Raw genomic sequence first — 72,089 nt, 5'->3', positions numbered from 1 at the left:
CTATAGAAAACATTATAATTCATCAAAAAGAAGATTTAATACTTCAGTGAAATAGGAATTAAAATGGATAACTTCCACCAGAGTTTCATCTATGGCAGACAGAGCTGGCTGACACTCAGAAGCAGCTGCAACGTAAGCCACCTGCTTGGTCTTGTGATTTATGCTAAAGGTGCTGCTGCTGATGATTTTGGCCTACACGCGATGGGGGTTGGGGGTAGCTAACAGCATGTCCCCAGAAAGGGTCAAATCTCTCTTTACTTGCCTTAACTCCATATGCATCAACAGCCATCTACTGCTTACAGGTGCCAACGAGGATTTCTAAAGGGGAGGGGGAAAGGAGTAGTGGGTGGGAGATTAGATGAGAATATCTGATCCACTTTAGAGAATACTTAAGGTTATAGCAGAAAAGAAACTAGCCAGAGATCTTTAATATTCTATGCTGTCAATTTTATAAGCATTTCAAAAAATAGTGTTCCCCACAACCTTGGAACATAGTTAAATTAGAATTTATTTGTGGATGTTCTACCCCTGGTTGAGTACCAAATACTATGTTAAAACAATGGCCTACAAATAACCCAATAGAATCCTCAAATCTATTCTCTATAGGAGCCCAGAAAATGTCTTTCTGAGTCAAAAGCTGAAATGTATTCTTGTGTCTATATTCTTCTGGATCTTGTTGTTCCCAAATCATATTTTGAGAGATACAGAAGAAAAATAAGTTCATCTAATTCTTCAATTGACCTAACAGAAACTTTTTTCTTATTCTTCCTTATTGTATCTTGAAGATCACTATTAAAATTATAAATAATGTCAAATAATTTTGCTCAGGATGTAGGATTCATCATTATAAGTGATAATGATAACTTGCATGCATAGGGTGCTTTATTATTTGAAAAAGCTTCATCGTCATTACTAATTTTTTCATTTCATTTCCACTGAAGAAAATACTTAGAACAGGTGATTCAGAGGAGGACTGGCTTGTGTTGAGTAAGGTAGTGAACAGACCTGGGCCCCTAAAGATGGATAGAAATCATGAAAGACAGGTGCCCTTACCTTCTTCTTCGCGGTATCCCCCATGGATCTACATTAATAGTGCCAGCACAGGGCTACAGCGAGGAAAGGCCCGTCGAGAGTGAGTTTAGCTTAGCAAGGAAAAAGAAATACTTTGTCCAGAAACTCAGGTGCTAAACTAATGTCAGTAACTGAGCTAGATTTCAGACCAAGATCTTCTGGTGACCAAATCCTTCAAGTTCTTCTTAAAGTCTTCTCTGTCTATCCTTTTCCCCCTCTGAGATTACTCTAGGGAAGATGCATCTTGACTTGTTTTTCTTTCCGGAAGGTAAAAAGTGTTTCTCTTAAAACTGCACAGCTGTCACTCCTTCATACCACGAGGGAGCTATTTATCATTTAATCAATCGTTACTTCAATACATAGCTACTAAATATAGAGTGCCCAAAACACTGTATTAAACAGTGCTCTGTGGGGACAAAAAAGTGATCTGGCTTCCAAATGACCCTGGCTTCCAAACTGTGAATTATAGATTATAAACTCCTATTTTAAATCTTGAATTCCTAGAAGATTGGCACTGAGTTCATAGGATTGTCTCAGCCTGCTTGCAAACTATCTGATGTGGCCATGAAGCAAAGTATTTAATAGCTTATTTCATTTTAACTGCTTTCTGGGCACTAATGAGGTAGCTGGATCAGTGGAAACATGAGTAAAGGAAGGAACAGGATTCAAATCCCAATTCTTGTGCCTTGTTACCTAAGTGACCTGGGAAAAGGCATTTTATTCTTCTATACTAAGGGTCTCTTGTTTGTAAAATGCAGGTCAATTAGATTATTTCTATGTCCCTTCTAACTCTAAATCTCTGGTCCAGGGTTCTCAGGGGAAGAGGTGAGTCTGTCTGAATTACATAGGAAAAAGCAAACAAACAAATCATTTCCTTATTGTGGCAGGATTTCTCTGGTCAGTACTGACTTTGTCCCTAATAGGAACAATTATCCCAGAAGCCAGGATATAGAATTTGACTGAAGAAAATAACAGTTCCCCACCTTTCAAGCAAGAAATCATTAACTATGAAATTAAAGGGAAAGAGGGAAAAAACGCATCACATCAAAATATTTCTTCTTATATAAGACTGATCAGTTATTGAAGTGACTAGTTTCTGCTACAACTTTATAACCAGTGGGATAAGGAAAAAAAAATAGGGCCAACTCCAACAGATCAAAACTTTTTCTTTAAATGAGAGAATTTAACGTACTTCACCTCAAGTGAATTTACCCTCATTGACTGTATTCCCCTTTTTTATGGAGTAATATATTTGCACATAATTGTGTTAGACAGAAAAAAAGGTAGTATAATGCTGTTGTAGCAAAGAAGGGTCTGAGAACTATGAAGGTCCCTGAGATCAAAATTAATTTGAAAATAATATCATGACATTTAAATATCTAATGTGGTAAATATTAATAACTATAAGACATAAAAATTCTTTGGGTTCTCAATTTTTTAAAGTATGTATATTTATTGCATTTTTTTCAATGTCAGAGGAAGAAGAAAGGACAGAAAATACATTTTTTGTTCATTGGAAAAAAAGTTGTTTTTAGTGTATTTTCTTACAGAATTACCTAAGGTAATGAGAGGTTCGGTGATTTTCTCAATATTATTCTACCATTTAATATACAAAAGGTGGGACTTGAACTCATATCTTCATGGCTCCAAGGCTAATTTCTTTTTTTTCCTTTTCTTTTTTTTTTTATGTTTTTGCAAGGCCACACAGCTAGATAATTATTAAGTTTCTGAGATCGGATTTGAACCCAGGTACTCCTGACTCCAGGGCCAGTGCTTTATCCACTGCACCACCTAGCCACCCCCAAGGCTAATTTCTGTGTGATATGCCAGATAGTGGAAAGAATTCTGGATGTGGAATCAGGAAAGACTTCTCTTGCTAAGTTCAAATCTGGCCTCTGACACTTATTAGCTGGATGATACTGGGCAAGTCACTTCATCCTGTTTGCCTCAGTTTTTCTCATTTATAAAATGGGCTAGAGAAGGAAATGGCAAACCACTCCAAGAAAACCTCCAAAAGGGGTCAGGAAGAGTTAGACATGACTGAATAATAACTACAATGCCAAACTATCCACAAAATTGTCTATTACTGTTCTCCCTCTTAGTTTTAAAGTCTTGCTTGGTCCTGGGCAGATAATATTTTTGTTTTTCTGTCTAGATGATTAGTCCCTGTGATTATGAGACCAGGGAATTTTTGTCCTGTCCCCCAGAACCTCTTTGGACCTGCTATACTTTCTTTTTCTTTTTTTTTTTAACAACCTCATTTTGGACTTGGTCTCCTGCTTTTGAGACACTCAAAATTGTTTGGGATAATTTTTCCCTAGGCAAGACCATTTCTGTTGGGTCTATTCCAAGTTACCATTCTCTGGGTAGCCCATGGCAATAATTTCATCAATAGCAAAATACCAAGATCAAAGCAGTGTTTGGGTAGTTCATTCTCTTCTTTTTTAAAAAAAATTTTCCCTTCAATTTTTTTTATATAATACATATTTAAGGAATAAAGAAAGCATTTCCATAACAAGAAGTAAAAAAGATAACTTAATATGAAACTACTAGTCTACTAAGTATAAGTTGCTATTCTTTTCAAATATACAACCAAATTATCATGTAAATTTATTTTTTCTTTCTTCCTTTTTCTTTTCTCTATCCTCCCCTCATCCTGTCCTAGAGATGGCTACTATTAAATACAAATACACACAAACACACATATACATATATACACATACACATAAATATGCACATATATGCATATATAGTTACTGATATAAAATTATTATACACATACTTCTTTTTTATAAATTCTTTCTCTGGATACATATAGCATCTTTCCTCATATGTCCTTTATAGTTAATTTGGGACTTATAATGGTTAAAATAAAATATTCATTCAAAGTCATTCTTAAAATAATATTGCTGTTACTGTATACAATATTCTCTTGGTTTAACTCATTTTGCTCTTCATTATTTCATGCAAATCTTTCCATGTTTTTCCTAGTAATATACAGCTCATCATCCTTATAGAAAAGTAGTATTGCTTGGCAATCTTATACCATAACTTATTCAGCCATTCCTCAACTGATGGGCATCCCTGCAATTTCCAGTTCCTTGCCACCATGACAAGAACTGCTATAAACATTTTAAAACACTCTTCCTTTTTCCTTAATCATTTTTGAAAACAGATCAAGTAGTGATATTACTGGGCCAAAGAATATAGGTAGTTTAATAACTCTTTGGGCATAATTCCATATTGCTCTCCAAAATGGTTTGGATCAGTTCACAATTCACCAAGAATGAATTAATGTCCCAATTTTCCCACAACTCCTCTAACATTTGTGCTTTTACTTTCAAACATTTTAGCCAATCTTGTAGGTGTAAAATGATATCTCAAGTTTGTTTTATTTTACATTTCCCTAATCAATAATGATTTGGACTCAAGTATTTATTTCATATGACTGTCGTTTTGATTTCTTCACTGGAAAGTTGTCTATTCATTTCCTTTGACCATTTCCTAATTGGGGAATGACTCATATTCTTATAGATTTTACAAAAATCTTTGTATATTTTTATATGAAACCTCTATCTGATAAACTGTCTATAAAATTTCACACACACCCCCCCTCCATTTTCTGCTTTCCTTCTGATCTTGGCTGCTATCCATTTCATACCTAGCTTAGCTTTCTGTCATTTGTTTATTCATAAATTCTTTGCCTATCCATGTCTGTTAAGTAACATTTCATTCTCTTTCAAGACTTGGTAGTAGTCAGGGATCACTAAGAGAAGAGCCATGGAGTTTATCACTTAAAGCTAATAAAATGGGATTAAAAGACAAGTCTTTTAAACAAAAATTAAAGTTTATTTATTAAAAGATAAGTCTTCCCCCCCAAAAAAAACATAAAAAGAAACTTTGTATACATATATTAAGAAATAGAGGGGCAGCTAGGTTGCACAGTGGTTAGTGCGCCAGCCCTGGAGTCAGGAGGACCTGAGTTCAAATGTGACCTTAAATACTTAATAATTACCTGGCTATGTGACCTTGGCCAAGTCACTTAACCCCATTGCTTTAAGTAAATTTAAAAAAAGAAAAAGAAATAAAGTTTACCTCAGAAAAAACAATGCAGAAAAGCTGAAAAGAAATATTAGAAGTAGATGGCAAAAAATAAAAAAGAAGTAGATGGCAATGTACAGATGATGAAAGTCCACAGAATAACTCAGTTCTTTAAATATTTATTAAATGCCTACTGTATATACAACACAGACCAAGAGTTTAATTCTTTAAGCAATGATGTAGCTGAATTTTTATAATTGCAACATCAAACAACAAATTTTACAGTAAATAAAGGAAAAATCCTTTCCCATTCAAAGAGCATTTGATCAAAATAGGATAAGATTACTCCTTGTTTAAAAGAAATCAAAGAAAAAAATTAAGAACATGCTATTGTGATAAAGTTACAAAGTTAAATCTAATCATCAAAGAAAATAATTGGATTCTCAGTAAAACTGAAGGATTCCTTCAAAAGACCTCAAATTGACCAAATCAAAGTTACACATTTTTAAAGAGAATAAAAAAACTAAGAAATGAAGTATTTGAAGTCATATGGCTGGGGCTAGATCAGACCATGAGTATGTATTAGGAGTCTTTGTTTTATTGATTGATTTTTTTTTAAATATTACACAAGTAATATACAAAACAAAAGAACCATCAATGGACTAAAGAATATAAAGATGTCATTTGATTGGCAAGATTTCAGTGTAGTGATCTCCACAAAATTCTCTAATGTAACACACAGCCATATCTATACATAAGCTAAGAGGATAGAAACACTATACATGATTAAAACCTCATGAAATAATACTGGAGATCTTAATTAGTTGAAATTCTCATTTTGTTTGTCTCACCCACAGTCAATCTTATGCAGCAAAAGCAACTGGAATAAACAACTTCACAGATTTGTGCTCAAGTATCTACTGAGGTATTCTCTGTTCCCTCAATGGCGGCAATCTTTGGCAGAGTTATAGAGGTCTAACATTACATGAAACTAATTTAGAATTATGTGAGAAAAGACCAAGATATTCATAACTTTGGACTCAGCTTTCCCAACAGTAACTCCAGGTAAGTCAAAGGTGCAATATCTACCACAATACTCATAGAAGTCATCTTTGTGTTATCAAAGAACTGAAAATAAAGTGTATATATCAATTGACAAATAGCTTGAAAATAGCAATGGTACATGAATGAAAAGGAATAAGATTGTGTAATAAAAAAATGAAAAACATTAGCTTTACAGACCTCTGTGATGCTTCTTAAAAATGACTAGGACTAATAGATCAATGAAACCAATGAAAGGTAGGAATTATGTTGAGGCAATCCTTTGGTTTCCATTTTCCTTGAATCTTTCCTCTCTTGCCACAAGTTTTTGGATGCAGGAAAAATAAGGGGGAAAATAATACAGCATGGTTGCCAATCACAGAGAACAATTGGGTACTATGCTCAGACTGATGTTTTAGACCAGATCATGGTCACCTCAGGTAGGACCTGCTATAGCCTACATAAGAAGTGGGACTGATCTTAGTCTTTCACTAAGGTAATTAGGAGCCAGTGTGACTTGAGATGGGGGGGTGGGCGGGCAATGCTGATTCCAGAGTTTCTTCTCTTACTCCTCAGATGGCTTGGTGAGGCAGTCAACAAATTCTGAAAACAAATAATCCTTTCCCTCATTCTTCCCTTCCTACCTCTCCATCTACTGACTAGAGGGAGAATGGAAGACATTGAAGAGAACTATGCGGTGGTTTTACTGAAGCCAGCTAGTTGAAAACTTCTTTGCAGTTTTGTTTTGCTTTGCAAACTTGTCATGCTTCATTAAATCACATGACTATTTAAAAGCAAATTGTCTCAGTCCTAGGAATGAAGTCTGGTTGGAATGAGATGGGGAGATTCCCAAAGTGGGACATAGTGGCTTAGAGCAGAGATGAGAGAATTTTCTATTTTTATAATTTCAAGCATATTCTAGGTGGTACCTCTAGATCTATCCTGAACCTGGGCTAGCTGCCTATGTACACAAGAGAATTTGAGACAGTGGGAGGAGGGGGAAGAGTCTGCTCATGTGTAGTAAGCACACCCTCTAATGGTCAAAATACATACCACACACCCTTGTTGGTTAATTAATTAATTATGTGACAGCCTGCTCTCTCTGAAGATGGCAGAGAGCAAGAGAACAAGTCTCGATATAGATATATACAACTCAGACACCAACACCACTACCCACCTAGCCCATGTAGCTCTTGTGAAAGAAATATGAGAAAATATGCGTAAAGTGATTTTGTTGTTCAGTTACGTTCAACTCTTCATGTCCCCATTTAGGGACACTAAAAAGGAAGTTGGAACTTTGAATATGTGAAAAATCATTAATGGTTCCAAAGAACAGAAAATGAGGCATAGTCCCCACTAGGATAGAATATTATCTATATAGTCATATTCAATTATCAGCTTAGGTGGTTTTGCCTAATTGCTTTTCTTTGTGACTAGGAAGGGTTCAATTGGAAGAGTAAAAAGAGGATATTTTCCCCCAGGAAGATTTTTCCTTTTATTTGTTTTTTTGTTTAAGGAAGAAACACCACAAAAAAGGGGGAAGAGTGAGAAAGACAGAGTAGAAGATGGAAGTCAGATGAAATCAAGAGTAGCATGATTATTTATATTAGGAGAAACCAGTTTTAAAGCTACATGATGAATTTGTTATGCTTAAAAAAGGAAAGCAAGCTCAGTCCACATGCTATTTTATGTGCAATCCTAATTTTCTTCTCTACTATGTGTATGGAAATGTTCATTTAATTTAACTTTTGTTAAGTTCAGAATAAAAGCAAATAAATCAACATTATGTGCAACTCTAATTTTCTCCTCTACTATGCATATGGAAATTCTCATTTAATTTAACTTTTGTTAAGTTCAGTATAAAAGTAAATAAGTCAATAATCTCCAATGGCTGCCTGTTTCTTCCAGAATCAAATAGAAAAATCTTCCATTTGACATTGAAAGCCCCTAATTCCTTTCATACATTTTTCTCTACTTCATGTACACTTAAGATTCAATGACACTGTTCTTATCATCCCCCTTTCACTTCATCCTTTCTCCAGACATTGTGCCTCTTTACTGGTTGTCCCTCATGCTTGGAATGATCTCTCTCTCTCTGTCTCCCCCACCCCAGATTTGCCTCCTAGTTATTTAGCCTACTCAATGCAATTGAGATGAGGCCATCTTCAAGATGAAGACTTTCTGAATCTTCTCAGTTCTAAGTGATCTCTTCTTTCAACTATTTTGTATATATAGCAAAAGTCCTGGAGTTATGTCCATAACCATAAACATCAGCTGCAATAGGGAAAGTACTATATTTCCCTATATATAATATATATATATATGATGTACCTTAATTCTGGGGTCTGAAATTTGAAAAAAAAGTATTACATAAGGGCGGCTAGGTGGTGAAGTGGATAGAACACTGGCTCTGGAGTCAGGAGTACCTGAGTTCAAATCCAGCCTCAGACACTTAATAATTACCTAGCTGTGTGGCCTTGGGCAAGCCACATAACCCCATTGCCTTACAAAGACCTAAAAAAAAAAGGATTACATAAAGTTATTAAACTCAAATTCATACAACTCCTTGGCACTGTCAAAACTCCCATCCAATAGCTGGTCCTCATCTGTTTTTGATGACTAATCCCTGTCTTAGGAGTGGCTCTAATGCTCTCCTGCCTGTGCTCTGGTCTGGGGCTGACCACAAGCACTCCCTGGGCAAGTCTGGTGCATGCTTAGTCCATTCCAGTTCATGAACCTGAAGCACCAGTTGTGTCCTCCTTTGAAATCACTCACTTCTTCTTCATCAGCAATTCTTCTGGCCTCCTACTGAATCATCTTTGTGGACACAGGAATTCCAATTGCCCTTTGCTCCTCAATCCATCTTTTCAATCCCCTCTCTAGCTCAGGCCATTTGGCTGACTTGCCTCTCGTGGCCTTCTTCTGCCTCAGTGTTTTCAGTCCAATTTCTTCTTCCTGTAGCCAGTGTAGGATTATTTTCTCAGTTGGAAAAGGACCAAACTGACTTTCAGCAACACAATTTCCATTCACTTTTGCAAACTGGATCACTTTGAACTTGAATTCAGCACTGTATGAAAATCTTTTCTGGGTCATTTCTGGGCAGAACAGGGCAAAACATAACCTGAAATATGGGTAACAAAAGCAAAACAATGAGTACAAAGACAAGCAGGAAATGAAAGTGAAAAAATCTTTAACCACTGAATAAAATGCTTCCAGTTTTTAGACCCCAAACTTTTTTTAAAAGAATGTGTCTTATACATGGGTAAATATGGTAAATGACCATTCATTTGGCACCTACTATGTGCAATACACTGTACTAAGCATTTTTACACTCTCATCTGATCCTCACAACAACCCAAGGAGGTTGGGGTTATTATCCCCATTTGACAGTTGAGGAAACCAAAGCAGATGGAGGATGTTATTTGCCAAGGTGATACAGCTTATAAATGATGGAGATCAGACTAGGTCGGAGAAAGATTAGAATGAGGTAAGGGGTTCTGAGGATCAGCTGAATGGAGATGATAATTAAATTTACATTAACTGATGAGATCTATGCATGAGAGAGTAAAGAGGAAGATGAAAGAGGACCAAGAACAGACCTTGGGAGAACATTTACTGTTAATGAAAAAGACCTAAATAAAGAGTTAGCAAAGGTGAAGAGTGAGCAGACAATATACTCAGAGGAAAGTTGCTATATCTCCTGACAAAATTCTAAGATAGCTTTAAAGGGTTGGGGGATGGGGATGTATTGCTCATGAGTCCCAGTATGTGTGCTTCTCCCATAATTATCAGTTGGTAGCAATTAATCAGAAAGTTTTAATTAGCTTTTAGAAAGGGGTATTTGCTAAGGTGTTATAATAGGAACATTTTGTAGCAAACATTCTCCCAAAAAATCTGTGACAAGAATCAAGGGGGAAAAAGTAGGCTCATGATCAAATATGTGACAAAGTGGTAAGTCCCAGTCTTTTTGCTAGATCCTCCCCTTACCTATGATATAGCCTTTCTGAGGAATTCTTTGTATAACATTTAATTAGTCCTTCTTCACTGTTTGCCATTGTCTCCCAATAGAGACATGCCATTGCTCATTGTTGTCTCAGGGATGCTGATGAAAAAAGTAAAAACTTCTCCTCTAAAGTACATAAGATCTTTCTCTGACAAAGGGTTGGGAGTAAAACAGAGGAGGCTTAAATGAGGGGCAAAAGTGCGTTAGGGGTGGGAGATTTCTACTCCTTTTTACCAAGTGATTCCTTCTCTGGGACTTAGCTTGTTCTCACCTAGGTCTGATTCGATTACCTGGTTCACACCAATCTCCGATTGGTTAATTGAATGAAATGTTCTCACTTGATTAAAAAAAATCAATGGTAAGTAGGGCAGGGGTGATCACAACCCCTATCCTTACAGATAACTTTGTACTCATTTGAGGACATGTTGGTAGCTCCTTAATTAATAAAATATCTATCAGTGGAGAGGAACCGAAGTAAGTGGAGTGGAGAAATAGAAACAGAAGTGTTGAGTCCAGTTCAATAACCATCTATTAACCAACTACTATGGTAAGGCACTTTGTTAAGCTGTAGATTAAAAGCAAAATAAATAAATAAATAGTCCCTGACTTACTAAGAGAAGGATAGAACATGTAAAAAGAAAAGTATATTTACATACTCATTTGAGGGGAAAAAGCAAATCTAGGAACTAAGGGGATCAAGAGAAACTTCCTATACTAAGCTTTGTAGAAATCTGAGAATTCTAAGAAATGAGGAGAAAGAGCATTTAAACTATGAGAATCAACCTCTACAAAAATGTGGGAGACAGAATGCTGAGTAGGGGAACTGCTAACTATTGGACTAATTTGACTGGAACACAGAGTCCAGGAAGGCAAGTGAAGTGTAATGAAATGAGGCTGGTAGAGTCAGCTGAAGCCAGATGGTGAAGGCATTTGAATGCCAATTATTATTGTTGTTATTATCGTTCAGAAAAGTCCTACCCTAAGATCTCAGCCTGATATCCAAGTAGACTTTGATCTTTGAGGCCAAGTCAGTGAAGACTATGTTTGGTCACATTCATGTGGCTGAAAAACTTTCTGTTTAATCCCATTGTCTGACTGACTATGTATATCTATTACCTGAGGACCAGCTTGCCTCATTTTAGAGTGTCTCAACACCAAGACCATCACAGAGGAGTAAATTCTTTGTTCACAAGACTAACCAACTAAATCATAGAGGGAGTTTTAATATGGGTCAGTGGAGGGACAACCTACATGAATGAAATCACGTTTCTATGAAGTATTATTATTGTCTCCGGTTGAATGACTAAGACCTTAGTAAGCTATAGATGCTGTGAATTAATAACATTGCCCTTAGAGCTGAAGGACTCCTCCACCAAAATTCTGGGTCTGGGTCAGGCGGCTTCAATTCAAATAGGATAAAAGAGCAGCATTGTGAGGGCCAAGGGATTGATTAGATTGAGTGAAGCCTGGATTTGGAGGCAGATGGTTGGAGTCTAGGGCTTGAATTTTAGTTTTACTACTAAGTACCTGAAGTGAATGCAGTGTTCAGGGAGGACTAGCACCTCTGGAGTGAGGGTTTACCATGACTTTCCAGATTGCTCATCCACACTGGTGTGCACCTTTCGCCTTGTGGTTCCAAGAAGCTTTAGCATACTGTCCTAGAGTTAGAGGAAATGTCTGTCCCAAATATGTGAAGACTTCTCCTGAAGGAATGGTAGGATGAGAACAATTTGTTCCAGCAGCCATGAAGCTGTCTGTGGATCACTTAGAGCCTGGTCAAACATGGAAGACACAAAGGTCATCTACTACATCCTGGGCCATTACCAGTCACCTTATCTGTCTTGCCCCTAGACTTTGATGACTCAAGAAGAGAGAATGAGGTTGATGAATTAGTGCAATTCTGCCTCACTTAAATCCAATTTATGCCAAAGTCAAGACATCACCCCATGATGTCATCGGTTCTCTTCTAAATGAAGGACAGAACAACAATAACCCAGGTGACCTGATAGTTACCAAGTCATTTTACCTCTAAGTCTCAGTTTCTCCATCTGTAAAATGAGAAGTTTGAACTAAATGATCTCTAAGTTTGCTTCTAGCTTTGACCCCTAGTACCAAGATTGGAAGGGGTATCTAATCCTACCTCCTCCTTTTAAACTAAGGAAACGGAGGTTTAGAAGTGAAGTGACTAATCCAAGTCAAAGTATCCCATGTGCAAAATAATGGAAGAAACTGAAGTTTTGCTATTGTCAAAAATATGGCACTTGATCAAATATAGTAATATAGGCTCCCCTGAGCGATTAGGTTTTGCTGCTAATAGACATAAATACTAAAAGCAAAAATTTGTGAAAGAACTCTGACCTAGCTCTTTAATTTTATCTTTTGTTCTAGTTAAAAAAAATTGCATGCCAAACTAGAGAATATTTGGTGATAAACCCTGAATTATATAGTTTTCTGTAACTAGAAGACTTTAAAGAATATTGCTAAATACCTGAGTGTTGAAAAGACTTAATTTTAGCCTGAGGTGCATTCTCCCTGGCTTTGGTTATCTGGGTGAAGCAACTCTGACTAAAGATCTAGGATCCTGGATGTTTATTAGCAAATTAGATCTGTTTATGGTGAAATGGATAGAAAACCCCACCTGAGCCTGGAGTCAGGAAGACTCATCATCTGTAGTTCATATATGATTTCAGATATTTATGTTATGTTACTCTGGGCAAGTTGCTGAGCTCTGTGCCTCAGTTTCCTCATCTGTAAAATAAGGAGGAGAAGAAATGGCAAACCTCTCTAGTATCTTTGCCAAGAAATCCCCAGATAGGACCATGAAGGTTTAGGATTGAACATCAACAGTTTAGGTGATCCTGAAGAGAGAACCTAAAAACTAGAAGGAGAAAACAGTGCCAATAAGAGACTCAGCACAAGCCTAATGGCAAGGCACTTTGAACACCAGGTCCAGTGAGAGCAGTGCAAACATTAGTGATCTGTACCCTAGTCATATGTTCTCCATATATATGCCCTTCAAACATGAGCCCTAAGTGTGCTGTACGTTTATGGAAAGAATGTTTTATTGCAAATCAGCTTATTGTTATACTTCATTAAATGTCTTTTCTCTTAAATATTTGAATCCTCTGGCTAACTAGAAGAAAAAGTAAACATACCAGTAAAGATTTTGAATGAGTATTAAACCAAATAATTCTACCCATTGCTAGGGGACTCACATGTAAGAAAGGGTGTAATCGAGAAACTAAGTCATAGAGTAGTTAAGTACTAATACTGGTGTGGTATTGATGCAATCTATGGCTCTTTCCCAGAGCCAGGAAGGTTACATGAGCTCTTGTGGATTCTAAGATAATAGTACTGCCATACTGCCATTGATTCTTCATCCACCAATTGTATATGCATATGTTCATATAGGTGTGTACCCAATACATATTTATTTGAGTGCACTTAAAACAAAAATGTAAGAAATATATTGGTTAATATGATAATATAGAAGGGGAGGGCAAAGAAGGAATGAACTCTAGAGAGGTAGCTCATGATGAAAGTGCCTTAGTAGATAGTAATTCTGAACCCCAGGGATAAATAATATGGAAGCCGAGAATTTGCCTGTCAAGTTTATATGGGGCACTGACCCTCTAGGAGTTTGTAATGACTGATCAGAATCAGTGTGGGCTTCTCATAGATTCTGAGTTCTAGAGGACTCAGACCTCTTATTGTTCTGGGACCCTAGTGGCTGAAAAAAAAGAATAAAATGGAATGAATGATAGAAATTATAAAATTTTCCCCTTCATTTTACAGATAAATTCATTGAGGTACAGAGAAGAAAGGTTTAAAAAAATAATGTTTTCTAGCAATACTACTTGTTCTGTATGCAAAATTATACATCATTTTTCTATAATAGAATATAGTCTGGGAATTGGCTACAATTTCTTTTTTTTTAACTAATATATAGAAAGTAGAAAGGAAACTGATTGCAGAGATTTTAGACAAGAACAAGACAAAGTATATTTTAATGGAAATACTTAGAACACATGTGTTTTCTCCTTTTGTAGTTAGTTGATCCAATTAAATTAAATTAACCCCTGGAGAAATTCATGTACTTTTCAATAGACTAACATGCAAAACACACAATACAAAATGTTCCACACAGTGTTACAGTATGTTCTAAAGAGAAACCTCTCAGCCACTAACTTGCCCTGTGAAATTCAGCAATTTACTCTTCTCAACCTCATTTTCCTTATCTTTAAAATTAAGGTAGGGGAGAAGCACCTTAGACTCAATGCTTTCTAATATTCTTTTAGCTGTAACCTTCTAAATGAGAAATAGGACAAAGATGTATTGAATATAAATTGGTGATTACAATCTCCAGCATTCTTTACATTTGAAAAGTTCAACTTAATAGTTAACTATTTCCACCACCACAGTACAACTGGCATGAGCTAGAATCATTGCCCTCCTTTCTATTCCCACAGATATAAAACCTTAATATAGACCTTCATTAACCACCTGCCAGACAAATTTCCAAAAGATTGGAATAGATTACCTTCACCTTAATCTTCTCCCCACATCCCAAATTAATTGTGGATATGCAAGTATGGTTCAGATTGAATTGGAAGATACACATCAGGAAGCATGTGTTGGAATGGGCCTTTGGGGATGTTCCAGGAGCATGCACCAGATCTCTTCTAGAAACTATTGGGGACTCTGGGGACACATGTGATAGCACCAGAGGGCTTGAAATCCTTTACTTATAACTTATGACTTAATGAATCTTTATTTATTTTTAAATGCTAATTTACTCATTTTTAACATTCATTTTAAGATTTTTGAGTTCCAAATTCTCTCTCTACAACTCCTCCCTCACCCATTAAAAAGGTGATATGATATCCATTATATATGATGTAATTCAAAACATGTTTCTTTTTTTAAAGACTTTATTTATTTTGAATTTTACAATTTTTCCCCTAATCTTGTTTCCCTCCCCCAACCCCCCACAGAAGGCAGCCTGTTAGTCTTTACATTGTTTCCATGGTTATACATTGATCTAAGATGAATGTGATGAGAGAGAAATCATATCCTTAAGGAAGAAACAAAGTATAAGAGATAGCAAAATTACATAATAAGATAATGGTTCAAAACGTGTTTCCATTTTCATTGCCCCCCTCTTTAAAAAAGCAAGGAAAAAAAAGTGAAAAAAGTATATTTCCATCTGCATTCAGAGTTTGTCAGTTCTATCTGTGGAGGTGGATAGTATTTTTCATCATTAGTCTTGGAATTATTGAGGATCTTTGTATGAATTAGAATAGCTAAGTCTTTCACAGTTGATTGTCATTACAATAGTGCTATTGTCTTGTACAATATTCTTTTGACTCTACACACTTTGCATTACTTCATACAAATCTTCCTAAGTTTTTCTGAAACCATCCTTTTTGTCATTTCTTACAGCACAATATAATATTCCATTACATATATAATTAATGAATTTTCTAAAAAGGAAATACCTCTACTCTCCCCCCACTACACACACACACACACACACACACACACACACAAACACACACACAAACACACAGTCTGTCTTTCCTTCCTCCTGTCTGGTCTACTTGAATCTATCCCATGAGGAGTGGGAAATTTCCCTCACCCCTTTCAATTCTGATAGAAATATTCCTTTGTACTAGAACTCTTTTACTTCTCTAAGGAGTCATTTAAGGAAGCACATAGTTGACTTGGGGCTCTCCCCTTGGGGCTCTTCCCCTGAATATAGGCAGTTAAAGAGAATTCCTGAGATGAATGCATTTATTCCTAGAGATAAACTCGGTGATTTCAAAAGGTTGAAGAATCTGATTCTCTTGACTGGAACTGACTGGTGGTAGGGGGAGTTCTTGTATGAGAAAGGACAAAAGGACATGCTCAGTTCTTAGACAGAAGGAACTTTATGCCTTAGGAGGAAGAGTTCAGAAGGAGGAAAAGTATAAAATGCCTACTTAGCAGCAGTTCCCCAGATTGTATTTTTAAGCCTCAACCTCTCAGGAGAGTATAATAGTACTTATTACTGTAACTTTTTTTAAAGCAACTATTTATTTTAATGCTGGTGCTAAATTAAGTATTTAATTAGGAGAAATCAGTTTAGTTAGAGGAGCACAAAGAGGCCTTAAAAATAAACTGATTTTATAGATGAGGAAAAATATCATTCAAAAAAGTCACACATCATACAACTCCTTTGAGGCAGGTCCAATATATTGTTGCTTGTTTTAAATCTTTCTGTCAATTCCTACTTGCATATCTTGTGTGTGGTAAACATTTCTTTTCGGTGTAGAAAATTAATAGCTGTCCCATACTTGATTCATATTATACATTTAATACCTTTTATTTCTCCTTTTGAGGAAATCTTAGATAAGAGCAAAATCTCAGCTTTTCTTTGAGCAATTTTTATTCCTGGTATGATATATGATAAGGGGTGTGTGTGTTTGTGTGTGTGTGTGTGTGTGTGTGTGTGTGTGTGTGTGTGTGTGTGTGTGTGTGTGAGAGAGAGAGAGAGAGAGAGAGAGAGAGAGATAAGGTGCTTTAATGAACCAATAAACCCTAAAGGAACCTTATCCTTCTTATTAAAGACTCAAGACTCACTTCTCTAAGAACTGATGTTTAGATCCAGAGAACAATGGAGAAGAAAAGTTTGTTGAGAATTATTAGTCACACTTAAAATCACATCACTCCTCTGGATACCCCTATTGCCAATATAGTTCAAACTTCTTGACTTGGGATTTAAGGCCCTCCCACAGTTTGGTGCTAAGTTTTTAGACATCTTTCAGGTTGCTTTCCTCCACATAGTCTGTACTGCAAATTGAGCTTCTACTCTATTCTCTACTATATACCTTTTACTTTTCTACCTTTGAGTCTTTACCTTTCATTCTTACCTGTCCTATATTGTCAAAAAGTCTAACTCGGGGCACCTAGGTGGCACAGTGGATAGAGCACGGGCCCTGGAGTCAGGAGTACCTGAGGTCAAATGCTATCTCAGATACTTAATAATTGCCTAGCTGTGTGGCCTTGGGCATGCCACTTAACCCCATTGCCTTGCAAAAAAAAAAGTCGAATTCAAATGCCATCTTACCTTCTGTCAGTAATGAAGAGGTGGTTAGGTGGTAAAATTGATAGAATGTGGTCTTATTCCTCTAGTCAGAAAGATCTAAGTTCAAATTGTGCCTCAGATGCTACTTTTGTAACCCTGGACAAGTCACAACCCTCTATTTGCCCCAATTTCTTCATCCATAAAACAGGGGCAATTAAAGATTAAAAACTTTACCTACCAAAATGTTATAGAAATACCAGCTATCATTATTATTATAACTTTTCTTGAGATGCTGTTTTGTAGTACATATGAATTTGTTATATATTTCTTTACTAGATAATTAGCTAAATGAAATCAGAGACCTGAGATATCAACTTTACATTTCTCTTAAGGTTAAGTTCTCTAAGTGTTTGTTAAATTATTATTAATTTGTAATAAATTGAATTTGATAACCTCTTACAACTGATTCCCTCTTGTTTTGTCACCTCAGTATTTTTTTTTATATATTAACCCCAGAATAATAGAATCTCAGAGTTGAAAGAAACTTCAGAAACCATCTCATTCTGAGAAAGAAGTCACTCTGTACCATGTACTACAAGTGATCATCCAGCCCTTTCTTGGATCAAATATGTTCACAGAAAATACCAAATGGATGAAGAATTTCTATGGTCCAGAGTATGATATGTAATTGATGTTTGTCCTTCATTGTCAAAGAAGACCATGACATCAAAGAGATGATGCCATGACAAGCATATGAACTGGAGTTGAATGAAGGGATGCTGTGCTAAATCACCAACCTCTCTTTCTCCTCCAGAACCATCTGGGTTCAAGGTTCAAGATATGAATCAGGACAACCAGAAATGGCCTTGAATGTGAAGCAATCAGGGTTAAGTTATTTGCCCAAGGTCAAGTGTTAAGTGTCTGAGACTGAATTCAAACTCCTGTTCTCCTGACTCCAAGGCCAGTGCTCTATCCACTGCGCCACCTAGCTGTAAACTTTATACAGCATTATATACATCTTGTACAGACACTGTTAATGAATAATAGAATTGTGGTCAGAATTTAACAAAACAAAAAAAGAGAAATGGGATAGACTGCCTTTGGGAAATTGAAATTTTGTTTTAATGACCTTTTTAATAAAATAGTTACCTGGTGTTGTTAAGGATTAAGTTTAGAATCATACATTAAAATAATAATCAAAAGGAACATGGTGGATTCAAACAGGCTGTAAAACCTTACTGATAAGGATGCAGGAAGAAGCAATAATAGATAAATGTCATTAAAGAAATGTATGGGGGCGGCTAGGTGGCACAGTGGATAGAGTACCAGTCCTGGAGTCAGGAGTACCTGAGTTCAAATCCGGCCTCAGACACTTAATAATTACCTAGCTGTGTGGCCTTGGGCAAGCCCTTAACCCCACTGCCTTGAAAAATCTAAAAAAAAAAAAAAAAAAGTATGACATTGAAAGAAGTTGGGTTGATCACTTGCCAAGAACAAGGGATAACTGATTGCCCAAGAGCTTCACTGGTATCCTTGTAATGTTTGGGAAACACAAAAACAACCCCAGTAAGTTAAATGGACCCTGTGTGGTGAACTTATAAGGAGACATGGATGAAAATCACACAGCAAAAAATGATATGGAAAGGTTGTGATCTTCACTCATAAAATGAAGACCTTGAATTTGTTCTAGTGTGGATACATTTAATACCATTTAAGGTAAGAAGCTCACCCAAAGATCCATTGTTTATTTTACATTCACTGAGGGTGTGTTTGTGTGTGTGTCTGTGTGTGTGTGTGTGTGTGTGTGTGTGTGTGTGTGTGTGTGTGTGTGAGAGAGAGAGAGAGAGAGAGAGAGAGAGAGTTAGCTCTTGCTCTCTCAGATCCCCTTCTTTCCTTCACATGGGTTGGGGAAGGGGAAGGAATTTTGAGGCAAGGTAATTTCAAGAGCTGGGGGAATTCCTTCTCTAGAGCTAGGTTCCCCAAATCCTGAAGGTAAAGCTGGGGCTGCTGAGAGTTCTCTAAGTATTTTACATTTCTCCAGTGCCAATTAATAAGCTTTCTACCTGTTTTCTCCTATTACCTAAAGAATTTAGTCTCAAATACCTTCAGTAGTTGCATAATTAACTTTATGTGGACTTTGGAGGGTTTAGGAGTTTTGCAGTATGATTAATTTAATATCTTGCTGTTCACATGTTCTGACAACCTCAAATTCAAATGGACCAAAGCCTACCAAAACTCCTTGACTTTATTTTCTTCAAAGATCTCCTCCTCCAGATGGTTTTGAATGAGTGCTGCTGCTACTGAATAGGCGATTCACAACATGCATTGTGCTTCTTTCTTTGAGAATATTGAATCTTGTCTCCATGCTCATAATGGATCAGAAATACAGATTTTTGATAGCAAAGTGACTTTAGTGAGCTCTTCTGGGGAAAGAGCTACTGGTCTCCTTTACAGTTAGACTGTTGAGGTTGGGTATAAAAGATATGGGGTCTGTAAAGTCTTTCTTTATTAGAAATTTATTTCCTAGTTCTGTAGAAATGGTTGTATTAGATGTTCTCTATCATTTAATAATTTACTTTGGACTAAAAGATATAAATGCTGTATAAAATCAGCCAATTATGTTAAACTAGCAAATCTGCCTTTATTGTGTTGGTCATTAGACTGAATAGGAAAGGCTTTTCAAATGGACTAATTTTTTTTTTGAGAAAGCATTTGAATGCATTTTGTTTGGTACTATATTTATTCAATAAAGTATTTAATTAATGCTAAAAGAAAAGATCTGCTGCTGCTGCTGCTGCTACTACTACTACTACTGCTAATAATAATAACTGCTAGCATTTATTTAATACTTATTATGTACCAGATACTATGCTAATTACTTTATAAATATTATCTTATTTGTTTCTCAAAAGAACTCTGCAAGCTAGGTGTTATTATATATCCCATTTTATAATTGAAGAAACTGAGGTACAGAGTGGTTAAGTGACTTGTCCAGGGACACACAGCTATTGAGTATCTGAGTCCAAATTTTAACTCAACTGTTTCTGACAGGCCCAGTCAATACCTACTGTGCAGGATATTTAGGATTCTAATTTTCCACTTTAATATTTTTTCCAAGATACCCACTTCAATGCTTAAAAACGTTCAGCTCTAGTAAGGTTTAAAATAATATGATCTTAGATGATTTTTTTTTGTAAGGCAATGGGCTTAAGTGGATTGCCCAAGGCCACACAGCTAGGTAATTATTAAGTGTCTGAGGCCAGATTTGAACTCAAGTACTCCTGACTCCAGGGTCGGTGCTCTATCCACTGTGCCACCTAGCCACCCCTTTAGATGATGTTTTTACATTTTACCAAATGCTTTTCTCAAAACAGTCCTGAGAGTTCAATATTCAAATCAATTTGAAATTTATAAGCATATACATACACACACACACATAATATCTATATCTATGTCTATCTAGATGAGGCCTAGAGTTTAAGGAATTTATCAAAAGGTACACAAGTAGAGATGGAATTTAAACATAGGTCTTCTGAACCTGGATCCAGAACCTGGATCTGGTATTATTTTATTTTTTTTGGTATCCAGTAGTGACTGATCTCATATCTATTTATCTGGTTATGTATGTGTACATATATGTATTTAATGTGTGCACACACTCTATGTCTATGTCTGTGTCTGTGTCTATGTCTGTCTATGTCTGATTCCTAACAAATGGTAGCTCTATGGGAGATGGTGTGCCATCCAAAGACAAAAATTTGATTTCTTCCTATCCTTCCAGTCTTCTTAGACATATTTCTCTCAACTTACACTAAAGATCTAGCCACCCCGACCTCCAGGCTGTTCCTTCCATCTCCAGGCCACAGGCATTTCCAATGGCTGGGAATTCCAGTGCCTGAAATGCTCTGCCTTCTTTCTCATCTCCATCTCCTGACCTTCCCAACTTCCTGTAAGTCTCAACTAAAGTCCCCTCTTAGGTAAGAAATCTTTCTTAATTCCCCTCAATGCTAGTGCTATTCCAGGAATAATTTCCCCTATTTATTTCATGTATATCTCATTCAAACATAGTTATTTGAAAATTGTCTACCTCATTAGATAGTGAAGAGAAGTGGACCTTGCCTAACACAAAACAGGTTCTTGATAAATGCTTGCTGACTTGACAAAAACAGTTCCAATCCTTATATTTTATTGAGGGGATCACAAACATTTTCTATGTATGTCCCTGTTTATATGTATATATACATACAAACACATACAGACATACATGTACATATAAATGTGGAGTGTGTGTGTGTGTGTGTAAAACGTTCCAGGTTTAATTTGAAGAACAGTTTGTTGGCAACAGAACAAGGATTCTAGCAGACAAAATGGAAGGTATTATTATTTCTATTTTATAAATGAGGAAATTGAGCTTTGGTGAAGATAAAAGAATTGCCCGGGTATACACAATTAGTAAGTATCATAGCTAAACCTGAATTCAGTTTTCACTTGAAGTCCAAAGAGTACAGTGCTCATTCCCTCATGCTATCCTATTCAATCAACTTTCCATCTGCTGTATCCTAAAGCATTAAGTAAAACCTCTCATAATTTTGAACCTGGGTGATTGTTCATATGAATAAATTTATGAAGTATACAGACCCTACAGTAAGAAGCAAGAAAGATCACGTGCCAAAGAACACAAGAATGACTTCCTGTATTATGATTTTTGATGCATTTGCTTCCTCTTGAGAAAAAAACACACTTGCAGTTTCTGTAAATAAGTAACACACTGCAGCCTTTCTGGGAGACTGCATCAGATAGTCAAAAAACGGAAGCTTGAGAAGTGCCTTCTTCCGTTGAAGGTTTAACCAAAGGACTTTTCTTCTGGTAACAGAAATGCAAAACAGAACTACTCGACATGGTCATAACTTTATGTATATAAAAATGTACAACCTGCCAGCTTGCCCAACAAAGGGAGAGCAGGCCCAGGTAGGAAATGGAACAGATTAAAGCTACCATGCTGACCAGTAGTCAAGTTAGACCACTGGTAATTACCAGATTTCCAGCCTGGGAAAATAAGGAGACCCAGTGTTTCAATTGTGTGTGTATGTGTAGGTATGCATATGTGTATGTGTATGTGTGCTAGGTATGGAGGAGGTGCGGATGGATTTGAATTATAAGCATATTTAAAGCTGGAAGAGATCTTCAAAATCAGCTAATTCAAAATTATGTGGATTGTACAGATGAGGCCTAGAGTTTAAAGAATTTATCAAAAAGACACACAAGTAGAGATGGAATTTAAACATAGGTCTTCTGAACTTGGATCCAGAACCTGGATCTGGTACTATTTTATCTTTTTTGGTATCCAGTGGTGGCTAATCTCATATATCTGGTTATATTTGTGTATATATATGTGTATATAATGTATGCATACACACATGTATATATACACACAAATCATTTTTAATGTCATTTTATTTTTCGAATTGCAAACTTGTAAACTTTTGAGTTCCACATTTTTTTTACCTCCTTTCTTTTCCTCTCCCCTCCCACTATTAGTAATCTGATATAGGTTATACACATATAATCATGTTGAATTTATTTTCATATTAGTTATGTTATGAAAGAAGAATCAGAACCTCAGGGAACAAAAAATCATGAGAAAGAAAAAATATACAAAACAAGTTTTAAAAAGCGAAAATACTATGCTTTGGTCTGTATTCAGACTTCATAGTTTTTCTCTGGATGTGGATGGTATTTTCCATCACAAGTCTTTAAGAATTATCTTTGATCAGTGAACTACTTCAGAGAAGCTAAGTCCATCATAGTTGATCATCACACAATGTTGCTGTTAATGGGTACAATGGTTTTTCTCATTTCACTCAGCATCAGCTCATGCAAATTCTTCCAGGTTTTTCTGAAGTCCACCTCTGAAGATTTCTTATAGAACAATACTACTCCATCACATTCATTTACCATAATTTGTTAAGTCATTCAATTCATATATAAAATATAAAATATATTGATATATCATTGATATATATATTTATATCTCTTGTAAATTTAATCTGAATTATTAACATTTTCTCCACCATCCTTTTAAATCTAAATTTAAAAAAACCCAATAACTCAAAATTGACTTGGAAAACTCAAACACTCAAAAACTCAATAACTGATTTGGAAGCTTGTCAATTTAATAGTTGGTTCTGCAAGCTCTCCTGAACAGAGCTCTCCCACATTTCTGCCTTTAACGCTTTCCTGCCCAACAGGAAAATCAGCAAATAGAAAAAATATTTGCTCTTATTTTGAAGAGCCTAAAAAGGTTGCTATAGAATTGGCCCCACAAGAATAATTAAAAAGGAAAGAAGAAAGAGAAACTCACAGTGGTCTGATGTGGAATGGACAAGGCAACCTTTTCATATACACAAACATGTGCATACTCAAATGCTCATCTACTTTTGTTTTGGGATAAGGAAAGGCAAGGTTAAAGATTTGCCAGGAAATGACCAATGATTTTTCAATTAGACTTTCAGAATCCTCTTCTCTTCCCACCAGACTTCTCCCCCTCCCCACCAGAGAGAGAAAAAGACAAAGTGGGAAGTGGATATATCCCTGTGCAAAATTGTGAAATAAAAAAATTTACGCAGAGTGGGCAATAAAGGTTTGTTAGTACAAACTTAACTGAAAGTTCCGGAACCCCATTGGTGGTAGACAGACTATGACCCTGCCCTGCCCCAGAAGGTAGTTTATGTTTCGGGTTCGATTCATTTGCATGATGAGGTTTCAAATCTCATAGAAACCTTAAGAGACATGCTCAGCTTGGGGGAGGGGGAGGTTCTGTGGCAGAGCTTCCTCTGAATTGTTCTGGAAGAGACCTTGGAGGTCGTTCAATCCAACTCCCTTGTTTTCTAGATGAGGAAACAAGTTCTGGAGAAATTGTGATTTTTTCAAGGCTCATACACATAGGTTGTGACTGTTCAGTTGTGTCCAGCTCTGTAGGGTTTTCTTTTTTACAGGCAAGGAAACTGAGGCAAATAGGGTTAAGTGACTTGCCCAGGGTCACATAGCTAGTAAGTGTCTGAGGCTGGATTCAAACTAGGTATTCTTGACTCCAAACCCTGCATTATCCATTGCTCTTCCCTGCTGCCCCACATTCACCCAGGTTTAAATGTAAAAAAAGAGAGTTTGAAATCAACTCCCCTGACACCAGGAGCAATGCCCTTCCACTCCACCCCCACCCCCCACCAGGAGAAGATCTTCATTTAGGATTTTCTTCCAAGGACCAGGAAATAGAAACCAAAAATTAGAATGAAGTCTAGGACATGTAGCTAGCTAAATGTGGCCCTGCCCAGCTTCCAAAGAATTTGGTGTCTGAGATAAAAATTCCTTAGGGGATTGTATCCCTTTTCAGCCACTGTTTTGAAAGATCCCATTTTTTAAAAGTCCATAAGATTCACCTCTCCCTCTTCTCATATTCCATTTTCTGGAAGTGTTAGGATTTTTGCCCTATTCTAAAAGAACTGTAGCTTGAAAATGTGTGAACTTTAAGTGGGGTGGGGGTGGGGGAGGAAGGGGTGAAATCTATGAGGAAAAGTCAGCATTTCAGCCAAGGATTCCAGATAAATCTGGAAGCCAGGAGTAGGTCAATAGAGCCACACCTGGTAATGACCAGGTTGACTATGGGAACAGTGGAGTCCTGCTGAGATGCAGCAGTGGCTGAGGTCATCATTTCTCCCTGGAGATGACTGGTGAGGCAAGCCCTAGGGGAGACTTTGCTCCTCAAATATACTACAAAATTATATTACAGGAACTTGAATAAAGCCACAGCTTTACACTGACTTGTACCAAGGCTTCACCTCGGGAGGAGGTGAAAAACAGCACCCAGAAAGCGAAGTTCATATACCCAAGAGAATTGTTGTCCTTTGTTCTCAAAAAGGACTGTGACTTTAGGGAGATGATGCCATGACATGAAAATAAATTGGATTTAAGTCATGGAAAGTTGTGTCAAGTCACCAGCCTCACTTTCTCCTCAGAAACCATCTGGGTCCAGTGGCCAAATATGGATCAGGATGACAGGAGCTGGCTCTGGCTGAAGTGGGAGAAGTTGACTTCTTTAAGTTCAAGTCTTTAATAGCATTCAGTCTGACTGAAGCAATGTCTCATCAGGAATTAAGGTTAGATAAAAATTGAGGCAAAGAATGACCACTTTTTAACCTAGGTTTCTGTCCTCAAAATGAGACTTGACCTGAGACCTATTGTTGGCTAGTTGATGAGTCAAAGTGATTTGGGTTTAAGGCATGGTTCTTTTTCTTTTTTTTTTTTTAAGGTTTTTGCTAGGCAATGGGGTTAAGAGGCTTGCCCAAGCCCACACAGCTAGGTAATTATTAAGTGTCTGAGATCGGATTTGAACCCAGGTACTCCTGACTCTAGGGCTGGTGCTTTATCCACTATGCCACCTAGCTAACCCCTAAGGCATGGTTCTTAAGAAAGAAATCTAACCTGTAAACCCAAGATATCTTCCAAGGTTTCAGAGATCAAAATTTACATTCCTTTTGACAGTGGAATAAATATCTGAGGGGAAAAAAACTTAGTAATAACATTGCTAAATCAAAGGATATAGGAAGTTTAATAACTCTTTGGGCATAGAATGTTCTAAATGTTTATCGCAGCTCTCTTTGTGGTGTCAAAGAACTAGAAATTGCAGGGAAGCCCATCAGTTGGGGAATGGTTGAACAAGCTATGGTATATGATTGGGAAGAGATACTATTGTGCTATAAGAAATGATTAAATCAATGATCTTAGAAAAACATGGAAAGATTTGTATGAAATAATTAAAAGAGAAATGAATAGAACCAAGAGGACATTGTATACAGTAACAATATTATTTTAACAATGACTTTGAGCAAATGAATTATATTGATTATTATAACTACCCAAATTAATTATAAAAGACATTTGAAGAAAGATAATATAGAATAATTTTACACACATATGTATATGCATATATGCATGGCCATCTCAAGGGCACAGGAAGGTGGGGGAAGAGAAAAAGGGAAAAAAAAGAAATTAATATGGCAACTTTGTATATTTAAAAGAAATAGAAAGTTGTTTATAAATTCCATGAAGAGTGTCATATTTGTTCATCATATTTTGGGCAGAAGCATTGGAGTGAGAGGTATGTCCAAGGAATATGAGGGAAGTTTGGTCCATATATGAATCTTGTGATTGATAAATGTGTAGAGATGCCAAGGTGAATAGGCAACAGAATAAGATTGGAATGGTGAATGTAATTAATAAATAAATAAAAATGTCAGTAGTATATTAGAGGCCTTACAATAAATCTAAGCAAAGAAGCACTAAATTGAGAAGACATGGGTCTCCATTTGCCCTTTCCATTACCAAGACTTATTTGGCAAAATTGATTCATAAAATCAGACCATATGAATTATGTCTAAATTATGTTTAAATTATTACAACTAAGCCTTTTGTAAGAGATTTTGTTTTGTTTTTAAAGATTATATTAGAGGCCCAATAAGGGATGAATAGTATTGTTGGGGACTACTCAATGACAAGTGACCTGGAAACAGCTTTCTTTTCACTTAGAAAGTTGGAATGTTCCACCCACTGGGAGAATCTAGTCTAGATAAGAGAATTAAGTTGCTTTATTGAAACTTATTATCAGCTTTTCATGGAAAATATCTAAAGATGAATATGTATATCTGTTACTTGGCATCTAACAGACTGATCTAGTCAAAGTCAAGAGAATTCTAGTTTGTGTGGCCATAGTAAATTTAGGGTATGGTTGAAAAATACATATGGTGTTACAGGTTTTAGTAGTCTGCATGCAGATGTTTTCAGTAATAAAGACACTGACATCAAGTCCAAAGCTCACTTATCTTCTTCAGTGAGTCTTGTTTAGAAAGAGATGTGTGTGTATATGTGTACATGCTTTCATATATGTATATCTATGTGTGTGTGTGTGTGTCTGTGTTGTTCAGTCATTTTTGACTTTTCAAGATCCCATTTGGAATTTTCTTAGCACTGAAGTGGTTTGCCATTTCCTCCAGCTCATTTTACAAAGGAGGAACCTGAGACAAACAGGGTAAAGTGACTTGCCCAAGTCACACAGGTAGGAAGTATCTGAGCCCAAATTTGAACTCAGGAAAATGAGTCTTCCTGACTCTGTACTAGCTGGTTATGCCCATATGTATATGTGATGGGATCAAAATCCAGAATGAGATTTTGGGGCATGAGTAATGTGGGAATTGGGGTTGATTTTGTGTGTGTGTGTGTGTGTGTGTGTGTGTGTGTGTGTGTGTGCATACATACACACATATAAGCCCAACTATGTGCACACATATATCTATGTTTTATATATAATTACATATATATATATAGTACTGTATCCCATTTTCCTATCTCTATTATTTATTTTCTTTATTAGTATTTTATTTTTCCCCAGTTATATGAAAAGCAACTTTTTTTTAGATTTTTCAAGTCAATGGGGTTAAGTGGCTTGCCCAAGGCCATACAGCTAGGTAATTATCAAGTGTCTGAGGTCGGATTTGAACTCAGGTACTCCTGACTCCAAGGCCGGTGCTCTATCCACTGTACCACCTAGCCGCCCCGAAAAACAACTTTTAACATTCATTTTTTAAAATTTTGAGTTCCAAATTCTCATCCTCCCTTCCTGACATTCTTATTGAGAAGGCAAGCAATTTAATATAGGTTATACAAACTGTATTTTCATAATTGTTCAAGGTGTTATTTGATGAATATTACTTGATGGAAAATACTAACCACCTCCTGATGGATGATGGAGGAAAGATGTACAATGAGACATACATTTTTGAACATGGTTAATGTGGGAATTTGTTTTATTTGACAATGCATATCTGTCATAAGTATTTTTTTTTCTCAATAGAATAGGGGAGGGGAAGAGGGAGAGGAAAATAACTGTTTATCAGTTGAAATTTTTTTCTAAGAACCAAAGGACTTTTGATAGCTTTTAAAAATACTTATTTGATTAAATTTTAAAAGATTTTCTTCTGGGATTTATTATATATATATATATATATATATATATATATATATATATGCATGAGAATACCACAGTTAGTATTTGACTGAAGAAAATTAACTTCCTCTTGGTTTGTCTCTCATTTTCATGTGGGTGGAGCCATTTTCCTCTCCTCCCAGTAGGCAGAAGGTTCACTTTAGAATGTGACTCACAGAATGGGGATAAGGTGGTGGGGTTGAGGTTACATACATAGGCAGGGAGATGACAAAATATCCTGAAGATGATGTTATAGTTTGGAGCCAGTCTTTAGGTGAATTAAGCTAAGTGGTCCAGTCTGCTACTAATGATCTTAGTTTCTTTGATTCTCTGGGATTTTGTAAGAAATCTATTTATCATCTGCATATGAGGATGATTTTTTCCTCTTCTTTTTGACAAAATTCATGTCTTTAATTTTATTCTCTTCTTGTCTTATTGCTTGCCATAGCTAGTATTTCCAGAACTACTTCAAATAATAATGAGTATTCTTGCTTTACTATTATTCATATCGGATAGGATACATCTTCACAACAGAAAAATTTCTGTTGATATTCAAAAAGCATTTGACTCAGGAGGGCAAAACATATCCTTTTTAATGACTTCTTCCCAACAAGGCTATATATGTTAAGATTACAAATACCTAAATAAAGAAAACTATAGAATAAATTTGTTCAATAATTTTCTGAATATAAACATAAAGTAATTGAGTTCACTATGGTAATGAAGGATATGTCTACAGTCAAAATGAAACTTAGATTTCTCATAGAGTGAGGTCTTGATCTGCAGCTTTCTCTGAATCCTCTGCCTCCTTATCTCTGTCTCCTGACTTTCCTACTTCAAGTCAGCTAAAATCCCACTTTCTACAAAACTTCCCCCTTAATGCTAGGACTATTTTCTCTCTCTGTGATTATCTCCAGTTTATCTTGTATGTGTCTGGTTTGTACAGAGCTGTTTGCTTGTTTTCTCCTGACTGGACTGTGAGTTTTTTGAGGGATGAGACTATCTTTTTGACTTTCTTTGTACACTGAATGGTTAGAATAATGAAGGAAATGTTCAGTCATTTCAGTCTTATCCAACTCTATATGGGATTTTCTTGGCAAAGATACTGGAATGGGTTGCCATTTCTTCTCCAGCTCATTTTATAGCTGAAGAACTGAGGCAAACAGTGACTTGCCAACGATTAAACAGTTAATTAGTGTCTCAGGCCAGATTTGAACTCATGAAGATAAGTCCTATTGACTCCAGGTCCAACAATCTATCCACTTCACTACCTAGATGCCTCTGGCACATAGTAAGTGCTTAAGAAATGTTTCCTGACATGAACGCTATAGGGTCTCTTTAATTAGTTTTATGACCATTCAGACAACAGTGGCTTTCTAAATCCAATCAGGAAAAAAAAAATGAATGAAGAAAGTAGATTTCTCACATTATGACATGCATTTGGAATAAATCAATCAATAACTTGGTTAGATAATTTAAATCAGAGCTCCAAAACTTTTTTGTGCACCATGGACCCCTTTGGTAGCTTGGTAAAACACATGTTATCTCTACCTCATTCTGCATGATTACCCCTCCTCTTATGATCTGTGCTGATTTATTTTTTACTAAGTCTTGCACAAAAGTTACTATAGGCAATATTCTTCAGCCTCCTCAGAATAATGATTTTAAGTACATAAAATAAAATACATGAAACCACAGAGAAAACTGTCACAATGAAAGACAGTTATCAAAATAAACCCCAGGTGAAGAACCTTTGCAAATGTTCCAGTGGAATTGAACAGAGGAACTAGAAGAGATCTGTGAAACCGCCTAATTCAAAACCCTCATTTTTCAGATGTGGAAATGAAGTTTCATGAGTATTAAGTGACTTGCTCAAGTCACAAAGGTAGTTAGGATTAGTAGGGGTCATGAATGAAGATCCATTAACTAAAAAGTCATTGCTTTTTCCTTAGGAAGAAGGGAGTAGCCTATATTGCATTTGGAGAAATGGTACAGATCCTTCTGAACTATCATTGATCATTGTATCATTGAATTAAAATGCACATATTTAACATTAATGATGCTATATAACTGCAACTCATGAAACTTTTATCTCTTTAGAATACAAAATGTGACTGACCCAAGGAACTGCATGGTGGGGTAAGTATGCTGCAGTATATTACCAAAAATGACTTGTAATGTAAGATGTATTGTAAAATAAGTCAGCCAAGAAATGCATGTTCATAAAAGTAGATGGTCTCATCATGCAATGTGAGGGAGAGATAATACAGACAGCCTCAGTGCTCTACTGACATACTGGAAGATATAGAGGAAGACATCTTGGTTTGTTGGGGAGATCTGTTATATGGGAAAAATGGGAGATCATAGACAAGAATTGCATATGATTAGAAGACCCACAACTATCATTGGTGGAAGTAGTACCCAATTTGATGAGACCTCACATGCACCAAATAATTTCTATATAAAACTTATCTTGGCACTGATTCTACCATAAAAAAGAGATAAAAAATAAAAGCAAAGTAAAATTGATAGGTCAGTACTGACCAAATTTATTTCTTATGTAGAAATCGGTGTTTGTGAGTTTAGACTTAAATGCAATTAGTTCTACTACTGAAGTTCAATGAGTATAGCTGTAGAATATGAAATAGAATTCCAGGGTCTCTAGAAGTCAGCACAAGAGGCTATTTAATGTGGTTTGTGTTCTGAAGGAGAGATGGAATTTTATAAATTTCTCAATTCATCGTCAATGCTAATTACAAGCTGCAAATGCAATTTCCCAACTGCCAACAATAATTTGTGGCTTTCTTAATTACCTTGCAGACTAGACATTCCAGATCTTATTTTAAGAAATCATAGTAACACTTCACCCTTTTCCGCTGCTCCCTGTAGAAACATTAAGGCTTTTCATACAAAATCTGACCATAAATTTTGCAAACTAATCTTGGAAAGATGTAGCAAAATAAAATCTGAAGTAGTAATAATTTAGATATTCTATAGCTTGTTTGTGGTGTATATTAGCCTGACTGTATCTCAATAAACTTATATACTTAATACCCAGAAAATATAAAAATGAAGTAGGGTACCCCAAAGTATAAAATAACCACTGAATACGTCATGAAATGCTATGACCAGATGTGTTTGATACAGTCCCCAAAATGCTGAGTCACATCTACATGAAATGCTTTCTGTTTCATATTTTCTGAGTCATCTGAATACGGTATTCACATTCTCCCACACTGCCAGGGGTGTAGAACAGCTGCTTTTAGTAATCATTTTGATAGCCTAGAAGACTGGGTTTCTCACTATCTCTGACTAATAATGCTCCTTTTAATCATCATGTTATCAACCTTGTAGGTAATATTCTCCACATATTTCTCTTACTCAAGCTTATTCTGACTAGGTGATGAGCATGTCACTTTTGTTTTAAAGGTGAAAATAAGGTCCATGGAGATGTGATTACAATAGTACACAGAACACAATGCACTCTTTAGTACCTGGATCTATTCATCTCAGTCAAGCAAAAGCTAACAAGAGTCTTTCTGAATCAGAAAGCAGATATGCATCATTATGCTAAATGAACAAAGTACTCTGCTACTGATTTGTATAGGGGAGGATGCTTTATATCTGTGATGTGTGTGCATGTGTGCGTGCATGCATGCGCATGGGTCTATATGTGTGTGTGTGTGTGTGTGTGTGTGTGTGTGTGTGTGTTGTTGTTGTTGTTGCTGTTGTTTCAGTTGTGTTTGACTCTTTATGCCCATTTCGGGTTTTCTTGGCAAAAGATACTGGAATGGTTTTCTATTTCTTTCTCTTGCTCATTTTATAGATAAGGAACTGAGGTAAACAGGTTTAAGTATCTTGTCCAGGGTCTCACAGTTAGGATTTAAGGCTGGATTTGAACTCAGGAAGACAAGTCTTCTTGATCCCTGGTCCAGCTCTCTGCAAATATATATACATCATAATTACAATGACATCATGATGCTGGGTTTAGGGCACACAGAATATTCAACTGGGGTTAATCTATACGATACAAATTCAAAAGACTCTAACACACATATGGAAGGAGCTCTTCTAATATGTTGAGAAGTTAGGGACACTTACAAAGGTGAAAGACAGAGGTAAAGGAATCAGAACATTCAAATTACAGCAAGAAGGAAGCTTTTGTTTTTGTTATTGTAAGGCAATGGGGTTAAGTGGCTTGCCCAAGGCCACACAGCTAGATTATTATTAAGTGTCTGAGGTGGGATTTGTGCTCCTGACTCCAGGATCAGTGCTCTATCAACTGCACCACCTAGCCGCCCCCCAAGAAGGAAGATTTTTGAGTAATATTTTAGAAAACATTTTGTGCTTTTTTCTAAGAAGATTTTTTTTAAAAATTGTATTCATTATTCCAACCACATGCAAAGATAATCTTCAATAACCATTTTTTGGTAAGGTTTTGAGCTTCACATTTTTCTCCTTCCTTCTCTTTCCCTCCCTCCTTCTCCCACCAGAGAGAAATCAAAAACAGGTTATACATATTTATATTTTAATAATTTACATTTTAATGGTGAAAGAAGAATCAGAAACCCCCCCCAAAAGAGAGAGAAAACTCATAAAACCTAAAACAAATTTTAAAAATTGAAAAGAATAAGCTGTGTTCAAACTTTCTCTGATTATGGATAGTATTTTCTATCACAAATCCTTTAGAATTGTCTTTGATTATTCAACTCTTGAGATCAGCAAAGTCCATCATGCTTCATCATCACACAATGTTGCTGTTAATGTATACAGTGTTCTTCTGCTTCTGTTCACTTCACTCAGTATCAGTTCATGCAAGTCTTTCCAGGTTTTTCTGAAGTCCTACCTCTCCTTGATTTCTTCTAGACCAAAAAAAGTAACACTTCATCATAATTCATATACCACAGTTTATTCAGTCAATCCTCAATTGATAGACATCCCCTCAATTTAAATTCTTTACCGCTACAAAAAGTTACTAGAACTGTTTTTGTACATATTTCCCCCTTTTCTCCCCTTCTTGTGATCTTTTTGGGATATAGACCTAGAAGCGGTATTGCAGGATAAAGGGTATGGACAATTTTATTGCCCTTTGGGCATAGTTCCAAATTGCTCTCCAGAAAGGTTGGATCAGTTCACCATTCTACAAACAATGCATTAGAGTCTGGGGAAACTTTAATCAACCATTTATTGATTCCAAATGTTCCTGTTCTGAGGGAATTATTACATTTACATAAACATGCTTATAATAGTTCACACTTATATAGGTTCTAGAAAGTATAATATAAACCTTATTTATTTGATCCTCAAAATAAATTTGTGATATAAGTACTATTATTGTTCCCATTTCATAGATGAAGAAACTAAAGTGACTTACACCTAATAAAGTCAAATATCCATCTAATAAGTTTCCAGGGTGTGAATTGTACTCAGACCTTCTTGGCTCCAGGTCCTGTGTGCTGTTGTGCCACACAACCTTGATTTTATTTTCTGCCTGTGTGAAAGATATTTTCTTTTTCTTGCAATAATTTACTACTGAGATTTCAGATACTTTAGTTTGTACCAAGTCAGTAGTTTAAACATTTAAAAAAATAAACATGTTTTAGTTGACTAAGAGGGTGTGGTTTATTATAATGGAGAGGAAGACTGTGGAGCTGATTGTTTAAAAAGATCTAAGTAGCATCATTGTAATTTACCTGAGTGGTAGTTATTCTGCAGCTATTTTTGATAGGATGTGAGATTTTCAAGTTTTGGCAATGTACTATTGTAGTGGGAATTTCCATTACCACTCTCACTAGTGGAATTGCTGGATGCAGCTCTTTTTCCAAATAAGGGTCATTAGATTCTTCAACCAAATGACATGTAATTTTCACACTTTTCACACCCCTTGGTGATTAACAAGCCAGAGGATGAGCAAGAGGAAGAAGAGAAGGAAGAGAGGAGAGAGAGAGAGAGAGAGAGAGAGAGAGAGAGAGAGAGAGAGAGAGAGAAAAGAAGAAGAAGAAGAAGAGGAGGAGAAGAAGAAGAGGAGAAGAAGAAGAGGAGAAGAAGAAGAAGAAGAAGAAAGAGAGAAAGAGATGGAGATGATCTGGAACCTGAAAATGGGATTTCTGAATCACCTTGTAAAAATAAAAGATAGACTCTTGGACTTGGAGTTTTGATCACAAGGCCTTTAAATTGTATAGGAAGGGGATAGAGACACTGACTTAAGTACATCCACCTATATGCCACAAAACATAGTTACAATGGAAGAAGAAGAATAGAAGTCAAAGTAGGATAGAAGTTCACAGGAGACAAATTCCAAAAAAACAAATAAATATATGATCCCATTGTTTCAAATATCTAGTTATAAATTTTCAAATATGAACTAGAGATCCTAACATGAAGAGGCAAATTTTACTATAAAAGTAATGTAAGTGTTCCCCAGGGATTGGATTTAGGCTTATTTGTTTTATCATTTTTATCAATGATTTAGATAGAGGAATGGATCATCTCCTTATCAAAGTACAGATGACACAAAGTTGGGAGGGCTAGTTAACACTCTGGATGGCAGAATCAGGATTCAGAAAGATTCTGGCTTGACAGAACATTGGGTCAAATCTCATAACAAGAAATATAATAGGGTCAAATTTAAAGTCTTAAACCTGAATTCATGAGTACATGATGAAGGAAGTGTGGCCGGGCAGCATTTCATCTGAAAAAGAGCTGGGTGTTTTAATAGACTACAAGCTCAATGTGAGACAGCAGTAAAGTAGCAGCCAAAAAAAGCTAATGTATTCTTGGACTGCACTAATTCAAGTAATAACTTCCAAGAATAAGGAGTTGATAATCCCATTGAACCCCTTCCTGATCAGATAATAGCAATGGCCAATCAATCAACCAATAAAGTATTTATCAAGCACCTATTTTATGTCTGACTGTTCTAAGTACTGAGGATATAAATGCAAAGAAGGACACAACTTCTCATCTCAAAATGAACATTCTGATGGGAGAGAAATATACATATAAAAAATACATCTTATCTCCAAAATTGTAGTGTAGTTTTAAGCCACAACTTTTGGGCTATTCTGTATACACAGCATAAATTAAAAACTAAATAAATACAAAATAGCTAAATACAAGGTAATTTTAGAGGAAGGTGAACTAGCGTTTGGTGGGGGTGGGGTGTGGATCAGGCAAAAGATGGGGCTTGAACTTCATTTTAAAAGAAGAGGAGGACTTTGTAGCCTAGATTTGGAAAGCCTGCATTTCAGGTAAGTGGAATAGTTAGGCCAAAGTCAAAGAGATGGGTAGTGAAACTGGAAAGATGGTTTGTGGCCAGAATGTGCAGGGCTACAAATATCAAAAAAAATTGAAATTTTGTCCTAGTGGCAAGAGGTAGCCACAGGAGTTGACTGAGTATGGGAATCACATGGACAGTTTTAAGGAGAATTATTTCAGCAGCAATGTTTAGTATGGACTAGAGTAGGGAGAGATTGGAGTCAAAAAGACCAATTAGGAAGTTGTTGCAAAAATCTTTGCCAGAGGAGATAAGGGCTTAAATGAAGGTGGTAACTTTGTGGATATAGGGAAGGGATCAGATCTGAGCTATGTCACAGATGACAAGATTTTTCACTATTAATTAGAGAAATTCAAATTAAAACAATTTTGATGATCCAACTCACTCTGATCACATTGATAAAATTACCCCCCCCAAAAAAAGAAATCGACAGTTGATGGAGAGGTTGTGAGAAATAGATAATGATTTGACCTTCCTGGCCCAAGCTGCTCCCTGTCTTTTTGTCAGATGCCTGTTGCTTCATCCAGGCTGACTTACTTGTCAGATAGGTGGCACCTGATAGGAATTTTTCATCAAAACCTTTAACCCTGACAAATACTTCAAATTAGTGGAAGAGACATAAAAGAAGGGGCATTGGCACCTACTTTGTTGCTGCAACTTGAGGATCATGGGAATTTTCCATTTGACTTGAGCTGAGACCTTCTAGATAAATTGTCCCCTCCATTAGAATGTAACCTCCTAGGGGTGGCTAGGTGGCACAGTGGATAAAGCACCGGCCCTGGAGTCAGGAGTACCTGAGTTCAAATCCGGTCTCAGACACTTGATAATTACCTAGCTATGTGGCCTTGGGCAAGCCACTTAACCCCATTTGCCTTGCAAAAAAACCAAAAACCAAAAAACTGAAAAAAGAAAATGTAAGCTCCTTGAGCACAGCGACTGTCCTAATTTTCAATTTGAGTCCCTAGTACTTAAAGTGCTTTGTCATAGTTAAATGACAGAGTTTTCTTTTCTCTGTAGGGGTTGTTTTTGTGATGAGGGCTGCAGAGGCTGAGCTAGAAACAAGACTGGTGGCCAGGAATGGGGTATGAGGGAGGTTGTTTCAAGGAACCTATAACCTTGCCTTTTATGTGGGCAAAATACATACAAAAGAAATACAAGATTATTGGGGGGAGAGGTTAGGGCACTAGCAGCTGGGCAATCCAGAAAGACAAGATGTAGTAAGAAGTCCCTTAGCTAATCCTTTAAAGGAAATAGTAGATTCTAAGAGAAACAAGTGAGGGAGCCAGTGCCTACCAGGCTTAAAGGGCAGCAAAAGTGCAAATCTATTCCAAAAAAAAGGTGCAAAAGTCATGGAGGGGAGATACTGTCCTAGGGGAATAGTAAGGAAGCTTTTTTGATTGTGCCATTGTTTGCATCCATGAGAATAACATGTAATAATACTAGAAAGGTAATTTTTTTTTAGGTTTTTGCAAGGCAAATGGGGTTAAGTGGCTTGCCCAAGGCCACACAGCTAGGTAATTATTAAGTGTCTGAGACCAGATTTGAACCCAGGTACTCCTGACTCCAAGGGCCGGTGCTTTATCCACTGCACCACCTAGCTGCCCCTAGAAAGGTAATTTAGGATCAGGTTATGAAAGGCTTTAAATGCCATAGGAGGGTTTTTTTTTATGATCTCATCATTAACAAAGGAGCCAGGAGAGTTTATTGAGTAGAAGAAAGATCATATCTTGGATAAGGGGGAAAAAAATCAATGGCAACAATTGGATTGGGAAAAGTCTAAAGGCAGAGACCAAGTAGAAGGCTATTGCACCAGTACAGGCAAGAGGTTATGAATGAATGAATGATTTAATTAGTTAATAGGCATTTATTACTCACTTACTTGAATTGAAAAGTCAGGACAGTCACTGTGCTCAAGGAGCTTACATTCTAATGGGGGTGACAACACATCTAAAAGGTCTCAGTTGCAAGTTAATGAAAATTCCCATGATCTTCAAGTTACAGTAGCAAAGTAGATGGTAATGCCTCTTCTTTAATATCCCTTCCACTGACAAAATCATTTCAGTTAGAAACATTTGACAGGGACAAAGATTTGCTGACAAAAACCTTTTATGAATCTTCAGTAGGTAGACAGCTAGCAGAATGTATCCCCACAGGGGTTGCTTCCCAGGAATGCCTATGGGCAACTTGCTGGAAGCATTGCTATTTTCAAGACTTTTAGGTTCTGGGTCCTAGGCTTATTTTCCATCAGGGTCTGAGGAAAGATGATGGTCAAGGTGATGGTGTGATGGTTTGACTTATCTGGTACATGCTGTCCTCCTGGCTCTCCTTTGGGGTTCTTTGCTGATTCACTTAAGCTGACTGGTCTGTCTTGGGGAGAAGGCTCCTTGGCTTAAACTGGGATGTCAGTTCTGTGAGGGGTTGAAAGTGGACAGATATGAAAGGTGTGGAGGAAAAAAGAACAAGATTTGTCAACAGGGGTAAGATATGTAGGATCAGTGAGGTTGAGGAAACAAAAGTGATAACAAGTAAACAAATCTGAGTGACCCAATGGATGGCAGACTCTCAACAGAGATGGGGAAAGACATAAATAAGAAAGGTAGGTTTAGGAAGAAAGAGATTTAGCTCTGTTTTGAATATGTGGAGTTGGAGATGTCTATGGAACATCTAATTTGATATATCTAATATGAATGAAATGTCTCAGTCATGTGGATGAGTGAGAAGGGACAAAATGTGGAAGGGGGCGGGGAGGCTAAGACCAAGCTAAGTTTAAGGTGGTTGTCTTACCTACTGGCTCAGTTTCTGGTCTGGCCTTTCACACACAGATACATGGCCAGCCAAGCCTTAAAAACTTCTCAACTTACCCCCACTGAGGAGAGATCATTGATAGAGAGGTCAGAAACAGATGATAGCTCGCTTGGGATCTATTACTCACATTCTGTGCCAAAGATGAATTATTTTAGGTTAGGTTTAAAGGATCGGGTCCTTTCTTTTGAAGTATTCAGTAGGAGCTTTAACCTTTCCGGGAGTGACTTAGGACATAGGGTGAAAGGTGACCCCAGGGGCTGGTCAGTGTTGTGCCGACAACTTGTAGACACTCTTGAGAGGGTCACTTCTTGCCATGGGAAAGAAAGCAACAACCTTGAAGTGTCTGGTCACCCTAGCTGCTGACTCATTCTGTTCTGTCAGCTTATTTAAGCTCAAACCCCATGAGGCTGAGCACCAGTCACAATTTGGCAAGGCCCACACCGTGTTCCCACCCTGCCTTTCTTTATCCTGGGCTGCAGCTGCTTAGTCCAGTTCTCTATTCAGCTGCAGTGGACTTCCTAGGTAGAAGGCCTGGTATTAAAGGCCTCTCCTTCCTTCCTAAGAAAACTAACTTTCCTGAAATTTTGGCAGTTCAACTATTTTCACAAAGCCTTTTAAATTGTAGAAGGTGAGGATGGGTGGGAGTAGGGGTTGCTGATTGATGATGGGGCTGATTGATACAGTGAGGGGGTAATATTACTTACTATAAGTCAGTTGGAAGGAGACTATAAACATAGAAGCTAGGGGGTGCAAGGGATAGAGAGAAGGGATAGTCATAGCATCAGTAAAAACAGAGTTTGAATCTAACCTTTGGGAGCCTGTAAGACACAATCTCTCTCAGCCTCAATTTCCTCATATATAAAATGGAGATAATATCATCTGATGAAATAATCTGTAATTCTCTCCCTCCTCATTGCTGCCTCCTAACTCCCTTGAATTCACAGCTAAAAATCTCATCTTTTATGAGAAACCATCCATAATTCCACTCTATGATTATGTCCAATTTGTCTGTATATCTTGTTTGTTGTCTACCCCATCCTACTGATTATCTTTGCCTTTCTTTGACCCCTATCCCAATTAACAGAGTGACTGACTCCTAGTAGGACATAATAAATGATTTTTGACTTAATACACTTTAAAGAGTTATAGAAATGCCGGCAAATATTAGCTGTTATCAGTCAACAGAAAGAATCTTCTTTGTTTCAAGAATAATCACCTTTTAAACAAACACCTTGGCCAGAACAGTGCTGTCCTCCCTATCCCCATCCCCCAGCCCTTGCTCCCTTTCCTGCTTGCCACCTTGTAGCCAGTGTTTCTTGCGTTCTCTTCTTGGCTGCTAACCCTTAGCATGTCAGATGAGGACTCTTTGACTGTTTGGCAGACATCCATTTTCTACACATCCTGCCCAGAAGAGCTGGCTGTGGGGTTTGCTGCTGATTACCTGGCTTTGTTCCTAGACTTTCTTAATGATGAGACAGGCTTGCCATATGATAGTGGTGGAGGTGACGTAGATGAAATTGCTGAAGGAGCCGGACGTGATCACTCCGGAGAAGTCCAAGATTTAGTGGGAACTCCAGAACAGTGAAGCACAGGTCCTATTCAACCTCAGATGCCGGCACAACACCTGCATTCAGATCCACTACTATGCAACCGCAGGCAAATCACTTAACTCCTTAGTTTCCCAATCTGTGAAATGCAGGTGAGGGATTGGGCTCAGTGACCTCTAAGATCCTTTGCATCACTCAATCAATGATCCTTGTGCAAGATCTTCCTTTCTCTTTATTGCTCTAGTCATGACATGTTCAATTGGCTTTGTGATTTAATTTTGAACCTTGCCTGATTCCAGTCTAATCCATTAGACTTCTTGGAATGACATGAAACTAGGCTTTCCCTCCAGAGTCCATGAATCTTTATTAATAGTTTACGCAACTGAAATATGCTGCCAATTTATTAAGTTAATTGAATCACAATCGAACAAATTAGAGGAAAGTATTAAGTATATATCATGCTCTAAACTATTCAGGTTAGAACAGGGTTAACATATTTAAATTACCGGGATATTGAATATTAAAAATAAAAAATGGCACTGGAAAAATGAACAGGGGAAAATATGCATGTTTTTTATGACTTGTTGATATCTACGGGGTTTTTCTTAAGCCTCAAAACAATTTACAGAATTGCCAGCTGCATTCAGTACATTCAGAACAGTATCATTTCACCCACAGCTGAAACACTGCCACGACCAGAGCAGCACATAGAAGCCATTCCAGCAGACATGCCAATGAATGTTCCGGGTCAGTAAGTGACGAAGAGTATCTGGGCCATTTAAAGCAACGGGATCTATGTATGCGCAAATGCTAGCACAGTCAGTGGAAATGGGTCAGATTCAATGCTTAGGAAGAGAGAGAGAGGCAGGAAACTCAACAGCCACAGTGACATATGACCTCAGCTTTCCTTCAAAAATCTGCAGTCTACAATCAAAGAAATTCTGGGAAAGGGAGGGGGGGTGCCTTTGGAACACATGGTCCCCCATCCATCCAAGCTAAATAGTGATCACAAGGTTCATAGTTTCTTAATTGTTGCAATGCTTTCAAAACAGCAAGTTTTGTTTTGTATGGTTGGCTATGATGAATATTCTTTTGGAAGTTGGGAAAAGGCACAGCCTTTTTTCATCCCTAATGTCTATGATTCAATTCTGACTCAAAAGGAAGTGTGCCACCGACTGAATCACCAAAACCACTTCCTGTGGCTGTTTAGTTTATTCTGGGAGGGCATCAGGCCAAGGGCTGGCCTGCCCTGACCCTAGTGGCTTTCTTAGAGCCAAAAAAGATCCCAGCCTAAGGTGGTTTGGCTACAGATTCCCAAAAAGAAAATATATTCAATTATAAGTGTTTAGTTTCTTAGCGAGGGGTCAAGCAAAATAGAAATGAACATGTGTTTGAAAACCAGGCAGATCCCTTGCTCAATCTAGGCACTCTTAATCCTCTAATGATAAGTAAGAACTATTTCAAATGGCTGCTTCTAAGTGCTGACTGGAAATATATTGCTTTTTTCCCCGTGGAAGCATATTTTATAAAGACAAAAGAATAACTGTCATTCACATATCAATTTAGATTTTGCAAAGTTCTTTGTGTATATTTTCTCACTGATGCTTATGACTTCTATTATGTGTATAATTTCTCCCATTTTACAGATGTAGAAATTAAAATTGAGAAAGATTAAGTAAATTGTCTACTGAAAATAATAATAACTAACATTTATATAATATTTACTATGTGGTATTACCCAGCTAGTAAGTGTCAGAGGTGGGATTTGAACTTAAGTCATTTAAATATCAGTATATTCTAGGTGAAGTAGCTAAGTGACTCATTGAACAGAGTTCTGGGTCTAGAGTCAGGAAGACCCAAGTTCAAATCTGGCCTCAGATACTCACTAGCTAGGCAAATCACTTAAACTCTGCTTTAATCTACTGGAGAAGCTCATGGTAAACCACTCCAGTATCCTTACCCAGAAAAGCCCATATGAGGTCACAAAGAATCTGACAAGACTGAATGACTAAACAACAATGTTCCATGTGTAACCCTGGGGATGCAATAAAGGAAAGGATGAAAACAATTGTTTATTAAGGGCTTACTATGTGCCAGGGAGGTTGGTGCTATTACAGTTGAAGAAACTGAGGTAGCCAAAGATTAAATGACCAGGGTCATACAACTAGTACACATCTGAAGCTAGATACAAATTCAAGTCTTCCTGACTCCAGGACCAGTGCTCTATCCATTGCCACCTACTGTGAAACGGTCCTTGAAGGAACAATTCCCCAGAGGAATTTACAATCTAGTCAAGGCTGACAACACATACTTATATGGGTATATACTGGATTTAAATCCAAGATTATTTGAGGATAGGATGGGAGGCACTAGTAGCTGAGAGGATCAGGAAAAGTTTCATAGAAAAAGTGATACTTGAACTCATCCTTGAATGAAATTATGGATTCTAAGAAGTAGAACAGAGGAAGACATAGAATAGCCAGTGTGAAGGTGTGGAGACAGTAGATGTATGTAAGGGCTATGGATGAGGACAGCTAGATGCTACAATGAGTGGAGAGATGGCCCTGAAATATGTAGGACCTGAGTTCAAATCCAATCTCAGATACTTACTGGCTTGGACAAGTCACTTGATCTTGATTGCCTCGAATCCAGGGCCATTTCCAGTTGCCCTGATACATATATAGCCACTGGACTCAGATTGCTCCAGAGGAGAAAGTGAGGCTGGTGACTTAGCACAGCACCCCCTCAACTCAAACATCACCTTCCTGATGTCATGGTGTTCTTGGAGAACAAAAAACAAACATCATCATCATCCTCATTCATGAAGTACAGTAAGAACTCTAGTTGACTGAACCTCAGCCAGCTACACTTCTACAAAAATTTGAAAAAGGTAGGTTGGGGTGAAATTGTGAAAGACTTTTGAAAGCCAAACCAAGGAGTTCACATTTGATCCTAGACCTCCTAGAGAGCCACTGGAATTTATTGAATAGGGGAGTATTATGGTCGGAGCTAAATTTTGGAGGTTAGGAAGTGTGGGGGGAATCCCTTGGTAGTTGTGTAGAGAATGGATTAAAACAGAAGAACTTGAGGAAAGGGGACAATTTAGGAATCTATAATAGCAACTATGGGAGTAGAGAAAAGGGATGGGTCCAAAAAATTGGAAGGAGGTAAAATTGGTTAAATTTGACAACTGATTAAATGTAAGGTGAGAGTGAGTAGTCAGGGACAAGAAGGTTACAAACTTAGGCTGGTATCCTCCACAGAAATAGGGAAGTTTGGAAGAGAGTTGAGTTGGGAAGGAAAGAGAATGAGTTCTGCCTTGAACATACTGAGTTAGTAATACCTGCAGAACTGTCCAGTAGTTCTGGGCTGGACTGGAACTCAGGTCAAAGTGCTAAGGCTGGATATGTAACTCTGGTAACCACAGAGATGATAATTTAACCCCTGTGAGCAGATGAGATGACTAAAATAAAAAGAGCATAGAGAGAAAAGGGAAGAGAGTCCAGAGCAAAGCTTTGGGTATATTCACAATTAGGGAGCATGATATGGAAGATGTTTTAGCAAAGGAGATTGAAAAGAAACAAACAAAAATAGAAGAACCAAGAGAAAGCATCAGGTTCATGAAACTCTTAAAAAACAGAATGGAGGGGCGGCTAGGTGGCATAGTGGATAAAGCACCAGCTTGGAGTCAGGAGTACCTGGGTTCAAATCCGGTCTCAGACACTTAATAATTACCTAACTGTGTGGCCTTGGGCAAGCCACTTAACCCCGTTTGCCTTGCAAAAACCTAAAAAGCAAAACAAAAACAAAAAAACAGAGAGGACCCAGGAGGAGAGTCATCAAGGAAAGGATGATTTCAATAGCTAGTATTTGTATAGAATTTAAAGGTTGTTAAATCACTTTACATATAGCTCATTATATCATTACAAAAAATCTTGGGAGTAGATATTTATTACCCTTACTTTACAGACCAGAAAACGGAGAACAAGAGATTGAGTGACTGTTCAGGATCACACAGCTAGGAAGTATTTGAGCTCACATTTGAATTCAAGTCTTTCTGACTCCAGGTCCAACATTCTATCCACTCCACTTTTTTTTGCTCTTGTTCAGTTGTTTCAGTCATGACTAACACTTCTTGATTTCATTTGGTGTTTTCTTGCTAGGGTACTTTTCCTTCTCTTGTACTTTTTACAGATGAGGAAATTGAGGGAAACAGGGTTAAGTGAATTACTCAGGTTTACATGGTTATTACCTATCTGAGGACAGATTTGAACTCAGGAAGATGAGTCTTTCTGACTGCAAACCTATCCAACTAGGCTTTAGGGGCATTAGAATCTATAATTCTCAACCTTTTGTTGTTGGCCCTGTTGTCTTTGAGGGTACTGATCTAGTAAAGAAAGTATTTGAGGGTGGCTAGGTGGCGAAGTGGATAAAGCACTGGCCCTGGAGTCAGGAGTTCAAATACGGTCTCAGACACTTAATAATGACCTAGCTGTGTGGCCTTGGGCAAGCCACTTAACCCCGTTTGCCTTGCAAAAACCTTTAACAAAAAGTATTTGAGGGTTCCAAAGTTACTTAGAAGGTCTACTTTATTGGAATACTATATGTTCAAAGCTATTTAGATGCAGAGAATCAGAAATGCAAAAGATTATAAATTCTAGAACTAAAAGGAATATCAGAGAATGTCATTGTGTAAGCTGACAAATCTAAAGATTAATTTGAAATCATTGAGATTTCTTGAAAAAAGGCCAATATCTCTAGAAGTCTTAGAACTCACCATATTACTTTTCATCTTTTATTCTTTTGTACAAACTCTCATACCTAGAATGCTCTCCATCTCATTATCTTGTAGAAACCCTAAGAAGTGATAGAACACCACCTTCTCTGAAGGATTGAAATTGTAGATCACCCAAAGGGTCATGGAGAGGCTGTGGTCCAGAGATAACAAGAAATTGCATAGAAATGGGAAAACTATCATCAGATAAGTCTATGTGCAACTGGGGAGAAAAAAGGTAACAAAAGGAGAGTAAGAGATAACTGATGAACAGCCCATAGTTTCCATTTATCTCCATGCAATGTAAAGAAATCTAGAGGAAAGTTCTCCCATGTTGGGTGGACTCCTCTAGATTTCTTGGAGGAGATGGACAAAAGCAGTAGGATAGGCAAAGATGGTTTGTAACCCTGCATTGCTGGAGGTAGTAACCACAATTAGGTAGTCACATGATTATCAAAGATTGAAGAGATCAATATTTCTTTTCTAATAATGATAATTAATAAATCACATTCCTATATCTTTTTTTTTAGTTTTTGCAAGGCAATAGGGTTAAGTGGCTTGCCCAAGGCCACACAGCTAGGTCATTATTAAGTGTCTGAGGGTGGATTTGAATCCAGGTACTCCTGACTCCAGGGCGGGTGCTCTATCTACTGTGCCACCTAGCTGCCCCACCTATACCTTTTAAGGTGTTAGTAAAGCACTTCCCTCACAAGACATATGACTTACCATGATCATATAGTTAGTAGGTTTTTGAAGCAACATTTAAACCCAGGTCACCTAACTTAGTACAAGAATCTTTCTGTTATGTTGTGGTGCCTCTCTTTTAGTCAATTCATAATCACTGAATAACACATTTGATTTGGGGGCTATTTATTTTTTTAGAGGGGAAGAGAATTGTGGGAATTTGTGGGGAGGCAGATTGGCATTATAGTTCAGAGTTCCATAGGACCTGGTAGAAATCCTCTCTGACAGCACCAATTAATTCACATATCTGAATCAAAATCTAAATCAGGCGTATCCAACCTTTTAGCTCTTTGGACCTCCAGGTCCAACAAAAACCACCTAAGGGCTACATACAGAATTCAATATTCATTCATGAGTACAATGCACCCACACCACTATGGAGCATAACAACCTCCTTAAACTGCTAGGAGGGTTGCTGCATCCTGGGGTATATATATAAATATTCAGATTTACATTACTTATTAGAGAAATGTAAATTAAAGCATCTCCGAGATACCACCTCACACCTCTCAGACTGACCAATATGACCAGAAAGGCCAATAACCAATGTTGGAAGGGATGTGGGAAATCTGGCCCACTAATACATTGTTGGTGGAGCTGTGAACTTTCTGGAGAGCAATTTGGAATTACACCTAAAGGGCAACAAAAATGTACATACCCTTTGATCCAGCAATACCACTACTGGGTCTATACCCTGAAGAGAGATTATGAAAAAGGGTAAAAACATCACTTGTACAAAAATATTCATAGCAGCCCTGTTTGTGGTGGCAAAGAATTGGAAATTAAGTGAATGTCCTTCAATTGGGGAATGGCTTAGCAAACTGTGGTATATATATATATATATATATATATATATATATATATATATATATATATATATATATATACATATATATGTATATATATACATATATGTATATATGTCATGGAACACTATTGTTCTATTAGAAACCAGGAGGGATGGGAATTCAGGGAAGACTGGAGAGATTTGCAAGAACTGATGCTGATCAAGATGAGCAGAACCAGGCAAACACTGTACACCCTAACAGCAACATGGGAGTGATGATCAACCTTGATGGACTTATTCATTCCATTAAGTGCAACAATCAGGGACAGTTTTGGGCTGTTTGCAAATGGAGAATACCATTTGTATCCAGAGAAAGAATTGTGGAGTTTGAACAAAGACCAAAGACTATTACCTTCAATTTAGGGAGGAAAAACCCACTATCTTATAATGTAATTTTGCTATCTCTTATACTTTATTTCTCTTCCTTAAGGATATGATTTCTCTCTTATCACATTCAACTGAGATCAATGTATACCATGGAAACAATGTAAAGACTAACAGAATGCCTTCTGTGGAGGGTGGGGGGAGGGAAGCAAGAATGGGGGGGAATTGTAAAACTCAAAATAAATAAAATCTATAAATAAGTAAATACTCAGATTTAGAACTGAAAGAGATCAACAAGCCTAGTCCATTTTACCAACAAGGTCACATAGGTTATAAATAATAGAGCTGGTCTTCAATCCTACATCCTCTGATTAAATTCAGTGTTATCTTCAGTATGCCACATTGTAATTTTCTTTAAAAACAGTAAATAAATTTAACTATACTGTAAAATTAGCTTCAACTGGGGGGATTACTAGCAGCAATGAAAGCAAATGATTTCTTTCATACAAAATTCTTGTTTCAAGAAATCCAACAATAGCTACAAAAATTGTATTCCACAACACAATTTTCTTACAGTTTCAACAAATTAGTTTAGGAAGACTAGAATTTAGACCTAAGTACCACATAAAGGGACAAGTTTCCATTTCTACCCTCTTTATTTCTTGAGTTATGTGTGCCACACATATTGGAAAGTATAACATTTAAACTCATTTTAACTTTTTGCAATATCACTTCAAGTCAAATGTCACAGAAAATTGCATTGAACTCTTGACCAATCTGTCTGGTTTTTCCCCCCATTGGAATATTGGCGAAAGTAGAAATAGCAACAAGGAAAATTTATTCCTTTGGCAGAAAAAAATGTCTTCTCTAAATTCTTGTGTGTTTTGTTTTGATTTTCCTTGGTGACTGGAGGTCAGCTTCAACCCACTAAAGCAGGGGCTCCAAATTTTAAATCTGCTTTTTCTGAGAGCTGACACCATGCCAAGAATGAGGCAATGACATAAGAAAACATTGTGTGTGTGTGTGTGTGTGTGTGTGTGTGTGTTTTCTCTGTCTGTCTCTTCTTCCAGCCCTCCTGGGCTCTCCTTTCTCTTCTTTCTTTGATTCCTTTTCCTTCCCTCCTTTTCTCTCTCTTTTTTTTTTCTGCCCACCCCCCCCCTCAAAACACACACACACACACACACACACACACACACACACACACACACACATAAACAGAGAAAAAGTTTTAGGAACTTAAAAGTTTTTTGTATCCCAAACTGTATTCCTCCCTCCCCCAAACTTCAATTTCTTTACATATTATCAGTGAATTGTTGGACTGAAATGAAAAATGGACTTTGGAGCATGGACCAAGGATGCAAAGATATTATGAGGCAACTAAGGATCAAGGAGTAAGGTGCAAGCAATATAGTATCTCCTACTTTTCCTTTTAAAATTTCAATTGATTTTTTTAAGGGCTAGACAAGAGGGAGACAACTATGAATATACAGTAACTGTTGCAGAAAGAGTATTGTTTTCTTAGCCTCAAAGAGTAAGAACAGTTTAGAAGGAGGGAAAGAAAGCAATAGGTAAATGTAATTGGTAAAAATGCAGTGTGAAGGCTTAATCATTTTAGAACTATTTTGCAAGACTATCACAACTCAACTATGAGCCAAGCACTGTTTTAAAAGCTGAGGATATTTACAAGTAGCCTGAATTTTTCTTTCTTCAACAATGGTGAAATCTGATTCTCTCAGTCAATCAAAAAATAAACATTTATTAAAAACAATTATGTGTCAGGTCCTGACTTAGGTCCACAAGAACAAAGGTGGAATAATTTCTACTCATGAAGTATATGAAGGAATTTGGAATGTTCCAGAACAAATTCCACCAAATGCAATAGGATTCTCCAAAATGTTTCACATTTTTTTTTTGTATTATTCAGTCAACAAATATTAAGTACCTATTATATACCAGGCACTATGCTAAGGAAGGAAACAAGTATTTATTAAGTGCCTACTATGTGCCAGGGGCTTTATAAATTTTATCTCATCTGATCCTAACCTCAGCTCTGGGATATCAATGCTGTTATTGTCCCCATTTTACAGATGAGGCAGACAGAGGTCAAGTGACTTGCCCAGAGTCATACAGTTAGTGAGTGTCTGATGACAGATTTTAACTTTGGTTTTTCTGAGTCCAGGACCAGTGCTCTATCTACAGTGCTACCTAGCTGCCTCTAAACACTAAATTTCTGCTAAATGGTGTGATCCCAACTACATTCAACAGGATTCAGGTGTAGAGCTATAATGTTACTGGAAACAGCTAGATGAAGTAGTGGGCAAAGTACTAGTCCTGGCATCAGGAAGATTGAAATTCAAATCTGGACTAAGACTCTGGGCAAGTCACTCAAACCACTGTTTGCCTCAGTTTCCCTATCTGTAAAATGAGGATAATAACAGCATTTACCTCCCAGAGATGAGATACTATTTATACAGTACTTAGTTCAGTGACTGGCACATGCTGTTCAGTCATTTTTCAGTCATGCCAGACTCTTCATGACCCCATCTGGAGCTTTCTTGACAGATACTGGAGTGGTTGGCCATTTCCTTGTCTAGCTCATTTTTTACTGAGGCAAACAGGGTTAAGTGACTTGCCCAAGGTCAGACAGATCGTAAATGTTTAAAGCCAGATTTGAACTCAGAAAAATCAGTCTTCCTAACTACAGTCCCAACACTTGAGCCACTTTGCTACCTATCTGCCCACCTGGAAGGTGACCCACATGGTAGGTCATATATATGAACATTTATTCCCTTATTGTCCTCCAAAGTCTGTTTCCCTTTAGAAAAGAAAGAGATCATTTTCTACTGTATGAAGCTATATGATAGAGATCATGTAGTTCTGGACCCATTACAAAAATGGCAGACTAGGTTATCAGGGTTACAGGACTTCAGGAATAGGGGTTGGGAGAGGGGCAAAGTATAGTAATAATTGACATTTATATAGCACTTTGAACTATATATGGGGAGTTGTCAGGATCATGTTGACATGTATGATCAATGTGTCCCATGGCATCCTAAAGTGAAGATTATTCTTTTCCTGAATGGAAAAAATAATTCATCTTTTCAGTCTGAATAGGAAATTTCCTTTGTTGACAGATAGGTCAAAATTGGTCTTGACCAGGAAGTACAATTCTCATAATGTACAAAACTGACCTATCTAAAGAAGAGCGTGGCACTAGAGGAAACTCCACTTGGTCCTAGAAAGGCACAGATAGCAAAGTTGTTGGTGTGTGTGTGTATTTTTTCTTTGTGGTGATCCATTTGTAATCCTGACAATCCCCACTAGGTAGGCATTATTATCCCCATCTTAAGGAAGAATAAAAAAGCTTGATTTGATTCTACCATCATCTTACTCCATACTAGGTACCCTCTTTTCTGAAGTCTCCCTTTCACTTTCCTTTTCAATGTTCTCTTCCCCCATTAGATTGTAAACTCTCAGGATAAAGAATCTAATTTTTTTTCTTTGGGGGAGGAGGCTTTTAAAACAGTGCTTGGCTCATAGCAGACACTCAGTAAATCTTTACAGTATTATACTATATTACACCTAGAATTTTCTTTTCTTTATCTGTAACTGAGGTTGGAGTAAGGCCATCTAGAGCATTGACCTTGGAGTCAGGAGGACAAGTATTCAAATCCAGCCTCAGATACTTCTGAGCTGTGTGATCCTGGACAAGTCATTTAATCCTGATTGCTTTGCATCCAGGGCCATCTCCAGTCAATTTGAATCATTTCTGGCCACCGGATCCAGATGGCTGTGGAGGAGAAAGTGAGGCTGGTGACTTCTCACCTCTGATGACATGGTGGTCTTCAAGAAAGAAGGACAAACAAGCCATCAACAGATGGTTTCTGAGATCCCCTCCAGCTCAAGCTCAATAATCCTATAATGATTTCCCATCTGGTCTTTTAACTTTGAGTTCCCCCATCCAGGTCATCACCTTTCTTCAAGTTAGACATTGGTTTAAGTGGTCAGGTCTCCCATGAAGTCAAGAAAATCCTCCATAACAACATTATGTGCCCTTCAGAGTTTTCTCATTGTGTGCCTTTTCAGGTCCAAGGTCAGAATCAGTGGAGTTTCCTCTAGTGCCATGCTCTACTTTAGATGAGTCAATTTTGTATATTTATTATGAGTGTTGCGCTTACTGGTCAAGATCAATTTTGACTTATCTGTCAACAAAGGAAATTTCCTATTCAGACTAAAAAGATGAATTATTTTTTTCTGTTTGATGGCTCCATTCAGGAAAAGAATAATCTTCACATTAAGATGCCTTAGGACACATTCATTACATGTGCCAATTCAAAGCCATTGAAAAATAGTGAATTTGATTTTGTTTTTTCTTTTAGGTTTTTCCAAGGCAAATGGAGTTAAGTGGCTTGCCCAAGGCCACACAGCTAGGTAATTATTAAGTGTCTGAGACAGAACTTGAACCCAGGCACTCCTGACTCCGGGGCTGGTGCTTTATCCACTGCATCACCCAGCCACCCTTTGATTTTATTTTGAAAAAGTCAAGTTAATAAGTATTCATTTATTGTCTCCTCATTGTCTGCCTGTGTACAGTGGTTTAGTAGTAGCAAAATAATCTTCTGTTACACAGGGTACTTATTTACTAAGAAAGACTTGGGTTCTAGTTCTAGATTTTTTGGGGGGAGGAGGCAATTAGGGTTAAATGATTTGTCCAGAATCACATTGCTCTGAGGCCAGATTTGATCTCAAGTTAAAACTGACTTCAGAGCCGGTGCTAGCAGTCCTAGAGTTGCAACAAATTAGCTACACCTTGGGGACTGTTATTTCACAATTCTAAACTTCAGGATAAATGGCAGGGGGTTGGATTAGATGACACCCCCTCCCCACCCTTCAGACCCTTGTACCTTTCAATCTAAATTACTCCCAAGTATTTTTTTAGTTCTAAAATTCTGTGATTTAAAATATTTAGAATAGAAACCTACATAAATAGCTTCAAACACTTCATAACAGTTTCTGGGTCCACGTATATTCTTAAATTAACATAAAGTTTCAACAACAAAGGGTATCTTCTATTCCTTACAGATTTACTTATTTATTTGTCCATTTATTTAATCATTCCTTTATTTGCTTGTTCATGCAGTCTTTCATACAATCAATAATTAAACAACTATTTATAATATATACTAAATGCATTTTGTGAAATCCTGGAGATAATGAAGTTTATCCTTCTTTCTCTAAGAAGATCAAGATATCAGAGGGATGATGTCATGTCAAACAAGTGAATTGGATTTGAGTGAGGGAGCCTCACTTTCTCTTCCAGAGCCATTTGGGGCCAGAGGCCAAATATGAATCAGGATGACTGGAAATGGCCCTGGGAGGTAATCAGGGTTAAGTAACTTGACCAGGGTCACATCACTGGGAAGTATCAAGTCTGAGGTCTCCAGGGCTGGTGCTCCATCTATTGCACTACCTAGTTGGAGGTGACACTTAATGTAGAGAATACACAGTATTGTGGAGCTTGTGGAGTTTACAATCCAATTTGGCAATTAGTATAAGATGAATGTACATTAGAGAAGTACAATTCAAATATTTTGAGTTCAAATGAAACATAAGGGGTGGCTAAGTGGCGCAGTGGATAGAGCACCAGCCCTGGAGTCAGGAGTACCTGAGTTCAAATCCAGCCTCAGACACTTAATAATTACCTAGCTGTGTGGCCTTGGGCAAGCCACTTAACCCCATTGCCTTGCAAAAACCTTAAAAAAAAAACAGTTAAAGTAAGCATGATATCATCTAGTTTCCTGGACTAGATATCATTTGATCTTGGTCTTAGAGGTCAACAGTCAGAAAAATGGTGAAAGTGTAATGACTTAGTGAGGTGCTGCTCAAATACTTAGGAAAGGGAAATTCCTTGATGTAAAATGGAAAACAAAGTAAATGATTAAAATACAAAGATATGAAATTACTGCAAAGAAAACTTCCAGGCACTGAAAGGACTCTGTTTACCAAAACTTGGTATCTCTCCCAAGGCTAGTACAGAAGGTGCTTGTATTAGCTTTTTTTTTTTAAATTTTGAGAACCTCACACACATGCACACACAAATGCACACATACACACACAGTAATTCAGATAAATGATTAGTTCAAGATAGAACCAAATCTAAAGCTAAATATTAAAGAAACATGTCATTATGACAACAAATTCTGTAAACTTATTTATTACTAATCTTGTCTTTTCATTGTCTTGTAACAATAACAACAAAACTTTGGAGACAACCTGAAGTAAGCAAAATAAAATTAATTGAAAGAAAGATTATATTACTATAGAACAACCAATCCCACAGAGGATTACAAAGTACTTGGCAAACATTTCATACCCGACAGGTGAGCATTATTGTTGTCTGTTTCCAGTTTTTTTGGGGGGAAAGGCAAAGTGAGGACAAATGCTTTGCTTTTTGTTATACTTTTCAGTCAGTTAATGGAGTCACCATAGAATGAGTCTCCTGCAAAAGTCAAAAGTTCTAGAACCCAATTAGCAAACAAGAAGCTTTGGTTAGAATGAGTATCATGTCATAATTGAATGACAACTTCAAGTATGTACTGGAGTCAAGTAAAAATAAATATAACTAAAAATGAATTTCTGACTTAGTTGAATGTCTGATAGAAAAGTATAAAACTGAAGTTTTAATCTGAAAAGAGAAAACTATGTTAGACAAATAATTAAGTTGTAACTAGTTAATGATAGCTGTTTCTATAGTAAAGGTACAAAATAGTATGTAGTAAACTTAAGGGTGAAGGCTTTTTTCTTTTTTGTGTTTGAATAGATGGAATAATTCACATCTGGTCTTAGACTCTTATTAGTTGTGTGATCCTGGACAAGTCACTAACCCTATTTGCTTTAGTTTAGTTTACTGTAAAATGAGCTGGAGAAGGAAATGGCAAACCACTCTAGTATCTTAGCCAAGAGAACTCCAAATGGGGTAGCACAGGATCTGAAAGTACTGAATAAAGATTGAACAGCAAGATGTTTAAGTGATTGTTCTTTGCTCACTTTGTTGACAGCAAATAAAATACTAGATTTGGATTTAGGAAGGACTGAGTTTTATTTCACCTCTGACACAAGTAGTGTGACACTCGGGAAAATCTTTGCTCTACTTTCCTCCTTTGGTCTTAATGGGATTTCAGACTGGTTGGTAAAAGCCAGGTGTTCTCCATACTGGATAACTTACAGGAAAGGATTTTAACATAACAAAGGACAGGCTGCCAGCTTTTGATGACTTTCGGGAAGAAAGAAACTGGTTCTAACTGGAAGAACCAGGAGCAGGAAATCCCTTCCCAGGAGTACAAAATACTGAGAAAGATCACACTTCTTTTCAAAAGCAATCTTACTACTCCATCAGTATTTGTTTCCTTTCCAAAAATAGTCAGCCCTTTCCAAAATAGACAGTTTAAAAAATCTGATAAGAAAAGAAATTAAGGACAAGGCTTCATCTTGAGGTGCAGCAGAAAGAATGCTGAAATTTTGTGTGTGGGTTGCATGGGTGGGGTATGTGTATCACAAGACTTGAGTATGAATCTTTACCTTTAACAAGGGATTTAATTTCTTTGGGCCTTGAGGGTTTGACCTCTAGCTCCCTCTAAGACTTCATCTAGCTTTAGACCTATTTGATTTTATGAAATACTGAAATATATTATATGCTACACTCTGGATATTATTTTGTTATTAATCTTTATACCCTTTTGGTCAATTTTCCCAACTGTCCTTGGTTCTATGTAGACAAATCATATATATATATATACATATATATATATATATATATGTATATATATGTATATATATATATGTATATATGTATATATGTATATATATGTATATATATATACACGTATATTCATCTATACAAATATACACATATATTCATATATATATATATATATTTATAAGTCCCTTGAATAAAATTTCAGGATTTAAATTTCACCCATTAGTAAAATATCTAATCTTACTAGATCTTAAAAAAAAACTTAAAAAACAAACTTGCATAGAGCAACTAAGTCTTTTGACCTGGTACCTAAAAAAGGCAGCAAATGTCATTTGCTACTTTGATTGATTCTGTGAACAGCCTCAGATCATCAATGACTATGCTATAGAAAAAACTTCATCTTGAACTTGTCTGATGACAGAACTAATATCTACCATCATTTACCATCCTTTCTCCACAACAAGGGATTGACTCACCCCTTCTCTTCTGTTTCCACAGAGATGAGTTTTCCCTAAATGGAGACAAAGTCTACTAGGGCTTGATTGACTTCTAAGTCTACTAGTGCCTGATTGACTTCTAAGTTTCCTGACTACCTAAGGACAAAAAAGGTTTTAACATATATACTGTGGGGGCTCTCTGACTTGATGGAGTTCCAAAGAGTCATCATGTCTTTCACCATATCCTGCCCCTCTGGATCAGATATGTTTCATATGAAGACAAGGAGGTGTTGAATCCCTTCTGTGTTGGACCAAAGTAACTTCACTTTTCAAAATGTCTTTCCAGTACCTCATTTGATATTCCAACATTGCATTAAACTGTGAACAAAAAAGAGTGCAGGTATTGGAGTCACCTCCCATCCCTGGCTTGTTCTTGGTTCTTCTGATAACTTCCTTTCTTTCCAGTGTGACCCTAAAACTACAAAAATTTGAATACTTCCCCCCGCCTTTAACTTTAATGTCTCTTGAGACAACAATATTGTCTTTTATTTTTTGCACTTTGCACAAAAATTTGCACAGGAGTATAAAATCAAAGGGAATACCACCTTATCATGAGACAACATTTTACTAATAATGCTGCTTTGAACTAATGTAGGTAGGGCCTAGAGTTCAAAGCAGAGTTCTCTGCAGGCATCCTAAATAAAGTCATTCAACACACGCTTTTGAAAGGTTAATGCTTTGTATTTTTACAGTTCTTAGATTCCTTTTGAATGTCAACTTACATTGGCAATGTCTTCAAATATTAAGAAATCTCTTGAGACAGAAAGGAAAAAAATACAGTGAGGCAATCTTTCTTAGGGGTAAAGTATGATTTCACAATTTGTTTTTCAATGTTAGGATTTTTTAAAAAGGAATTTGCATGTCAACATGCACATGAACAAAAAACAGAGTGCTAAGAACAAACCTTAAATATTTTCAACATTTATGTTTATATATTCTCTGATAGGATAGAGAAGAAATTTGCTGTTTTGCTATCATTCATTGCCTATTGCCTTCTAACAATTGTAAATTTTTCTTTGGCAGATTTTCTAACTTGCTTTATCTTAACATATAAACAATAAACAATAAGAACACTTCCTGTGTTTCTAAGTAGTTATAGGAAAGTCAGTGCCTCTTAATGCAATAAACTTATTTCTAGATTCTGTTTTATTATGAAGAAAATTAACCTTTAAGAGTGAACTAAGTGAAAAAGTACTTTTCTATTTCAAATCTGGCCTCGGACACTGAATAATTAGCTGTGTGGCCTTGGGCAAGCCACTTAACCCCATTGCCTTCCAAAAACCTAAAAAAAAATACTTTTCTAAAAGGAAAATCAATTAAGATTGACTTGATTTGAAAAAGTAGGTATTTTTGTCTGTGCCCTAAATTCATTATTTTGTTCCTTTATGGAATTTAAACAATGCTTGTAGAACATGGGGTTGAAAGAGACCATTCAGATGACCTAGTCTACCTCCAATTTGAACAAATGAGGAAACTATTACTCATGAAGATTAACTGATTGACAGAAAGTGACTTGACACTTACATAAATAATAAACAATAGAGTCCAAGTTTGAACTAAGATCTTTTAACACCAAACCCAACTCTTTTGCTGATACACCAAACAAAAATTCTCATTTCATTCCTTCACATGCTCTGTGCCAAAGCCAGGGAGAATTATGATATTCTTTAACACTTTTATGCACACCCCCCCCTTTTTAAAATAAATCAGTTTAGTTTTATTTTCAGTTCTTAATTCTCTCTCTCCCATTAACTCCCCCTACTCAGTGATAAGGTAAGAAAAATAAAACTCTCTCAGGTAAGTATAGTTTAGCAAAACAAATTTCCATATTAGCCATATCAAAAAAAAGAAGGGAGGGAAAGAAGAAGAGAAAAAGTAGGAAGAAAAGAAGATCAGGAAAAAGAGGGGAAGGAGGAAGAGAAAGAAGAAAAGGATAAAGAGAAGGAGGAGAAGGAGAGGGGACAAGAGTGATGTTCTTCAATTTGCCTTATGAATCAGTTCTCTAACTAGAGATTGATAATATGTTTCCATCATTTCTTTGGATTTGTCCATCTTTTATTTTATCTTTACAACATTGTTGTCATTATGTAAGTTGCTCTTCTGGTTCTGCTCACTTCACTTTGCCTCACTTTCTATAGTCTTCCCAGACCTATAAAGAAACATTCCACTCATCATTTCTTATAACATAATAGTATTCTGTCACAATCACAGCTTGTTTAGACAGTTCCCAATTGATGTGCATTTCCTTGGATTCCAGTTTTTTGTCACCACAAAGAGTGGCTATAAATATTTTTATACATATGGTCAAAAAAATCTCTTTGGGATATAGAACTAGTAGCAGTATTGCTGGATCAAATGGTAAGCACAATTTATTAGCTTCGCGGGTAGAGTTCTGTTTTCCTGTACCTCCTTTTAAAGGTGACAAGTGACTCCTACTTTTTATTATATGGCTAGTGAAGTATATGCATCTAAGTTAAGGCAGCAAAGGTAGAGTGGATAGAAGCCCTGTTGCTTCAAAAATCAGACAGACCTGGGTTTAAGTTCAACCTTCAACTCAAATTGGCTCTGTGATCTGAGGCATCTAACTTCTCAGAATCCCAGACACCTCTCTGAGTTTTAATTTGCCTAGCAATTGGTATTTTGTTTTGCTAACTTTCCTGACCAGGAATTCCTTATACCTAAGAAATTCATAGGTCTTGAGCAAAAAAAAAAAAAAAAAAAAAAAAGCTGTCAGTCAAAATTGACTTTCGAGGTAATCTGGTCCAATTGCAAGAGTCTGAAGACAGAATAGTATTATCCTAGCCACTCCTAATTTACTATGGAACATTTGGTAAATTATTTAATATTTCTATGTCTAAATTGGTGCAGTGGATAAAGCAACAGCCCCAGAGTTGGGGGGGCCTGACTTATTATTAGCTGTGTGTTATGGGCAAGTCATTTAACCCTGGCCACTGGACCTAGATGACTCCAGAGGAGAAAGTAAGGCTGGTATCTTTGTACCCCTTACTCAAATCCAATTCACGCATATGTTATGGCATCACCTGACTGATGTCAGGGTCTTCTATGAGAAAGAAGGACAAACAACAACAATATATTTCTGGATCTAAGAAGAAATTATATATATATATATATATATATATATATATATATATATATATATATATATGAATTTACTTTGAAAAGTTAAATTTAAATGAAATATGGCATGTAGAAATTAGTCAAATGAAAATCAAATGCAGGGAGGCAGCTAGGTGGTGCAATGGATAGAGCACTGGCCCTAGAGTCAGGAGGACCTGAGTACAAATCGAGTCTCAGATACTTAATATTATTTAGCTATGTGACCTTGGACAAGTCACTTAACCACACTGTCTTTCAGAAAAACAAAAAAAAAAGATCAGCTTAAAAAAAAACCCAAATACAAACACATATGCATTTCCTTCTTAAACCATATTAACCACTTGGTTTGAAGGAAAAACTATTTCCATTCTTTCCATTGCTGGTCTCTAGAAGGGTGGTGTCTGCAATCTTAATCTGCTTTCAAGCCAATGTTCCTAATCTTTGCTTTTGAGTTTTTTGTCCCACATCTTACTAATGCTTACCATTGAATATGTATTGATGTACCTGACTCCCAGGGATTCGTAGAAGCAATAGAAATGGTTCATATATTTGATTTGGGGATGTGAACATATGATCCCTCATCTGTTTCCTGACTGTAACTCTATGAAGGTTCATGCAAATAATTTACCTCATATTAGAAAGAAGAAAGGAGAGAAAGAGGGGTAAACAGGGAAAAAGAGAAAGATTTAGTGTTGGACTGAAAGTGAAAGAGGAAGATCACACACCTGTAGAATTAAAATACTTCTATAACTGACAGTGAACAATGTGTTAATATTTACCACGAAGTTTGAATAAATATTTCTTCTACTAATTACTTAATATGTTGAGTTGAGTGCCTGTTAGAGCAGGTACCAAACTAACATATAAAATTAAATATAAAATGCCACCACCCCCAAACCTTTACTAGGTCCCACCTCAACTTAAGTGAATTCAGCTATGCTGAATTTGGTCAATTTGTTCCCTGATACCCTAAAATGGATTCTATAATTTCCAAAGTGACTACATAAGTGAGTTTATCAAGTAGTGATATCCTGTGACAGAATAAGAAATTCAGTTGATTTGTCTTCAGATGAGGCATCAGCAACATTGATTTTCTTGGTGCCTTCTTATGACAGCATTTCTTTTGACAGATCTTTTCTTTGGTAAATTTAGAGCTGAAAGGGAATTGATCATGAATCCATCAACTCCCAGTCCCAGGAGGGAGCTACATTACAGAAAAGTGGAAGGACTTGTCCAGGGTCACCTAGGTAGTTAGGAACAGAGCTGGGATTTGAACCCCAAACTCTCTGACACCCAACCTAATACTTTTTTGCCTTCATTGCATCTGGCATACACAAACACACCACACACACACACACACACACACACATGCACATGTGATCTACTGGGTATCTGGGTATTGCAGGAAATGACAAACCACTCCAGCACCTTGCAAAGAAAATTCCTAAGGGGGGGGGTCACAGTCAGACAAGACTGAAAAATGACTGAATAGAACAACAAAAGTAATCTACCAATGTGTATTATGCACTATAATCACCTCTCTCACTTAGTCATCAAAGAAAATATTCTTTTTTTGTTTTTTTTTTTTTACAAGGCAATGGGAGGTTAAGTGACTTGCCCAAAGTCAGACAGCTAGGTAATTATTAAGTGTCTGAGGCCATATTTGAACTCAGGTCCTCCTGAATCCAGGCCTGGTGCTCTATCCACTGTGCCACCTAGCTACCCCAAATGTTCTTTTAAAATATGATTTCTCTTCTATTAAGATTTTGGACGGGGAGATCCTCTTCCCCACCCCTTCTTCCTGAGTCCTTCCCCCTCCTGCAGAAAGCAAGGTACATACACATAGAGTATATACTCTATGTGTGTGTATATGGGCAGAAAGCAAGCTACATACACACATAGAGTACATATACTCTGTGTGCATGTGTATATGAGCATATAGAGGCACTTGTGTGTATATTTACATACATATATACATATGTGTGTGTATGTAGAGATCAATAGATATATATGAGTGCCACCAGATAAACTGCTTCTGGCCCTCAATCAAAGAGCAAGCTCTCTTGTTATACAGCTGGGAAATGGACCATGCAGCATAAACCTGGCTTCTTTTATGCCGACCATATGGTTTTTCCATTATCAGTCATTTGGCATAGACCCAGATACATGTGCTCAGGTCTCACTAAACACAGGAGAATATTAGATTTATTTTAACCAAAGAGATACATATTAATTTCTAATATCATGAGACAGCTGAACTTAACGTTGGAACATTTTGAAATAATTTAATTCAGTGAAAACCAAATTTTTATGGTTCACATTTATACTATTAGTATAAAAGCAATTAAAATCTGTATGTGCAAAAAAAAAAAAGAGTAATCTGATATGCGTTGAGTGCCATAGTGGGCTTGCTTCTGAGCCACATGGCTTACATTTGAAAACCTCTTAGTCCTTGCAATCTTATCCTTGAGGTTCAACCAGAGAGCTTGCACCTGAGTGTTTATCTGTCACATATTCTAATTGCCCTTATCCTGATAGAAGTTTGAGCACTGAAGATAAAATCACAATGGCCTCAGGTACTGTCAGGAATGCATATTGTTATGGGGAAGATAACATATATATATTATATATATATGTGTATATATATATACACATATATGTCACTAAGCAGATGGAAGATTATCTGATCTTTTTTTTTTCTTTTTGCAAGGTGTGGGGATTAAGTGACTTGTTCAAGATCTCACAACTAAGTATTAAGGGTCTGAGGCTGGATTTGAGCTCAGGTCCTCCTGGCTCCAGGACTGGTGTTCTATCAACTGCACCACCTAGGCACCACACAAGGTCACATAGGAGGGAAAGGCAATGGTAATGTGCAGAGAGAAAAAAAAGGAAGACTGGGAAAGGCCTTCTACTGAAGGTAGTATCTGAAATGAGCCTAGAAAGAAACCAGGGGAGATGTGGAAGACAATGCCATAGCATTCCTGGCATGGGGAAAAACCATGAAAAATCATAGAAATGAGAGACTGGTTTTTAATCTCCTGACTAGAATATCCAAATGCTTATTGACTATCTTGGGCTGTATGTCCCAGAGACTTCTTAAACTGAACATATTCAAAACTGAACTCATTCCCTCTTTCCTCCCTACCAAATCCTATTACCTTTCAAACTTCCATGCCTGGATGGAGTCATGACACCACCTTTCAGTCACTCAGACTCATCATCTGGACACCATCTTCAAATTCTTGCTCCCTCACCTTCTGTATCCAAATCATTACCAGATCCTTTTACTCTCATGCCATCTTTTATTTATACCACTTTTTTTTTTTTATCTCTGACACTACCACTACTTTGATGATTAGCTTGTTGGTTGCTCTCCTTGCCTCAAGTCTCTCCACTCTAGTTCATCTGAAACGCTTTCCTGGTTCTCCTTACCTGACCACCCCTTTGCAATCTCTTGCTGGATCCTCCTCCAGGTCATCCCTTCTAACTACAACTGTCCCACAAGGCTCAGTCTTGGGCACTGTTCTCTTCTCCCTCTGTGCTTTTTCACTTGTTCCTATGGATTCAATTTTTTCTCTGTGTTGATGATTCTCAAATTTACTTATCCAGTTGTAACCTCATTGCTAACCTTCAGTTCTCTATCTCTAAATGCTTGTTGCACATCTCAAAAAGAATTTCCTATTAACATCTTAAGCTTAAAATGTCTAAGACTCAACCCATTATCTTTCCCTCCAAACCATAATTCCCTCCTAGCTTCTCTAATATTGTTGAAGACAGCACCATCCTCCAAGTCACCCAGACTTGGAAGCTAAGTCTTCTCATTAGCTCCTCCCTCTATTTAATCCTCATGTCTAATTTATTGTCAAGGCTTGTTGAATTTATCTTTGTATAAGCCCTGTACATTGGCATGGGCCTTTCTCATTATTGCTGAAGACAGATGCTATATCCTGCATGATATCCAATAGGGGATTGAATATGCAAGTCTAGAAATTAGGCAAGAGTTTTCTATGTCCATGCTTTCTTATGGTCTTTTCCTAATATCTGGACAGCTCTGTGTCTTCCCTTTCACATCTCAGATTTCCTGGCTTCCTTCTGGAAGGAAGAATTCCCATCTTTCTAAGCATTCTTCAAACTCTGAGTTGCTCCAGGAACTTCTGAATTCCATTTCTGAGAAAGAAAATGGAAGAGATCAACCCCACTTCAGATTGCTCAAGGAAAAAACACAGGGAAGACAGAGAAGTCAACATCTTTATCATGTCCCTAACTCAGCTAGCTACAGTAGAGACTTAGGGGAGTTTCCCCTTGGGATGAGATCAAAGGTTCTCTCTAGGTTGAGCAGAGTTGCCTGGTATATATGCTCCTATGTATATTTTCTCTGGTTTCTGTTTTGCTACAGATTCAGATAAATAGGTTTTCTTTGATGTTCACTATATGTATTTATTGTGAAACTGGTATTTGGTAGGAAAGGGGTTAATCTTAGATTAAAAAAACTTGGGGTCCTCCCCCCCCCAAAATAATGACAAACAAATCTGAAGTAAGATTAAACCTGATAATATCCCCTGGAATAATAATATTTAAGGGAGCAGATAGATGTAGTTCTAGCCCAGTGATCCCTTTCTTTAAGGAGAATAGAGTGGACTTCAACCCCAACTTTTTGCTTCCCCTACTGACAGAAATTAAAGTCTTCCCATGGAGAAGAATAGGAGAAGAGGCTAGAGATATCTATTCTCCCTCTCTCCATACCCCAACAATCTCTGTTGGGGTCTTTTACATGTAGCTTCTTTCAATATATATCCCCTTCTCTACTTTGAAACTGCTACTATCCAGGTTCTGGCCCTGATCATTTCATTCTTGGATTGCTACAATATCTTGCTGGTTGGTACTCCTACAATGTCTCTTCCCACTTGGGTCCATCTTTTACTCAGCTGTTAGAGTGATCTTCTGACCCTGACAACCTTCAAAACTTTCCCTTGCCACTTTTAGCTTCCTTAAACCTTATATCCCTTATATACTCTGCTTCCAGTGACAGTGGTCCCTCTTGCTGTTTTTTTAAAATTTCATTTTTAATTTATGGAATAAAACAAGCATTTCCATAATATAATAAAAAGATGATTACACATGAAATTGCAAATCTACTATGTATAAATTAGTATTATTACTACTATGCACAAATTAGTATTACATTACTATGTACAAATTGAGATTCCTTTAAAACACACAACAAACTTATCTTGTAAATTTCTTTTTTTCCCTGTTTTTCCTTCTCTTCCTCCCCCGTCCCAGAGATGGTTACCATTAGACACAAACATGCACACACACACACACACACACACACACACACACACACACACACACACAATTATTCTATACCGACTTCTATTTATCAGTTCTTTTTCTGGATGTGATGTTTGTCCTTTGTTCTTTATGAAGAAGACCACATCATCAGGGAGGTGATGCCATAACAAGCATGACTAACTCAGCAGTTTCACTTTCTTTTTCAGAGCCATCTGGGTCCAGTGATCAGATATAAATCAGGACGAATGATATAAGGATATATAGGTAATCCAGGTTAAGTGACTTGCCCAGGGTCACCCAGTTTCTAAGTGTCATGTGTCTGAGAGTGGATTCCAACTCCCTTCCTCAACCTCTAGGCAACCTCTGTTATCTAGTTACCTTTTCTGGATGTAGATAGCATTTTTCTTCACATGTCCTTTATAGATAATTAGAGTATTTATAATAGTCAAAATGACCTATTCATAAAAAGACATTTTTAAAACAATATTGATGTTACTGTATTCAATATTCTCTTGGTTCTGCTCATTTTGTTCTTCATTATTTTGTGCAAGGTTATTTTTCTAAGATCACAGAACTAAGTGATCTTATGGTATGGCAGTATTCCATCACGATCATATACCAAAACTCCCTTGCAGTTTCTAGTTCTTTGCCAATACAAAGGGAGTTGCTATAAACATATTAGAACATAAGGTTCTTTTCCTTTTCTCCCAGTCATCTTTGGAAATAGATCTAGTAGTGTTTTCTTCTGGGTCAAAGGTTATATTTGTTGCTTCTTGGACAAATCCTCTGATTAGACATTTTCACTGAATGTCCCTCATCATCACTGCCTCTTGGCTTCCCTGACTTCCTTCAAGTACAAGCTAAAAATCTTGCCTGGATGCAGAGCCAGACCTTCCTTAATTCTATTGCCTTCTCTTTATTATTTCCAATTCATCCCGTTATAATTTGTTTCTACCTAGTTGAAAATAAGGACCAACTTTGCCTTTCTTTGTATGCTGTGTACTTAGCAGAGTGTTTGAATATAGTAGGTATTTAATATATGATTATTTTCTGAGTGACTCTTCCAAGAATTTCATGATCTGGATCATAGAATGCATGGAGGGGAGTCAAAGACTTGACTAGAAAGGACAAATTTCTGAAAAAGATTTTGAAGAATTTGAGGAAATGCTGAACAAAGGACTTTAGAGCCAATCCTTGAACATAACCAGTAACCTCTGGAGCTCATTGAGCAAGTAGATGGGTGACATGGTTAGACCTGTGCTTTAGAAAAATAATTTTGGTATATATGTGGAAGATTCAATACGGATTGGAATGAAGAGAGGTTTGGAAACAAGGAAACCAGTTAGAAGGTTATTGCAATATTCAAGGTAGGAGGTGATGAAAGCCTGAACTGGAGCTATGGCTATATAAGTGGGAAGAAAGAGGTAGATGAGAGAGGCTAAAAAGGTACAAACAATAATGAATTGCATATGTGAGGCAAGGAATAGTGAGGAGTTAAGAGTAATATTCAAGTTACAAGCCTAGACAATTGGAAGGATAGCAGTTTCTTCAATAATATGAGAGGAAAAGTTGAGTACTGTTTGGAATGCCTATAGAATATACAGTTTAAGACACCCAGAAGGCAATTTAGATGACCAAAATTCAAGCGAGAGAAGCTAAGGCTGGAAATATGCAAGATAAATGTTTAACAACTGGCTCTCCAAAACTGTAACTTTTGACCTAAATTCAAATCTAAGTTATTAACATTTCTCTATCACTCTCAAGTTTAGCTGATCAAAAAAACCATAAATCAAGTCCTCATTTGCAGAGTTTGAGATATCTGAGGTGTGAATGTTCACATTGAAAATTTAACATTTGACCAGGAGCTAGTTCAAGCTCCTCTAGTGTACCACTGAATATTTGTCTAGCTCTATGAATCATCTTTCTAGAAAGATAATGGAACCTGTGGGAGTAGGTGAGATCATTAAGTGATAAAATATATATAGAACAGAGAAGAAAGCTCAGGACAGTCTTGTGGGAAAGAACTTCCTTCATTTGGGTGTGGAAGAGACTGACAGGGAAGAGTCAGACAGATAAAATGTAGCCTTGTATCTTGAAAGACCTAGAGAAAAGAAAGTATCTGGCAGGAAAAGGTGGTCAACAGTATCAAAGACTATAGATGTTTTGAAGGATTGAGGTCTGAGAAAAGGCCATTAAACTTGTCAGTTGAGATCACTAGTAATTTTGGAGTTCAGCTGAATAAGTTGAAAACTGATATTCAGAAAGTTTATAAAATGAAAGGAAAAGTGAAGGCCCATAATATAGAAGACTTTCTCCAAATGTTTGACCCCAAGGGCAGGTCCTAGGTTGGCCTGTGGGCCATTAGTAGCCCTTTGAGTTCATTCAAGCAGGCCCATCTAGTTAGTTGTTGGGTTCATTGATGGTATGGGTTACTTGAATCCTGTACACAACCCTTGAGGGATTTTTGTTGGGTCACATAGCCCAGAAGAGTTAAAAGTTGGACTCCCCTGCCTAGAATCAGATTGGTGGGGGTCAGTTTTTTTAAAGATTTTATGTATTTTGAGTTTTACAATTTTTCCTTTAATCTTACTTCCCTCCCCCCACCCCCACCCCCCACCCCCCACAGAAGGCAGTTTGTCAGTCTTCACATTGTTTCCATGGTATACATTGATCCAAATGGAGTATGATGAGAGAGAAATCATATCCTTAAGGAAGAAACATAAAGTATAAGAGATAGCAAGATTAGACAATAAGATATCAGGTTTTTTTTTCTAAATTAAAGGTAATAGTCCTTGGTCTTTGTTCAAACTCCATAGTTGTTTCTCTGGATACAGATGATATTCTCCATTGCAGACAGCCCCAAATTGTCCCTGGTTGTTGCACTGATGGAATGAACAAGTCCATCAAGGTTGATCATCACCCCTATGCTGCTGTTAGAGTATACAGTGTTTTTCTGGTTCTGCTCAACTCACTCAGCATCAGTTCATACAAATCCCTCCAGGCTTCCCTGAATTCTCATCCCTCCTGATTTCTAATAGAACAATAGTGTTCCATGACATACATATACCACAGTTTGCTAAGCCATTCCCCAACTGAAGGACATTTACTTGATTTCCAATTCTTTGCCACCACAAACAGGGCTGCTATGAACATTTTTGTACAAGTGATGTTTTTTACCCTTTTTTCACCATCTCTTCAGGGTATAAACCCAGTAGAGCTATTGCTGGATTAAAGGGTATGCCTTTTTTTGTTGCCCTTTGTGTGTAGTTCCGAATTTCTCTCCACACAAAGGCTGGAGGAGTTCACAGCTCCACCAACAATATAATAATGTCCCAGATGTCCCATAACCCTTCCAACATTGGTTATTGTCCTTTCTGGTCATATTGGCCAGTCTGAGAGGTGTGAGATGTTGTACCTCAGAGAAGCTTTAATTTGCATTTCTTTAATGTAATGATTTAGATCATTTTTTCATATGACTATGTATTGCTTTGATCTCCTCATCTGTAAATTGCCTTTGCATATCCTTTAACTATTTGTTAATTGGGGAATGGTGGGGGGGTGGTTTTTAAAAGATATTATTTGCACAGGTTTAATGACATGTATAAAGAAATGTAAGTCTGATTAAGTATTTCTTAGAACATTTAGTTAACAGAAGGAACAGTAAATACTATACTAATACACTACATGGGGAACAATAAGATCAAGTGAGGGATTTTTAAGGATGGGGAGAATGACCATGTCTGTAAATAGGAGGAAAGGAACCAAAAGAGAAGAAAAGATTGAAAAAAAAGAGCATTTGAGAGAATAGTAGCAGTATTGTGCTGGAGAAATTGGGAGGGGATGGGACTAAGGGAGAATGTTGAGGTGTTGGCTTTGTTATGGAAAGCACAAATGAAGGAGGAGATAAAGCAAAGATTTCTGAAACATGTGAAACAGCTGTAGATCACTGGAAATCTGAGGAAAACTGCTTTACTGAACAAAGGGAGGTAAAAAAAATCTTAATTTGAGCATTTTAAAGTTGAAACTATTATTTAAAGGGCCTGAAGGCACCTTAATGTCCCTGTCCTAAATGTCACAGAAGGTGAAAGAGGAGACATCTAGGTTTGTTCACATAGTTTCAAGCAATGCAGAATAGATGATAATACCCTCAAACTTCTCAAGAATAATTTAGGGGTGGCTAGGTGGTACAGTGGATAGAGCACTTGCCCTGGAGTCAGGAGTATCTGAGTTCAAATCCAGCCTCAGACACTTAATAATTACCTAGCTGTGTGGCCTCGGGCAAGACACTTAACCCCATTGCCTTGCAAAAACCTTAAAAAAAAAGAATTTAGAGTATTTTAACACTTCTAAATTAGGAGTGTTACCTAGAGACAATATTACAACATAGCCTAAGGTCCCCATCCTGGCTTGGCAAATTTAATGATGTATGCATGCATCCACGTCGTTATTTGTAGGGCAATCCTAACTCTCCATGTGTACACACACACACACACACACACACACACACACACACCCCATGGTAAAGAGCCTGCAGGAACACTTGTCCCCAGATAATACAAACAATTCGGCAGTGTCCTTTAGTGGTCTGTGCATCATGCTCAGTTTAGGAGCCAGAAGCTCTAGGTTATAATTTTTTGTGTGGCCTCAATCAATCACTTAATTTCTTCTTGACTCAGTTACCTTATCTATAAAAAGAGAAAAATAATTTTGAGATAGCTTCACAGAACTAAAGACTACATTTTGAAAATATGTTGAATTTACCATGCAATTGTTATTAATCTTGCTTTTCTCACTCATGTAAATATGTTTTTTTGTTAAATCTTATAAAATATTGATGGGATAAAGAGTAATTCCTCTTTTTAAAAAACTGTGGGAATCAGTTTTTAAGATGAATTTGTGATTTAATCTGGGCTCTAATTTATTAATACTTGACCATCAGTAAATAAACATTTATGAAATGAATTCTATATGCTAAGAAAATTTTTTTCTTCTTCCTTCTCTCCTGCCTTCCTTCTTCCTTTCTCTTAATATCTTTTCAAAGATTTATCTCAGTATCACTTCTACCTGACCACTCTCACTGAGAAAATGACAATATAAGAAAAACAAAAATCTTCTGTTATAAATTTATATAACCAAGCAAAACAAATTAACCATGTCCAGAAAATATATGACTCAATTTGTACTCTAAATTAATCACCTCTCTACCAGGGAGTAGACTGTTTCATTATGAACTCTTTGGAATCATGAAAGGCTATTGCAGTGATCAGATTTTCTAACTCTTTCAAAGTTGGTTAACTAAAATATTAATATTTTAACTAGTTCTGCTCATTTCCCTCTGTAACAGTTTATACAAATCTACCCAGGTTTTTATTTTTCAGAAACCATCCCCTGAACCTTTTTTTTAAACAACACAAAAGCACTCATCACTTTTCCAGTTGATGGAACCCATTTAGTTTCTAATTCTTTGCTACTATTACAAACAAAGCTGTTATAAGTGTTTCTGTACAAATGAGTCCTTTTCTGCTTTGTTTGGTCTTTTTGGAGTATAGTCCTGGTAGTGGTATCATTGTATCAAAGAATATGCATAATTTAATAACTTTTTGAGCATAGTTACAAATTACTTTCCCAATGACTGGCCCAGGTCACTGTTCCACCAATAAATGTGCTAATGGCCCCTCCAACATTTGTAATTTTCTTTTTTTTTTCAACTTTTCAATCTTATGAGTGAGAGGGAGACCTTCAGAGTTATTTTCATTCACATTTTAATGGTCAATTTCTTCCTCTGAATATTGCCTAATAATATCTTTTATCAATTGGAGAATAGTCCTTATTCTTATAAATCTGAATCAATCTGTATTTATCTTAGAATTGAAAGTTTTATCAGAAAAACTTGCTACATTGTTTTTACATCCCTATCCTTATATACCTATGTCCTACATCCCTTCCCCAAATGAGAAAGCAAAACAAAAGCAAAACACATTTCCATGAGTAATGTCAAAAAAAAAAAACCCAGAAAACCAAACAGCTCTCATTTTGCTTTCCTTCATCTCACTATCAGGAAGTGGATAGTATATCTGTCATCAGTCTTCTGGAATCAAAGTTGGTCATTATGCTTAAACAGAGATTAAGGTCTTTGTCTTTATATTATTATTGTCTGTATATAAATTCTTCTCCTGCTTCAGGTTATTTCATTCTGCATCAGTTCATACAAGTCTTCTCAAGTTTCTCTGAAGCCATCATCTTCATCATTTCTTGCAGCAGGATGGTATTTCATAAAATTTATATATCATAACTTTTTCAGTTATCCCTCAATTGATGGGTTCTCCTTTAGTTTCCAATTCTTTATTACTGCAAAAAAAGGTCATAAATATTTTTGTACATTCTTAGAGTTTGTTTTTTCTAAAGACTAATATTTCCCTTTGTTTACCCAGCCTCTAATTCTTCCTTCACCTTTTTTTCCTTTTTCTGTCCTTTTTCCCCCATTGAAGGAACTGTGTGTAAATTCTTCCCTCCTTTGATTAGTTTGGATGAGAATACAATTCAAGTGTTACTTCCCTTACTCGTTCCTCCTTGATTTTGTAAACTTCTCCTTAGGTACCCCAATTATGTGAGATAATTTTCTTTATTTTTCTCTCTTCCTCCCCAGTCCAGTGTATTCCTTTCCCCCTCTATCTGCATTTTTTCTTTTAAGCCTATTATATCTTTTGTCTTCTAGACTGCCATATTTCAAACTTTTTTTTTGCAAGCCAGTGGGATTAGGTGACTTGCCCAGAGTCACACAACTAGGTAACTAAGTGTCTGAGACAAAATTTGAACTCAGGGCCTCCTAACTCCAAGGCTGGTGCTCTATCTACTGCATCACCTAGTTACCCCCATATTTCAAACTTTCAAGCTTTCCACTTCTTTACTGAGGATTACTAAACCTTACACGATCCTGATTTTGTCTCCTCAGAACTAGAATTCCTTTTTTTTTCCCCTGAAATCTTGTAGTATTGTTTTCTTTCACCTGGAATCTTTAGATTTTAGCTATAATTTTACAGAGGTTTCTTTCAGGAGGTGTCTGATGGATTCTTTCTATTTCCAATTTGCCCTCTGGTTCTAAGAGATCTGTACGGCCTTCTTTTATTATTTCTTGAAACATGATGTCTAGATTATTTTGGAGGAGGGGTCTTAGCCTTCAGATCATTATCAAGAACTTTAGATCCTAAACAGAGTTTATAGGTAATAGGATCTCACTGAATTAGCATGTTCAAACCTACTCTGCTTTAGAAAACCTCCTTAGCAGCTGGGTGGATTGGGGCTGGAAAGCTTTATGCAGGAAGACTAAAAGAATTTCCTCACTGATCCATACTAATGAAATTATAGATACAGAATTTTCTTTCTTTCTTTTTTTCTTTTTTTAAATATGAGGAGCAAAGATCCTGGCTAGGAAGATCATCCAAATTAGCTCTGGATCATAAAGGAAAGATATACGAGGAAATCAAATACAACAAATCTTAACAACTTTGTCTCTAGTTCATTCCACAAACATTTATTAAACATTTGAGTACTATAGCCAGTTAGTGAATAAGTTGCAATAATGTTATGTGACATGATCAAACAGTCAAAATTTTGATTAAAAAACCATCAAAATTTCCCTATACCTGCCAGAAGTCAACTGGGAACATATATGTGTGTGTGTGTGTGTGTGTGTGTGTGTGTGTGTGTGTGTGTGTGTGTGTGTATATGTGTGTGTGTGTGTGTGTATATATATATATATATATACACTTATTCATTCTTTGTAGGAGTTTGATTTGTATAATCATGATTCATTGATTGGTCAAATTTACAAGTGTCTGGGCTTAACCCAAATGAAGGCAATGATTTATTAAACTCTATATTTATTTATATGCCAAATGCTGTTCTAAGCCCTTCAAGAATATTATCTCATTTCATCTTTACAATAACCCTGCAAGATAACTGCTATTACTATTTCCATTTGACAATTGAGGAAACTGAGGCAGACAGAAGTTAAGTAACTTTCCTAGGCTCATATTTGAACTCAGGTCTTCCTGAGTCCAGAACTAACACTTTATCCATTTTGCTATCTTGATTCCCTAGCCACTCTTCCGTGCTTCATTTTTTTTTTCCCTTACCATATTAACTAAATTAGGTTACTGACTCCTGTGGGCTGGGTCATATTTTCTTCTTTATTTGTTTTATAGGGATTTAACACAGGGCACACACCCTACCTTTGGGCTCAGCTATTGGTCACCTGGGCTGGCTGGGTTGTCTCTCAGGTCTTGGAGCTCTTTCAACAGATACCCTTAAAAAAGCTCCTTCTCCCCCAGGGAATAGTGAAAATTGAGTTTTCCTCTTATTTTATTTCAGCTCTTTTAGACAAAGCTTTGGTTTTGTCTGAAGGAAGGAAGTTATGCTTATTATAACTTGGATTTAGACAATAATGCATCCTATGTTTATTATCCTTTTTTTTTTGACCTAATTAAGAGGGAAGACAATTTACTAATTTTCTTTTACTTTTAGCAAATAGTCTTTGAGGGTGCTTCACTCTAATCATATAGAGGAACAAATTCCTCTCCAAGCTCCTTGTAGCTTTTCCTTATTAATGTGAATGAAATTACAGTCAGTTCTTTTCACTGACATCTCTGAATTGGTGAAACATTATAAAAACTGACTTTCTGAGCTAGAAGATTCAATGCAATTTCATTAATATTTATTGAACACCTAATTAGGAATATACTGTATTAGAAAAAAAAATTCTGCTAGAGACCATAAGGTCAAAATCCAGTCTTCCCCTTCTTGTGTGACTTTTGTGAGGCCCAAATTGGGCCTCAGTTTCTTACCTATTAA

The 72,089-nt window shown here is 36.8% G+C and overlaps 1 long non-coding RNA gene across 1 annotated transcript; it reads left to right on the top strand.

Annotated features, from left to right (window-relative positions):
* The first annotated feature begins 18,816 nt into the window (after positions 1-18,816).
* Positions 18,817-55,161, top strand: LOC141500792 (uncharacterized). The gene is made up of 3 exons (XR_012472031.1): positions 18,817-18,938; positions 30,358-30,396; positions 54,829-55,161. It is a non-coding gene; the product is annotated as an uncharacterized LOC141500792 (long non-coding RNA).
* The last annotated feature ends 16,928 nt before the right edge of the window (positions 55,162-72,089 follow it).

This window comes from Macrotis lagotis, chromosome X (genome assembly GCF_037893015.1).
Source record: "Macrotis lagotis isolate mMagLag1 chromosome X, bilby.v1.9.chrom.fasta, whole genome shotgun sequence".
In the NCBI taxonomy this organism is placed as follows: Eukaryota; Metazoa; Chordata; class Mammalia; order Peramelemorphia; family Peramelidae; genus Macrotis; species Macrotis lagotis.
This window is presented reverse-complemented; position numbering and strand designations above follow the sequence as displayed.